Source organism: Talpa occidentalis, unplaced genomic scaffold (genome assembly GCF_014898055.3).
Source record: "Talpa occidentalis isolate TD23 unplaced genomic scaffold, MPIMG_talOcc4v2.1 talOcc4.4, whole genome shotgun sequence".
NCBI lineage: Eukaryota > Metazoa > Chordata > Mammalia > Eulipotyphla > Talpidae > Talpa > Talpa occidentalis.
The window spans coordinates 81,284,856-81,356,944 of record NW_023604295.1 but is presented as its reverse complement, the minus strand read 5'-3'; positions in this window follow the sequence as shown (position 1 = coordinate 81,356,944).

The following is a 72,089-nucleotide window of genomic DNA, read 5'->3' as shown; positions in this document are numbered from 1 at the left end:
CAGCTGGTGGGCTGGCATGAATCCCACAGGGTGAAGCAGACCTCTCCTGTCTCGCCCACTGCTCCCCTAAAAAGTGTATTTCGTCAGTCTGCCTGTTCTTTCCCTGCTCTACTCTGGTGAATCTTCTCACCCTCCTGCATGCATCTGGCCTATATCCTGGTTCTTGTGCGCATGAATAAATAAATCTTTAAAAAAATATATATATATAATTAAAATAGTGAGGAATAATTTTAGCACAAATGTGAAAGTCCTATGTACTATAAACATCAAATAAAATAATTTAAGATAACATAAACAAATGGAAAGATATCATGTTTATGATTTGTAAGACTTGATTTTATTAAAGTGACAATTCTTCTAAAGTGATTTATAGATTTAATGTTGCCCCAAATGAAATCTTAGCATTTTTTTATTGAACTTGACTAGCTTATTCAACAATTTGTACACAATTTAAAATACTGACATAAAAATTCAACATGCATTTCATTTTTTCCTGCTAACTGAAATCTCGTGCTTTTTATTTATTATTTTAATTATATTTTATTATTTTAATTGTGTTAACATTAGAATTCTCCCTATCAGTTTTGTCACAAAGGGTGGCCTCCACCAAATCAGCAACAGTCTAACACCATAGCCCTTTCTGCTTCCTTCCCTTTTTGTTCCTACTCCTTCCTTTCTCCCTTCATTGGATGCTTCAGTTCTGTAATCAGTTTTCAAGATTTATTCTTATTTTTATTAATTAATTATTTTTTTTCTTACACTGTCATAGTCCCCATAGTTGTCCTGCATCATGGTGAACCATCACCACGTTCCCTTGTGTTCATCCCTCCCCTGTTTCCCCCCCTCTTACCCCCACTTTCACTGTATGCCTCAGTTCTTTTGTGAGCTTACTAGTTTTGAGTTTTCCTTGACTTTTTGTTTGGTTTGTCTATATTCCACATTTAAGTTAGACCATCCTGTATTTATCTTTTTCCTTCTGACTAATTTCAGCTAGCATAATTCCTTCCCACCAAAAATGGGCAAAAGAACTAAAAAAGACAATTTTCCAAAGAAGAAATGGAAATGGCCAACAGACATAGGAAAAAAAAATGTTTAACATTGCTAGTTATCAGGGAAATGCAAATGAAAACCACAATGAGATACCACCTCATCTAGTAAGAATGGCCCACATAAAACAAAACAAAACAAAACAGGAAACAACAAATGATGGATGAATGTGGAGATAATGGGACCCTCTTATTGATCCAGTCATCTATTTTGGGGCATTTGGGTTGTTTTCAGGTTTTGCCTATTGTAAATAGTGCTGCAATAAACATAGGGGTATAGGTGTTCTTTTGAATCAATGTTTTTGTGTCCTTTGGGTAGATCCCTAAGAGTGGAATACATAGTGGAATATTATGTGGTAATCAAAAAAGATAAGCTCATGCCATTTGCAGCAAGGTAGATGGAGCTAGCAGGAATTATGCTCAGTGAAATAAGCCAGAAGGAAAAAGAAAAAAAAAATATATTGGATGGTTTCACTTACAGCAGGAATATAGGGGAAACAAATAAGATATCAGTGTAAAAAATAATAACAGTACAAAAGACAACAAAGCAAAAACAGATGATTATAAATCAGACATACTGTGCGGTAGGACAAGGGAAAGGGATCAGAGGGAGGGAGGGAGGAGAGCAGGGGTTGAGGTGATGGTACATGGGTTCATTGGGGAAGGAAATTCTATGGGGACTACACCTGAGGGGAAGGGGGAAAGCAAATAATGTATTTTTTTTTTTTTTAAATTAAAAATTAAAAAAAGAGGAACCCTCTTACACTGCTAGTAGGAGTGTAAACTGGCCCAGCCACTATGGAACTCTGTAGAATTTCATCAGAACACTAAAAATGGATCTACCAGATGATCCAGCTATTCCCCTCCTAGAAATCCACCCAAAGGACACAAAAACATTAATTTGAAAGGAAACTTGCATTCTAGTGATTATTGCAGCACTACTGACAAAAGCCAAAATATGGAAACAATCCAAATGACCCAAAACAAATAAATGGATCAAAATTGCATGATATATCTATACAATGAAATATTACTCAGCAATCAAAGAAAGACAAACTCTTGTCATTTGTGTCATAAGTTAGTTTTTTAATGTTGTCTTCCCTGGTTCTTAGTTTGGTTACACTGGACTCCATATATTAGAGACACCAGACACCATCTATTATTTATTTTTTCTCTTTCTAAGTCTATCTCTTCCAACACCAGACATGTTTCAGCAAATGAGAGTTTATATTTCTAACTGTTGAGTAATATTCCATTGTGCATATGTACCACAATTTCTTTATACACTCTGGACACTTAGGTTGTTTCCATATTTGGGTTATTGTAAGTACTGCTATGAATATAGCAATGCAGGTTTCCTTTCGAATCAGCGTTTTTGTAACTTTGGGGTAGATGTCTAGGAGTGGAATTGCTAGGTCATATGATATATCCAATTTTAGTCTTTTTAGAAAGCTTCATACAGATCTTCATAGGCTTTATTTTTTTTTTATTTTCTTTTAAGATTTATTTATTTGTTTGTTTGTTTATTTATACAAGCACTGGGTACAGTCAGAAGCATGGGAGGGTGAGAGAATTCACCAGAGCCAGAGCGGGGAGCAGAGCAGGCAGAAGGACTGAAGCACACTGCTGAGGGGAGCAGCAGGACCAGGAGAGATCTGCACGCCATGCGGGACCCTCCTCCGGTGGCCGGGGAGCAGCCGGGGATCGAACTGGTGCTGCAGAGGCTGCGGGCAGCTTCGCAACCCAGCGCTCAACCGCTGCGCCATCATTTTTATTATTTTGTGGGACCCTTGCCAGTGGCCAGGGAACCAATCGGCACTGCAGAGGCTGCGGGCAGCTTCGCAGCCCAGCGCTCAACTGCTGTGCCACCCGGGGAGGCCCTCTGCACACGTTTGCCAGAACTTGTTTCTATTCATTTTGATGTGAGCCATTCTCACAGGTGCAAGATGATATCTTATTGTGGTTTTGACTTGTATTTCCCTTTTGATGAGTAAAAATATATCTATATCTATATCTATCTATATCTATATATATATATAATTTAAAAATATTTGAGTACTTATAGTACACTGTTGTTATACTATAAAATTACACTAATCAGGACAGTATTTTTTATCATAAGCACAGGCGCAAAGGTAGCTAGATTTCAACATAATTTTAGAAAACCTAGTCAGATTAACTATGTAAGAAGAAAATAGAAAAGGAATTTAAATTAGAGAATAAATAATTCTGTCACTATTTGAAGAGAGAGATGAATATATAGAAAATCTTAGTGAATAAACCCAGAAAATACCAAAAATAAAAAATGAATACAGTATATTGCTGTGATTAAAAATGCATGCACAAAAGTCTATTGAATTTCTATAAACTAACAATGAATTATAAGAGAGGGAAATTAAATAAACAATGAAATCACAATTATATCAGGAAGGAAATACATATCTTGAATTAAATTGAGCAAAAAGGTAAACGAGGTATATACTTCAAATCTATCAGACATAAATTAAATAGACCATGATGCAAAGTAATGAAAAAATACTCTCTGCTCATTTTTTAAAGATTTCACACTGTTAATTGGTCTTCTTACTTAAAACAATTTAATGATCCAATGAATGACTATCAAAATCTCATGTCATTTTAAAAGGATATATGTGTGTATGTATGTATGTGTGTGCATATGTGTGTATATATATTATACATCAGTGTGTATATATACACACAATATATACACACAAATCATATATATATGATTTGTATGGAATCACAAAATACCATGAATAACAAAATAATCCTCAGCAAAACAGAGGTAGGGAAGGAGAGAGAGAGAAATAGTGGTATCATGCTCCTTGATTTCAAGTCATACTATACAACTATAGAAATAAAGACAGATTGATATTGAAACAATACACCAATGGCATATAATTGAGAATCCACAAACAAGCCCACAGTTAAATGAAGTAAAGTTTTGACAAAGGAGCCAAGAACATACAACAGAGAAAGAAAAGTCTTTTCAACAAATAGTGTCAGGTAAACTGGACACCCATGTGCAAAACAATGAAACTACATCATTATTTAATACTATGCATGAAAAAATATAAGTGAAGAAAATAAATTGAAATGGAAGAAAGACTTAGATATATGAACTGAAAATATAAAATTCATAGAGGCAATTTTTTAATCTGGTTTATTTAGCTTTTAGTTGTGCCTGGGGGAGAGAATGATAGAATCTCATAATTCTGCCATGTTGTGGGGGGTTAACACATCATTTTTGAATCAACAAATAATTAAAGTATAGTATAAGGTAATATTAAGAATATGTTTATATCTTGAGTCTCTCTGGTGATGCAAGGGGTTAAGACACAACCTATAAACTTATCTGCAGCCACTGCACCATGAGTTTGTTGCACATGGCATGACAGAGCTCTCTCTCCTGACTCACTGCTGTTCCGCTCAGTAGTGTATTTCTATCAGTCTGTCTTTTCTGTTCCCCACTCTGTCTCTGGTGAAATTTCTCACCTCCCACACCTCTGGCCTGTACCCCATTTATTGTATGCATAAATAAATACATTTTTTTTAAAAATAATATATTATTATCTTTAAAATTATATGGGAGAGCCTCCCTGGTGGTGCAGGTGGTTGAGTGCCGCAATGTGAAACTGTCCACAGCCTCTGCAGTGCGGGTTTGATCCTGGCTGGACTGCGAGAATCCCACGTGGCGAAGCAGACCTCTCCTGTCTTGCCTGCTGTTCCCCTCAGCAGTATATTTTGTCAGTCTGGCTGTTCTGTTCCCTGCTCTGTCTCTGGTGAATCCTCTCACCCTCCCGCACATCTGGCCTGTACCCTGGTTCTTGCATAAAAATAAATAAATCTTAAAAAATAAAAAATAAATAAAAAATAAAAAATAATAAAATTATATAGGATAATTTGAAAGACATACTTTTTCTTCAAGTTTTTTTAATTAATTAATTTTTGTTACATCATTGTTCATTTTTGTAGAATATTTGATTTCTCCCCTCAGATGTAATCCCCTTAATTCTCCCATCAACACCGTAGCTGTGAACTTTCACATAAACTTTAGTGCTCCTCCCTCCCTTGTTTTGACTTGCTCCCTGTCCCTTCCTTGCTGTATTTCTCACATCTATAATTTACCTGCTAGATTTGTCTTTTATTTGAAAGACACAATTTTCATAACATAATTTAAAAGAATTGAATCAGTTGCTTAATTAATATGTTAAAACTCCATTTCCATATAAATTCATTAATGAATTTTATGAAACAATTAAATAGGAAAGAAGACTAATTATATTTAGAATAAGAATAGAAGGGAACATTTTTGATAGTATAATTTTATAATTATATATTACACCATTATTTTGTAATTATAATAGTCTACAATAGACTAAGAATAGAAAGGAATGCCCAGAACAAGGAAAGTTATGTACAAACACCTGAAGTGTTTTTTTTTTTTCTATCAAGATCAAACAGATAAATAATTTTCTATATCACCAGTTGTTGATTTACCTAATATTGGAAATCTTAGCCAGTATAGTGAGGCATAAACATAAATAAAAGACACATCAACTGTAAAGGAAGGAGTAAAACTTGAAAATAAATATTTTACATATGTAGGAAAATTGTCTATAGAAAATATCATATAACTGGAAATAACTATTAGAATTAATAATTGTGTCTTGTAATGTTGCATGATATAAAAATCTACATAGAAAACCTAGTTTTCCTATATAACAAATGAAACATTGGAATTTAAAATTAAGCTGCAGCATTTATAATGTACTATAAAATAAAGTTATTGAAAAAAAATAAAAACCTACATGTGAAAATCGACAGACGTACAAATCACCCTTGAGAAGATCATGTGTGACCTAAAGTAAAAGAGATAAATTATATACATGAATTGAAATATTCTATATTGTAAATATGTTAGTCATTCCCAAATTGATCTGGTTTTATTTTTATTTTTTAAAGATTTACTTTATTTTATTTATTTATGCATATAAGAGCCTGAGTGTAGGCCAGATGTACAGGGTAAGGTCAATGAGAAGATTTACCAGAGACAGAGTGGGGAGCCGAACAGGCAGATTGACTGAAATACACTGCTGAGGGGAGCAGTAGGCAAGACAGGAGAGGTCTGCTGTGCCATGTGGGTTAGCTCCCTGGCCAGGGATCGAACTTGCGCTGCAGTGACTGCCAATAATGTCATAGTGCTGAGACTTAACACCTTGGGCCACCAGGGAGGCACTGATCTGAAGTTTTAATACAGTCACAACAAAAAGTCCAGGAATCATTTTTGTAAGTTAATGTAATTATTTTTGTATGTGATCCAGTTACATTGAAAGGCAAGGGAACTCAAATAATCAAAGCAATCCTGGAAATAAGGAACATTTTGGAGGGACTCATAATTTTATTTTATATTTATATTTTTAAAAAAATATTTATTTAATTATTTATACAAGCACTGGGTACAGTCAGAAGTGCCAGAGGGTGAGAGAATTCACCAGAGCCAGAGCGGGAACAGAATAGGCAGACTGATGAAATACACTGCTGAGGGGAGCAGCGGGTGCATCAGGAGAGGTCTGTAGGACCCTCGCTGGCGGCCGGGGATCGACAGCTTCGCAGCCCTGTGCTCAACCACTGTGCCACCAGGGGAGGCCAATAATTTTAAAATTTAACAGAAGGCAGTAATAAAGACAATGTTGCATTGGTGAGAGTATAGACACAGAGATAAATGGACCAGAGTAAGTATCTTGCTGCACATTTAGAATTATAGAGACTTTTTTTTTTTTTTTTTGTGGGACCCTTGCTGGCGGCGGGGGAATGAACCGGCACTGCAGAGGCTGCGGGCAGCCTCGCACCCCAGGGCTCAACCGCTGCGCCACCAGCGGAGGTCCTAGATAGTGACTTTTAAGCAATGACACAAAGTCAATTAAATAGAGAAATTATGATGTTGTCTGGTTGGCCACCTATGTGGAAAAAAAAAAATGAAACTATACAACTCATGATTTGTTCAAAAATTAACCTAAAATGGACTATAGACATATATTTAAAATTATATAACTTCTAAAAGAAAACATTGGAGAAAATATGGATTAACGAGATTGGTTAAGTGTTTTTAGACATGACAATAATGCAAAAATCCATTAAACAAAGATAAAGGTAACATGAACATTGTCAAAATTAAAACCATTTAGTTTGAGGAAAATCATAGCATAGAAAAAAATGACAAAATAAACTATATAGGACCTCTCTGGTGGCATAAGGGGTTAAACACCACACTATGAAACATTCTGCAGCCTCTGCAGCAGGAGTTCGATACCCGCAGCCAGGGAGAAACCACAGGGCAAAGCAGACCGCTCCTGTCTCGCCTGCTGCTCCCCTCAGCCGTGTATTTCAGTCAGTCTGCCTGTTCTGTTCCCCACTCTGTCTGTGGTGAATCCTCTCACACTCCCCACATTTCTGACCTGTACCCCTGCTCTTTTAAACATAAACAAATAAATCTTTTAAAAAATAAAAAAATAAATTATATACTGGAAGAATATAGTTGCATATCATATATCAGCTAAAATTATTACACATTCGTAATATAAAGAAAAAAAATCTTATGGAATAAAAACATATAGGTAAAATTCATGCATAGGTATATCACCAATGGAGTTATAAAAATGGAAATTAAACGTGTGAAATTATGTTCAATATCATTAATTATTAGATACACATATTAAAATGATGGAATATGACTACACATCCATTAGAGTGAAACAAAATACCTAATAAAATTAAGAGATTGTGAGAATCTTAATCAATGGAACTCTGTCAAATATGTGGTAAAAATACAAAATGGAACAGACATTCTGTAGAATAATTTACCAATTTTTATTAAGATTTTTAGTAGACAGCATCTAGCAATGCTACTTGCAGATATTTTCCCAAGTAACCTCATAAGACCTATCCACACAAATCCTACATATGAAATCATAATCAACATCAACCATATTGTAAAATATGGGAAAAAAAGATGGCATTTAACAGATAACTATTAAGTTATCTGCTTTATTAAGATCCATGGAACTGTACAACACAAAACATACATTTTGCTATAGTCAGACTTCAAAAATCAACTCTGATATTGGATGGTCACAAAAGTAACATAAAATATGACAAAATATATAACTATTTCAGAAAGTATAACATAGGCATATTCTTAGCTAAGAAAGGAGCTTAGCTAAGTAACTAATGTTGGAAAAGATGCATGGTTAAAGGTAATAATTATACATCGATGTTGTATTCTAGTTTGTAAAATTTGCATAGGCTTGAAGATTAGTAATTCTAAAATGTTAAGTGTGAACAAGTAAGTAAATAAACTGTGGATACTGGGCCTCCCTGGTGGCACAGGGGATTAAGAATTTATGAAGAAATCCACAGCCCCTGCAGCATGAGTTCGCTCGCTGGCCAGCCAGGGAGAAACCCATATGGCGAGACAGACCTCTCCTGTCTCTCCCGCTGTTCCCCTCAGCAGTGTATTTCAGTCAGTCTGCCTGTTCTCTTCCCCAGTCTGTCTCTGGTGAATCCTCTTACCCACCACATCTCTGGCCTGTACCCCAGCTCTTATATGCATAAATAAATAAATCTTTAAAAAATAACTAAACTGTAGATAATGAGAGCCAAAATTTTCAGGTGTTTCAGTATCAGTGAAAGCTGTTATAAAGGTGGAATATTAGGACAAATACAGAAGTGATAATTTGGTATGGCAATACTAGCATTAATTCATATTTATTTTAACTGATAAATAGGCAAATACCAAAACCTGTATTAGTATATATACATATGGTTCCTGACTCTATGCCCTGAGAAGGTCTACAAGGAACAACACCTCAATAGTAATGTGAACTCCTATTGCCTAGATATTGGTTACTATATACCAGTCTTCAATCAAAGGACACTCTACAGAAATATCTGGCTCTATCTATCCATAGAACAGGACATATAGAAAGTAATCTTGGAACATAATGTATTACCAGGAGGTAAAACAGTTCTCAAAGTAAAGAGATGGGCCATGTTAAAAGGACGGAGGAGCAAAGTAATTAAGAATTCTCAATGACCGCAATTAGAACAATTTGAGATATAAAAGTACATGGTAATATCGACAAAGTGAGTAGTATTGGATACTTATATAAATAGTTCAATGAGTAAATTAAATAATGGTAAAAATATTTATTGAACATTAAAACTAATAAAATGCCAGAAGAATTATGCAAATAAAAAAGAGACAATAACAAAAACAAAGAGAAACCCCACCAACTGGGAGAACATTTTTGCACCCAACACTAATGATAAAGGACTGATCACAAAAATCTACAAAGAGCTGATGAGACTCAGCAACAACAAAGAAAATAATCCAGTCAAAAAATGGGCAGAAGAGCTAAAAAGAAACTTCTCTGAAGAGGAAATGCAAATGGCCAACAGACATATGAAAAAATGTTCAACATCACTTGTAATCAGGGAAATGCAAATCAAAACTACCATGAGATACCATCTCACACCAGTGAGAATGGCACATATTAAAAAAACTAGCAACAACAAATGTTGGCGAGGGTGTGGAGAAAAAGGAACTCTTCTGCACTGTTGGTGGGAGTGCAAACTGGTCCAACCACTATGGAGAGCTGTGTGGAGATTTCTGGACCTACTAAACATAGAGCTTCCGTATGATCCAGCAATTCCACTCCTAGGTATTTACCCAAAGGACACAGAAACATCAATTCCAAAGAGCACCTGCACCCCTATGTTTATAGCAGCACTGTTTACAATAGCTAAGCTTTGGAAACAACCCAAATGCCCAAAAGTAGATGACTGGATCAAGAAGATGTGGTACATATATACCATGGAATATTACTCAGCATTCAAAAAAGATAAACACATGCAATTTGCAGCAACGTGGATGGCGCTAGAAGGGATCATGCTCAGCGAAATAAGCCAAAAAGAAAAAGAAAAATACCGGATGGTCTCACTCATAGCAGGAATCTAGAAAACTTAAATAAGGGACCAGGAAAATGAATATAAGAAAGTGAAAATCAAAATCAACAAAAAACTATGAACCAGAGACACTTTTTGGGGGGTGGGGGGCGGGAGGGGAAGGATTGGGGTCAGAATGGGGCGTTTGCAATTGTATGGGGGAATATAAAAATAAAATTTAAGATAAAAAAAAAAAAGTGAACATAAAAAAAAAAAGTGAACATAAAAAAAAAAGAATTATGCAAATAGAAAAATAGTTATTTTGGGAATACTAAAATCCTTTTTTTAAGGTTTATTTATTTATTTATGCATACAAGAACTGGGGTACAGGCCAGAGGTGCAGGGGTGTGAGGATTCATCAGAGACAGAGTGGGGAACATAACAGGCAGACTGACTGACATACACTGCTGATGGGAGCAGCGAGCAAGTCAGGTGAGGTCTGCTGCACCATGTGGGTAGCTCTGTGGCCAGCCTGGGATAGAACCCCTGCTGCAGAGGCTGTGGATAGCTTCAAAGTGATGTGTTGAAACTTGCACCAGCAGGGAGGCCCAACACTAAAATCATTAATCATGCTAATATTATTGGATGAAACGTCCCCAAAATAAAGAATTTTTTCATAACCTCCAGGAATCCCTCCCAAATACTCAATTACTGTGTTGGTTTTAACTTATCTTTATATACCTTTTTTAATTTATATATATATATATTTATTTATTTATTTATACAAGCACTGGGTACAGTCAGAAGCATGGGGGCGGGGGGTGAGAGAATTCACCAGAGTCAGAGCGGAGAGCAGAGCAGGCAGACTGACAAAGAACACTGCTGAGGGGAGCAGCAGGTGGCAGGAGAGGTCTGCACGCCATGTGGGACCCTCACCCTGAGGTCAGGAATCAAAATGGCGCTGCAGAGGCTGTGGGTAGCTTCTCAACCCAGCGCTCCACAGCTGCGCCACTGGGGAGGCCCTATCTTTATATATCTTTACAAATTATATCCTATTCTATCTTTCCGGGTAATTGGGATTATTTATCTTCCTTTTGGATTTGAGTATTCAGTGGCTTGCTTTTTTTACAGTTTTAAAAGGCAGAAACTGTAAATATATGATAAGATGGCAATAGCTTACCTCAACCAAATGACCAAGGTTAAAATTGTCAGCAGTTATTATTCTGATGTAATGTATTTGTTTATAAGGTGTGATTAGCAGAGCTTACACATTCTGTGATATTTGCCATCTCCTTCATCTATGTTGAATCAGGAAGATAATTGAAAAACTAAATCCATAAGTTCTTGTACAAAATATCCTATTCTGTTCAACTTCTTAAATGTCTTAAAATCATAGCCTAAGCTTTGTCACAGATTGAAGGAGCCTAAAGGGATATTAAAAAATAGATGTAAAATGATATTCTGGACTGGATCCTAGAACATATAAATTACATCAGTGGAAAAACTGGTGGAGTCTACAGTTCCTGTATAATAATTTACCAACTATTTAAATATTTAGATTTAGATAATTATCAATGATAATATCTGAGTAATAAATATTTCATGGTTATGAGGGGAAGCTGTGTGGAGTATATATGGAAACTATTATATTTTTGCAACTCTTCCATAACTCTAAAATTAGCATGAATCAAAAATTTGGAAAAACTTGTTTCAATCCTTGAATCTTTAGTAAAATGTCTTAAGCTATTCTTACAATTCTCTATATGTGGTACTCTGATAAATTTATATTTCAGAAAACAATTATGCTGCCTTCAGTGGGAGGCCAGATAGGTAGATCATGTTCTAAATGATCTGAAAATAAATGTCCTTATTTCTTCCCTAGAGTAGGAAACAGTTTTGAGCAATAAGAGCAATTATATCTTGGGAAACATGATATTCTGAGGTAATCACATACTTTCCTTTATGACTAAGAATGGAAGATCTTATTATTTGGGAAATATAATGATGGATGGAAATACAGGATTAAACCCTAATACAATGGCAATGGCAAAAGAAAACATTTTGTTAAAAAAGTGAAAGTCTATTGAGTCCTCATTCAGGCAAACCCAGGGAACATCAATATGACAAATGCAGGTGATTCTTGACAATCCAAAACATATGCCAATCCTTATTCATATAAATGACAGTAAAAACTGCCCTTTCCATTTCTAAGTGGCACCAAAAGGACTACTGAGTTTTAAATATATGCAGCAAGTTAAAATATGTAAAATGTGACTTTTCACTTTTCCTGCTAAAATAATTACTCTAACTCAGAAACATAGTGTGGTCAAAAGGGATCTTGATTTCAACCATGTGAAGACCCCATGCATGTTTGTAAGTGCAGTGCCACATAAATCCAACAATCCTCTTACCATCCATTTCTTCTGATGCCCTTTCTTTGCTTTTCTTGGTTATATATCTATTCAGATGAAATTCAGAATGATCGCTTCCCCTACTGGAACTTTCCATGGCACTTCTAATTTTGCCATAGAGTGTACTAATATCACAATAACAATCAACGTCACCCTTGCTTCCCTCTTTCGTATACTGAGAGAAGATAATGAGTATTTTGTTGCTATAGGTAGGAGTACATAAAGAAAAAAAAAAAGAAAAACTGGCCCCACAGTACATACACTAAATGCTATTTTATAATACCTTTTCAGAATAAATAATATATATGGAGTCAGTTTTAAAAATAGGACAAATAAATTGAGTATCTAATTTAAGAATCTCATTTTAACAAAACATACTTTGGCATTACCTTCACATATGGTGATTTTTTTTTTTTTTTAAGATTTTCTTATGTTTAAGCAGGTGGTGGGGGGATGAAAGGATTTGCCAGAAACAGAGCCGGGAACAGAACAGGCGAATCTGCTGAAATACACTGCTGAGGGGAGCGGCTGGTGAGACAGGAGAGGTCTGCTGCGCCATATGTGATTTATCTCCATGACCAGGCATGGAAACCAGGCCACAGTGGTGATAGCGCTGAGGCTTATAACCCCTACTCCATCAGGGAGGCCCCGTGTGAGTTTTGTTTTCGTTTTTAAGATTTACAGTCAGAAGTGCGGGAGGGTGAGAGAATTCACCAGAGCCAGAGCGGGGAGCAGAACAGGCAGACTGACAAAGTACACTGCTGAGGGAAGCAGCAGGGGCGGCAGGAGAGGTCTGTGCGCCATGTGGGACCCTCACCGGTGGTCAGGGATCTAACCAGCGCTGCAGAGGCTGCAAGCAGCTTCGCAACCCAGCACTCAACCGCTGCACCAGGGAGGCCCAGTGTGGATTTTTGATAGATAGAAAAGCACTAGATACATTACCGGTGTGTCAGACTTCTAATTTTTCTGAAAACAGATAAAGGTAATTCAATGTCTAATAAATAAAATCTCATAATATTAATATTATTTTATTACTATATATCTGTAATTATATCTATATCTACCCCTTCTTATACTTTGGACTTAATTGTGTTTTCCCCCCAGTTCTTGTTGAATCTTTAAATTTCATGTGATAGTATTTGTAGGTATATAAGTAAAGCAATTTAAGGGGTAATTAAAGTTAAGTGAAATTATAATAATGTTTCTAATCTGATAGGATTAGTGACCATTTAGAAGATACATTAACTCTCTCTCTCTCTCTCTCTCTCCCCCACCCCCGCCCTCCCTCTCTGACACAATGAGAAAGCCGCTATCTACAAGTATACAAGTCAGGGAGTAAATTTTCAGTGGAAATTAAATCTACCAACATTCTGACTCCTTAGCCTACAAAACTGTAATAAATTTGTGCTGTTTAAGTCACCTAATCTATGGCATTTCATTATGACAGCCTGAGCCAATTTAGTACAATTTTATGAAACTGAAAATTCCAGTGTATCCATCTCTATCTATAATAAGCTAAGCCTGAGCTCAAAGAGATGTATCCAACTCTGACCCAGTGCCACATAAATCTACCTCTTCTTGTCTGTAATTTCCCCAGACCATCAGTGGTTTCTGCCATCTAACACGTAATTGTTTTATTTTGTGTTCATGTGGAATGCTTCAGGATTATTAATGGATATCTCTATGAGAAATGCATGTATCAGTTATAGCAGAGTGTTTATACATAATTTGTTTTGCTTTGTTACTTCATGTTTGGAATAAAATTACATTATTTTTCACAAACTGCATCTGATACTATAATCCTCCAATTTCCTAAATGTTTTCTCTTTAAGTTGTTGCTTTAAAATTCGCTATTTGTAGCTAAGCTTTGGAAACAACCCAAATGCCCAAAAAATAGATGACTGGATCAAGAAGATGTGGTACATATACACCATGGAATATTACTCAGCATTCAAAAAAGATAAACACATGCAATTTGCAGCAACATGGATGGAGCTGGAAGGGATCATGCTCAGCGAAATAAGCCAGAAAGGCAAAGAAAAACACCAGATAGTCTCACTCATAGCAGGAATCTAGAAAACTTAAATAAGGGACCAGGAAAAAGAATAACTATAAGAAAGAAAATATCAAAATCAACAAACAACTATGAACCAGAGACACTCTGTGAGGGGTGGGGGGCGGGGAAAGGAGGGCTTGGGGTCAAAATAAAGGGGTTCTAATTGTATGGGAAACATAAAAATAAAATTTGAATAAAAACATAAAATTTGCTATTTGTACTGTAAATTTCTATGGGGTTTTTGTAAACACATAGGTCATATAGTTATCATTGCAATGTCATTCAGAAGAGTTTCACTGCCCTACAATTATATATGTGCTACATTACTTTCACCATCATGCAGAAGAGTTTCTCATCTCTAAAAAATCTCCTGCAGAACCTACTAAGATCTATCCTTTCTCCAAAAATAGTCCCTATTTATTCTGTGTGTAATTTTGTCTTTCCAATAAAATTTCTAATAAACAAAATTCCATACTGGGATTATTTTAATTTATTTCCTTTTCATAATTTCTCTTCAATCTCTGATAAAGTTATGTATACTGATAACTCAAGCTAGTTCTTGTTCTACTTTATATCTTCTTCAGGGTACCACACCTTATAAGCCAAATTGGATCATTTTTAATCTGAGGCATTTGACTGGGCCATTTGGCCCCGACCAGATCTCTTTCCATTTTCAATATGAATAATTAACTCAATGTTGAGTGACAGCTGAAGAGCTTGAAATTGATTGGTCACCTTAGCTTGAACCCGATTAACCTATTTAGATTGAAACTGATTGGTTCATTCAGCTCAAACTTAATTGGTCCTTTTATGATTCTGGCTCCAGACATATAAGGCAAGTACAGGCCGCCTGCCCAGACTAACCAGTACTGAATCAGGGTGAGCTTGTGGACAGGGGCTACAGATTTAATATGACAGTGACTGACCAAATCCTGGGAAAATCTGTCCACTTGAATGGGCTATATTATGATTCAATTTGAGTCAGTTCTTGACTGCATAGATGACACCTACTGCCCCACATAGGCAGCACTGTTGGGGATTTATTAGGCTTGTTTTGAATTAATGCCTATCTATGGATTAATCATTATAAGCAAAATACTTTGTTGACTCAATAGCAAACTTCAATAGTTATATAATATCAAATACATTAATCATTTTCTTCTTATTTGTCTTTCAACAACTATTCCTCCCCAACCATGGACACTCCCTTTTTCTGTATTACTGTACTAGCATCCTAATAATTTTAATAAATTGCATAGAATAAAATAAAAGTTTCTGATCTCATTAAAATATTAAACAAATATGCTAAAATGGGTATTGCTGATCTTGGTAATGCCTTTCAACTTATCTTTTTAAAAGAACAATTGAGATTCACTTGCTCAGAATTCTGGAAGATGGAAGTCTATGATCAGAGACTGAGGTATCAGTTTTAGGGCCTAATTGAAAGCTCTGTTTCTATCTTGAAGATAATCACCTTGCTATTGTATCCTCACATAGAAAAGAGAAAGAACATAGATGATGCTTCTTGTAAGAACACTAATCTCATCTAAATGCCAAACCCTCTTGATTCATCTATTTCATTTATTTCCCAGACTCATATTTCTAAATATCACCATATTGAGGATCAAGGTTTTGAGATATAAATTACCACAAGAGAGAATTTAATGTGTGTCATTCTAACACTAGGCACACCCCACCATTCATGCCCATCTCAACTGCAAAGTGCATTAAACTCCATGTCAACATTCCATGTATTAATTCATTTCAGCATCAACACGAAAGTCTAAAACCTAAGTCTTTTATAAATATTTAAATCAGGCCTTGGTGAAACTTGATTTATTATTTATTATAAGACAAAAAATCTTTCTCTACTTGTGAATCTCAGAAAACAGGCAAGTCATGTGCCTTCAAAAGTCAATTATTGGATAAGTAGGTAAAGGGTAGGCATTCCCAATCAAAAAGGGAGAAACAGGAGGGAGAAAGATGTCATGTGTAGCAAACAAGAAAAACTCCTCTAATTCTTTTGACTTAAAATTAACAAACTTATTTGCAGCAACATGGATGGAGCTGCGAGGGATTATGCTCAGTGAAATAAGCCAGAAGGAAAAAGAAAAATATTGGATGGTTTCACTCATAGGAAGAATGCAGGGAAACCAAATAAAGTCTCAGGAAAAATAATTATAATAAATCAAAAAACAAAATTAACAAGCAACTATTAATCAGAGACTTTATGAAGGGGAGGGAGAGGGAGAGAGATCAAAACAGGGGATGGAACATAAGGGACTTTGGTGATGGTGCACGAGTGAATTGGTGATGGGAATTCTGTGGGGACTACACCAGGAAAGAAACAACATGCACTGTAAAAATAGAAAGAATTTTATATATATATATATATATATAAAATTTATATATACATATGATTTATATATATGATATATATAATGATTTATAGATATTTATATACAAATCATTCTTACTATGTTATATATAATGCATATATAATATGTAACAATAAATATATAATATATAATAAATGATATGTATGTATAATAAAAAAGAACAAACTTTAATTGTTACCTTAAAAAGTCATATCCAGATTTAGAAATGTTATCTAAAATTGAAATTAAAAGTTTGAGATTTTGACCATGTAAAATAACTAAACCAAGAAATAGACATAATGATATCATCTGACATTAAAATATCTACATCAAGGGCCTCCCTTTTGGTACAGGGGTTAAAGACATAGCTATCAAGGTATTACCATCTGCTATGGAGCAAGTTCAATCCCTAGCCAGCCAGGGAGCTACCCACATGGCACAGCAGACCTTTCCTGTCTTACCCGCTGACCCCCCTGGGCAGTGTATTTTAGTAAATCCGCCTGGTCTGCTCCCCACTCTCTCTGGTGAATACTCTCACCCCCAAATCTCTGGTCTACTCCCCAGTTTTGTATAAATAAATAAATAAATCTTTAAAAAATAAAGAAATAGCATCTACATCTACATTATTTAACTCATTCCATCAATGTTCCTTTCAGTACAAATTGACTTTGTTTCTCTAATAGAATACCATAAATTGTATTACTAAATGCTTATCCTGCCATATCTGCAGTATTCTTTTCATAATAAACTTTTATCAGTTTTTGCAATATTAGTTGGCTGACAATCTTCCACATCTTTAAGTTCTACTTAACAATTTCATTTTCAATTTATCTCTTTCATTTCTCATTTAATTGTAAGTAGTCAGGAAGACCTAAGCACTCCTTTAACATTTTGTTTAGAAAGCTGATCACACAGGGGCATCCACAGGGGGAGGTGGAGGGAAAGGAGCAGGGGTGAGAATAAGGTTGGAGAGAGCAAAATGGGCTATGACGGAGGACTGTAAGTGCTATGGTGGTGGGTGCGCTAGAATGACTATGCCTGCAGGGGAATATTTTATGCTTCTGAACACTAACATGTATGTAAACCAATGATATTTCAATAAAATAAAATAAAATAAATCTCTGGTACAAATCGCATTTAGTTGTAATGTATAATCTTTTTTTTTTAATCTTTTTTTTTTTTATAGAGGCATGTTTATTTCTTTATTTATTTGTTTTGTTTGTTTGTTCTGTTTACACATGCACTGGGTACAGTCAGAAGCGCGGGAGGGTGAGAGAATTCACCAGAGCCAGAGCGGGGAGCAGAGCAGGCAGAAGGACCGAAGTACACTGCTGAGGGGAGCAGTGGGCGGCAGGAGAGGTCTGCGCGCCATGTGGGACCCTCCTCAGGTGGCCGGGGAGCAGCCGGGGATCGAACCGGCGCCGAAGAGGCCGCGGGCAGCTTCGCAACCAAGCGCTCAACCGCTGCGCCACCGGGGAGGCCCTGTATAATCTTTTTTAATGTATTGTTGGATTCAGTTTGCTAAGATTTTATTGAGGATTTTGCATCTACGTAAATTCAGGGGATTTGTCTAAAATTTTCTTTTTTTGTGTTTTGTATTTGGTATTAGAGTAATGTTAGCTTCATAACATGTCTTTGGGAGGATTACTTCTCTCTAAATTTTTTGAAAGATTTTGAGCAATATAGATATTAGTTCATGTATGAAAATTTGGTATAGCTCACTTATGAAACCTGGCATTTTGTTTTTGGGTGAGTTTTAATTATCATTTCAATTTCCTTACATGTGATTGTTTTATTCAGATTTTCTATTTCTTCTCTATTATGCCTTGCATGCTTTTATAATTATAAGAATTTGCCAATCTTATGTAGGTTGTTGAACCTGTTTGTATATAAGCATTCATGCTCATCTCTTACTATTCTCTAAATTTCTGCCATGTCTACTGTAACTTTTCCGCTTTCATTTTTGATACTGTTTATTTTAATGTTTTTCCTCTCTTTGTCTCTGTGAACCTAGATAGAGGTACATTTATTTTATTACTTCTTCAAAGAACAGGCTTTTTGGCTTCAGTGATTTTTTTGAACTGTCTTTGTGATTTCTGTTTATTGCTGCTCTAATTTTTATTATTTCCTCCGTTCTACTGGCTTTTAGGTTTTTTTTTTTATTGTTGTTCTTTCTCTAGTTCCTCAATATAAGAGCTATAAGAGCTTGAGTGTTTTGTTTTTTTTTTTGACTTTTTCTTGTTCTATGATATAGTCCAATATTGCTATATACTTCCCCATTAATAATACTGCTTGAATGCCATTGAGAAAAAATGTATGTTCATCTTTTTTTTTTTTTTTTAACATTTAGTGTCCTGTAAATAGCTATTAAGCCCATTTGATCTATTGCTTTGTTTAGGGATATTGTATCCTTATCTATTTTCTCATCAATCCGTCTATTGGTGAGAGTAGGGTGTTGATGTCTCCTACTACATATTTATTTTCTCCAATATCTTATTTTGTATTTGATAGTAATTGTCTGATGTATTTTTGTGTTCCTTAGTTTAGTGAATAATTATTTGTGTTATATTTTCCTGGTGTAATGTTCACTTAGTCATTATATAGGGGCCCTTCCTTGCTCCTGTTACCCCTTTAAGTGGAAGTACATTTTATCTAATATAAGTACTGCTGTCACAGCCTTCCTTTGGTTGCCACCACCATTTAGAGTTGTTTTTGAACATTTTATTTCAATCTACTTATTTTTCCTCTTGGATTTAGGTGCATTTCTGGAGCCAACAAGAGGTTGGCTCTTAATCCAATAAGAAACTGTATTTTTTTATTGGTAAGTTAAATCTCTGAAAATCAATCAATGTGATTCACAACATTAATGAAAAGAAAATAAAAAATATGATTGATCATATATGTAGATGCTGAAAAGCCATTTGATAAAATTCAACAATCATTTATTATGGAAATCCTTCAAAAACCGGGGCTAACTGGAACATGTCATAATATAATAAAAGCCATATAAGAAAAACCTACATCTGGCATAATTTTCAATGGTGAACAAATAAAGTTCTTCTCATTAAGGTCTGGTAAAAGATAGAGATATCCTTTCACACCACTACTCTTCAACAAAATAATGGAAGCCCTAAAAAGATCAATTAGGCAATAGAAATATATATGAAAATAATCCAATTTGGGAAATAATATGTAAAGCTACTATTATTTATAGATGGCATGGCAATGCTTATAAAGAACCCTAAAAGAATACAGATTAAAACTAATTAAATAATAAATTCTTTCAGTAAAATGCCAGGTTATAAAATCAATACAAAAATATCAGTCGTTTTCCTATATACAAACAATGAGATAGAAGATGAATAAATTAATAGAATCGACACATTTACAATCACACACACACACACACACACAAACATGAGATACCTGGGCATAAAAATAACAGGGGAGGTAAAGAACTTATACAAGGAAATCTATAAGACAGTGTTAAATGACATAGAAGAAAATACAAAGAAATGAAAAGATTCCCTTTGCGCGTGAATGAAAGCATTAAAATTTTTAAAATGGCCATCTACCCAAAATAATTTATAAATTCACATCTATCCCAATAAAAATTTCACTGGTATTCTTCAAAAGAATGGAACAAATATTACTGAAATTCATATGGAATCATAAAATAATACAAATAGACAAAACTATCCTGATAAAAACAAAAGAGGAAAAATGGCTACATCGCAATTCCAGACTTTATACTCTAAAGCCATACTAGTTAAAACAGCTTCATGATGGAACCAAAATAGATGCATTGGCCAATAAAAAGCAATCATTCTGCATATATATGTAACCTATGTCAAAGGACTGAATAAAATACACTGTAACAAGGAAAGCCTCTGATAAATGATACTGGGAAAATTGTAATGCCATATGTAAAGAATGAAACTAAACCACTACCTCACACCATACACAAACATCAACTCAAAATGGAAAAAAAAAAAAAATGGCTGTAAGAACTGAAACACTAAATAGAAAAAAAAAAATGTTCTAAGACACAAATATTTGAGATATCTTTACAGATTGATCCCCAGCATCAAGGAAAACAAAAGTGAATGTAAACAATTGGGTCTACATCAAACTAAAAAAAAACTGTATAGTGAATTACACTGTAATTAAAATGGAGAAACACACTATGAAATGGGAAAATATTTTATGCAGATCATACATATGAAAGAAACTGATATCAAATATTAACAAGATCTTATAAAACACAAGAAAAACAAAGCAAATAATGTAATAAAAAATAGGCAGATTAGGTAGAAAAACACTTATCCAAATAACAGATACAGATAGCCAACACCACAAGAAAAAAATGTTCATCATCACATATAATCAAGGGAATCCAAATCAAAAGCATAATGAATAAGACTCCATATCAGTGAGAACAACCCATATCAGAATGCTCATTAATAAGTGCCTGGGAGGTGGTGGGATAAATGAATATTCTAACACTGTTGGTAAGAATGTAGATTTGCCTATATCCTTTAGAAAACAGTGTGTGGGGTTCAGAAAAGACTATAAATGGATCTACAAGTGCTCAGCAATTCCACTTCTAGGTATCTTTCAAAAAATTACAAAAAATAATTTGAAATGAAACCTGTATCCTCATTTATATAGTATAACTATTTAAAGTAGACAAGAAATGGGGCCTCCCCTGGTGGCGCAGCGGTTGAGCGCTGGGCTGCAAAACTGCCCACAGCCTCTGCAGCACTGGTTCGATCTCTGGCCACGGGCGAGGGTCCCACATGGCGCGCAGACCTCTCCTGCCCACCCGCTGCTCCCCGCAGCAGTGTATTTCGTCAGTCTGCCTGTTCTATTGCCTGCTCTGGCTCTGGTGAATTCTTTCACCCTCCTGCACTTCTGACTGTATCCAGTGCTTGCATAAATAAATAAATAGTGCTTAAAAAAAATAGACAAGAAATGGAAAAAAACAAAACAAAACAAAAAAAACAAAAAACAACAAAAACAAAACAAAAACAAAACTTAAATGCCAAAAAGCAGAAGAGTGGACAAAGATGATGTGTATATCTACGCACGGAATACTACTCAGTAATAAAAAAGTTAAACTAATGGCAATTGTAGCAACATGGATAGAACTTGAAGGGGTTATATTAGGTGAAATAAGCTAGAAAGAGAAAGATAATTACTGCTGGTTATTGTCACTTATATTTAGGATATATATTTTTTTTAAAAGTGTCAAAGACATTTTTTTTCTAAAGAACTGGGGTACAGGGCAGAGGTGTGGGGGTGTGAGAGGATTCACCAGAGACAGAATGGGGAACAGAACAGGCAGACTGACTGAAATACACTGCTGAGAGGGACAGTGGGGGAGACAGGAGAGGTCTGCTGAGCCATGTGAATAGCTCCCTTGGCAGACCAGGGGTTCAAACTCATGCTGCAGAGGCTGGGAATAGTTTCACAGTGCTGTGCTTCACAGAGGTTGGGGACAGCTTCAAAGACTGGGGGCATCCCTGGTGAAGTAAGAGGTTTAGTTGAGCACTGTGAAGTTATCTCCAGCCACTGCAGCACGGGTTTCATCCCCAGCCAAGGAGAAAGCCAACATGGCACAGCAGTCCTCTTCCATCTCACCCGTTGCTCCCTTCAGCAGTGTATTTCAGTTGATCCTCCTGTTCTGCTCCCCACTCTGTCTCTGGTGAATCATCTCAGCCCCCTGCACCTCTGGCCTATACCCTAGCTCTTGTATGCATAGATAAATAAAATAAATCTTAAAAAATAACTGGGTAATTTGGGGAGAACACAGAGGACTATGGTGGAGGACTAATGGTGCTTTGGTTGAAAGACTACACTTGGGGGGTTCTCTATTGTCAAAACACTAGCAAGTATTTAAATTAATGATAATTCTATAATAATAATAATAAATAAACAATTTTACTAAATACAGAGAAAAACAGAAACCTCATACACTATTGATGGTATATAAACTTGTCAACTCCTATGGAAATGTTCTCAAAATATTAAAATGAGTTCTACTGTATTATCTGGCAATTCATCTCCAAGGAATCTACCCAAGGAATGGAACAACACTAATTTTTAAAAACTGAATTTTTATGTTCACTACAGCACAAGGTACAATAGCCAAATTAGGAAACCATTTAAATGCCCAAGAACTAACGAGTGAAATAAGAAGATATGGTATATATACACAGTGCAATAACTCAATTATTAAAATACAACAATAAAGTGTTGTCATTTTCAATGACATGATGGAACTGAAGGGATTATGTTAAGAAAAATAAGTCAGAAGGAGAAATAAAAATATTGGATGATTTCACTCATGTGGTGTATAGAGAAGGAAAATAAAGCATCTTGTAAAGCTGAAACAAAACAAATCCTAGAAGTCTTGCTAAAGAATTGAGAGGTAGGGGTCAGAGAAAAAGAAAGTATGGCAGGGACTCAACATGGAGGATTAGTGGTGGGTGGTAACATATATCTGAAGAGGTATGAATCTATACCTGTGAAGCATATGCAGTGTTGTAGACCAGTATTGCCTCAATGGGAAAAAAAACAAAAAAAAAACTAAAGAAACCTCCTTAAATATCAAATTCCATCACTCACAAATGATACCTTCCATAAAATAACTAGAACACAGTTCAGCCAAGCCCTTTGCCACACTATAACAAGGATAGTCTTTCCTCAGATAAATCACCAGAATTGTCAATACTGTCCTTGATTCCAACCTGAGCATTTCCACACACTTTTTTTTTTTTTTTGTAGGCAGCTTAAGTGCCTATTCTTTTACCAGCCTTTCACTATGCACCATAAGAATGAAATGAAATGCTCCAACAAATTTTAAATATTAAGATAAATTTCCATTTATGCTTTCAACCCTAAGGTTTGTGTGTCTGATGTGTGTGTTGGTGTTTGTGCAGAAAGCTTTAACTTTATAGTTGCAATGTGATGACCAATCCACTGAAATTTAGATTATCAAAATATTAGAAATGTGTCTCCTGACTGATTTTTTGATAAATTACTTTTTAATATACTCTGATTTTAGATGAATTATATTTTTAGTGGTATATATTTTATAAATGCTGTCATAGTCCTTAAACGTCAGGGTATATAGAATTTATTTCTGAATGAATAATTGTAAATCTTAAAACTTGATAGAACGTAGTAATTATATGAAACAATAACAAAGAATACTGAGTGTATTAAAAAATATATGTGGAAAATGCTTTTTTTTTTTTTTTTTTGGTGGGACCCTGCCAGTGGCCAGGGATCAAACTGGTGCTGCAGAGGCTGCAGTGCAGGCAGCCTCGCAACCCAGCGCTCAACTGCTGTGCCACCAGGGGAGGCCCTGGACAATGCATTTTTAAAACAAACTTGTTAACATTTCACTACTTTCTAAATATTTTGAAAGCTAAAATCTATGCTCCCCTTCAATTATGTAAACTGAAATAAATTCAGCATAAAAGTATGTAGTAATGTAGAATAAATATAAGAAGGCAATCTTTAAAAATTAGAAAAAGGGCAGAAATAATAATTATCATAATTTCAAAATGAATATTTACTGTAGAGTGATATTTCATATTGCAACTATTTTGTAACAATGTGATTTTAATCACTTAAGATAATTTGTTTATTAAACCTTGTCATTATTAGTTATAAGATGTGAATTGTGTTAACTTGTATTTTTTTAAACATTTGTTTATTCATTTACACAAGAACCAGGGTACAGGTCAGATGTGCGGGAGTGTAGGAAGATTCGCCAGACACAGAGCAGGGAACAGAACAGGCAGACTGACGAAATACACTGCTGAGGAGAGCAGTGGGTGAGACAGGAGAAGTCTGTTTGCCATGCAGGTTGCTCCGAGGCCGGTGGGGATCAAACTGGCACTTCAGAGGCTGTGGACAGCTTCACAGTGTTGCACTCAACCACCTGCACCACCAAGGGAGGCCGTTGTATATTTTTTAAGATTTATTTATTTATGCATAAAAGTGCTGGGGTACAGACCAGAGATGTGGGGGTGGGTTGGTGAGAGGATCCACCAGAAACAGGCTGGACAACAGAACAGGCAGACTGACTGAAATATACCGCTGAGGGGAGCAGCGGACGAGACAAGAGAGGTCTACCTCCCATGTGGGTTTCTCTCTGCCCGCCGGGGATTGAACTTGTGCTGCAGAGACTGCAGATTATTTCATAGTGCGGTACTGAACCCCTTGTGCCACCAGCGAGGCAAAATTTGTAATTTTTTTTAATCCTTAGCTTTTTAAAATAAAGTTACCTCAGAAATTAAATTTTACTACAAAATAAAAGATAAAGTATTCTGGTTTTCATTCATCTTACCTTTTTATGTTTAGTATAATCACCTTGTAATGAATTATTTTGTATAACATTTGAATAACAGATGTTTGGTACATATAGTTTTTAAAAATAAATCAAATTTTCAATATTCTTAGTATAATTGTTAATTAAAAGAATCCTTAGATTCCTCACTTTATTTTCTAAAACAGACTAATTAAGAATCATGAATGATACCTTACACTTTCATTCTATCTTCATGACCATATGTAATATACCCTGAATTAGCAGGTGACTTTCAAAATATATTTTTGTGCACCATCTCTCACTGATCTAATAAAATAAATTATAGTTAGGGTTGTGTGTATGATATAACTTCAGGTTTACTATGGCACAGACATGGGAGGAAGATTTTCAATGATGTGTAACTGTTTTCACATATCCCTAAATTATCTATTAATTTTAACAATTAAATTGACCATATAATATCTGAAGGCCTAAATACAGGGATACATGGAAGAGGTTATAATATTTTCTTCCCTTTGGGATCAAATATATATCTTGTTTTCCTGCAGGTGACAATGAAGAATTTCATTGGAACTCCTAACCAAACTGAGATCATTAATTGTGTATCTCTATTAAGGACATTTTCATTACAGTAAAGTGTTTCACTGATGGATAAGATAGATTTTAAAGAAGACTACAATTGCAAAACAATTTTCTTTTCAGGATATGAACTAGTGAGGGATTGAGGACAGGGTTAGAGAAAGACCACATCAACAGACTTATAGAAACACATAGGAAGCACATTGCAGCTCTTAGGGATAATATGGTACACTGTCTGATGAGGAACATTCTTTTCTGATATTGTAATTAGCTGCTGTATAGGAAGAAGACAGTCCTTTACCAATATTTCCTGTGCACCCAGGAACCTGACTCCAAAACAGAAGTTTATAGGAGATAATTTATCACTGATATCTATGTGAAAAAATTTCTCTCACTTTGAGATTGTAAGATGAAATTTGGGGAGAGATTTATTGCAATTAAAGAGAAGACACAATAGCTCTAATCATGAGAGTGTTTTTGATAATATGTTAATGTTATAGAATCAGATATTAAAGCTAAATCATAAAAATAATTTTATACAGTGTAATGTGGGTTTATAACAGAAACTTTAAACTATCCTAAATAATATTTCAGAATCACATAAACAATTTTTTTATTTTTTTAATTTTTAATATAACTTTAGAGTTAGAGAATTATTTATCTGAAAGAAAAAATTATTATTTTGTTCATATATCCATCTACAGCAATAGTTGGCATTTTTTTTAAATAAGTGTTTTAGTTGCAGTTCATCATCTGGCCTCCATAAAGTTAGTGTCATTCTAGTACTAAAACTGTCATAGATAGTATGTGAACAAATGATATGGCTATATTCAAAAATTACTTTATCTACAGAAATAGGTCATGTGCAAGCAGCAGGCCATAATTATCTATTCTTAATCAAAAGTGTATTTACAAATTACTTTTCAATTGAAACACAACTTTAAATTTAAAAAAAATATTTTTGAATTATAAAAATCATAGCACCACATAAACACATATACAATATCATATATTGAATGCTCATTGGTTTGACTTTTGGTATGGTAAAAATAAATCTTATTATAGTTCAATATGGATACAAATAAGTTATAATAGATTATGATAACTATATTGAGTCAAGTAGTCTCTATCTTATCTCTGCCCATGTTGAGAGTTCTGGATAAAAATTAAGCATCATTATACAATTTCTCAGTTACAAAATACAAGAGATAATCTGTTCATCATGAGGACAGATACCACGCTCCAAGCTTCTCTCAGGAGATTTTCCCAACTAATCATTGATAAACAAAGGACTTAAGAACGAATCTAATAGGTTCACCAAAAAAAAAAAAAAATACATAATTTTGGACCAAATCCATGGCTGATGGTTGAAAATTTTCCTATGGGCCAATCATGATAATATACATGTCTGGAGTGACCCATGTTCTTGGACATGGATGATAAATATTAATTTCAAAGAAACTCCCTTTATTTTTATTTAATTTTTAAAAGATTTATTTATTTATTTATTTATTTATACAAGCACTGTGTACACTCAGAAGCACGGGAGGGTGAGAGAATTCACCCGAGCCAGAGCGGGGAGCAGAGCAGGCAGAAGGACCGAAGTACACTGCTGAGGGGAGCAGCGGGAGGCAGGAGAGATCTGCGCGCCATGTGGGACCCTCCTCCGGTGGCCAGGGAACAGCTGGGGATCGAGCCCACGCTGCAGAGGCTGTGGGCAGCTTCGCAACCCAGCGCTCAACCTCTGTGCCACCGGGGAGGCCCTATTTTTATTTTTTAAAGATTTATTTATTTATGCATACAAAAACTGGGGTACATGCTGGAGGTGGGAGGGGGTTGAGAGGATTCACCAGAGACAGAGTGGGGAACTGAACAGGCAGACTGACTGAAATACACTGCTGAGGGGAGCAGCAGGTGAGACAGAAGAGGTCTGTTGCACCATGTGGGTAGCTCCCTTGTGGACTGGGATAGAATTCATGCTGCAGAGGCTATGGATAGCATCATAATGCTTGTGCCACTAGGGAGGCCACAAAGTAACTCCCTTTAGAAAAAATTGCAGTTTGATAACATTTTGGATGACAGTATAGATCTTAGATTATATTTAGTTGTATATATATAAAATAAACTGGTGAAATAACATTTTCATATATACTATATAGTGTTATGGATTATTATTATATAGATTATGAACATAATCTTACAGTATGGTGACAAATAAAAACAGCTGTCAGAGGATAGATTCAATTATTGTAATCATGGCCATAAGAAAATAAAAAGAAAAATATACTAATTATGTATACTAGTGGAGTATTGAATTTTTTTTTTTTAGTGGGCTGGAATATTGTATTTTTTGTTTGTTTGTTTTTGTCCCTCTCCTTTATTAGCATAACCTTTTTTTTAGGTACAACTATCTAATATAATATTCTATAAAAGTATAATGTCAGACTTATGCTGAATTATTTTTCAATTTATTGTATATAATTCTTAGAGAAATGTGGTCAGAAATTTTAAAAAATGCTGTTAATTCATACCATTTAGGGTCTGTATGGCAATTAAGTGACTTTTCGCGTTGTCAGAAAAGACAAATTTCCTTTTTTCCAATTCTGTTAAAATATCTTTTATTTTAGATAAAAAATGAATGTAGCTGGCAAACAGGAATGTGTGTACCAAGAGTTCATGAAGAATATTGGTGGATAATGGTGGAAGGGGGCAGGCAATTTATAAGATACTACCATCAGTATTTCATCTGACTTCTTAATAGAGAGAGTCAGGAATCAATGAGAGAATGGAATGACTTACGCAAAATACTCAAAGCCTAAAAGATTTTTTAAAGATTTATTTATGTATACAAGAATCGGAGTACAGGCCAGAGGTGTGGGGGTGAGAGGATTCACCAGAGACAGAGTGTGGAGCAGAACAGGCAGATCAACTGAAATACACTGCTGAGGGGAATAGCAGGTGAGTCAGGAGAGGTCTGCTGCACCATGTGGGTAGCTCCCTGGCAGGGGATTGAACTCGTGCTGCAGTGGCTGCGGATAGCTTCATAGGTTGCATCTTAACCCTTTGCACCACCAAGGAGGCCCCAAGCCTAAAATATTTTATTCTTCAAGACTGTCCTCAAGTTATGAGGGAAAACTTACGCCATTTACAGAAAACATAGACTGAAGAAATTCACAAACACTAGATATTTACAGAAAAACATAACAAACCAAACACATAAACAAAAAACATTGAAAGAATTTCTATCTTATTCAAAGAGTAGGACATGCGCACAAAAAATAAACAAGGAAATACTCAGAACCAGAAAACTAAATACAAAAGGTCAGTAGCAAATCTTCATATTTCAAAAACTCAACTCAATGTCAATAGATTGACCTGACAAATCAAACGGCACCAAGTGACTGGCTGGATCAGAAAGCAAATCCCACTTCAGCTGTCTACATGAGAGTAAACCGATCTTCAAAGGTAAGAATAGACTCAAAGGAAGTTGTTAAACAATTCTCCAAGAAAATAAGACCAAAAATAAAATGAAAAAACATGTACATATTAGATCAGTCATATTAGATCAGGTAAAATAAACTTCTGACTAATATAGGTAACAAAAGTCATATGTATTCACTATATAATGATTAAGGCATCACTATGTCAAGAAGAAATAGCACTATTAATATTTAGTTCCAAAATAATGGGCAAAAGTATACAAGGGAACTATTTTAAAACCTTAAAAGAGATACTGGTAGCAACACAATGTTAGTAGAGGTCTTCAACACCCTATTTCATCAATGGACAGGTAAATGAGATAGAAAATCAAGAGGAAACAATACCCTTAAACCCAAAAGTTATTAACAGTGAGTTTAATGTACATTTAAAGAAAATACCATTCCAAAAGGCTTATACAGATTCTTCCCACGTTCTTATAGAAATTCTTGAGGAGAAACAAGATATTTGGTCACAAATTAAGTGTCAATAATTCTTCAAGATTGAAAATATTTGATGTATGTTCTCTGTCAAAAATATTTTCAAACTATAAATAAATTACAGAAAACATCTCAAATATGTGGAGACTGGGAAACATTAATGAAAGACTATTGAATTAAAGAACTAATCAAAAGTAGAAATTAAAATATAAAAGGTGAGCGATGAAAGCAAAGACAAGAGCTACCACAACATATGAGAAACTGGAAAATCATTAGATAGTGGCAAGTATATAACTATAAAGGCCCACATTAAGAAACAAGAAAGAGTTCAACTAAATTATCTGAACTTATACCTTGAGAAATTAGAAAACGGAGAACAAAGAAAACAAAAAGAAGTTAGAAAGAAGTAAATAATAAAAAATAGAGTTGATATAATTAAATAGAAAGTAAATTGTCCAAAAGATAAGCAAGAAATATCTGATACTATTACTATTTGCATATGGCAAAATAAGATACTAAGAAAATCCTAAACATCCTACTGAAAAAAATTACAAAGAATAAATCAATATAGTTAAGTGACATATTAAAATTCAACATAAAATGGTCAGCTGCATCTCTGTATCCAAATAATGACCTAGAAGAAAAATAAATGAACAATTTCATTTACATTAAGATTAAAACATATTAAATATATGGGAATAAACCTAACAAGGGGCTAAAGATCCAATCAATAAAAAATATAAGTTATGGTTAAAAGTCATCAGCTAACTTAAAGATTTTTAGTGACTAATAATAGATTCAAATACTTTTAGAGAAAATACATTTTAATATAATCCCCAAATAATTATTTAATGTCCACACAATAATAACAGCTACAATTGATCAACAGATGTTATGAAAAGATATTGGTGATCTTATGTACATAATTAATACCTAGAAAATATCAGCAAATTGTTTATAGCAGTTTATTTAAAATGATATTATAACACCAAACTAAATTTATCCAACAAAACAAGTTTGAATTTTCATTTAAAATTAATCAATGTAATTTAAAACATTGGATATTACTAAGATAAAGGAGAATAACTTTTTGGATATCTATGGGGATATAATTTATTTATAGTTGGACAAGAAATACTTTATTTTTTGATGATGCCTAGATGTCTAAGTTTTGATTCCTGTCTAGTGAGAACAGATATACGTACACCACAAATAAACTTTGGACACTGAATTGTTACAAAGGCCAGAAGTCAACTAAGCGAAGATGTTAGCTGTGAAGATGTTCTATGACTGACCACAGAGACATTCAACTTATCATAATCCATACTCCTTCAGTTCCATGTTATGGCTGCAGGAAGGAAAGATAATAATAGAATATAAAGACCTAAGTTTGTGAATAAGCACAGCTTGACCCAATACATCTAGAGGATACTTATTATTTAAGAGACAAAGATTTAATATCTTCAATTTTCACCTCATTCACAGAAAAATAGATATACCCACAAAGTTAACAAATTTCTTAAAGTGCACAAGTTGTTATCTCCCACTCCTAATATGAGAAAATTATCAGATGTCCAAATTGTGAAATGAATTATTAATGAACCCCAGACCCAGGCAGTCAGTTTTGCACAAAGGCATACAAATTGAAACCAAAGTTTTGAGAAGGGGTCTAATACATATAGAAATCTGAAAGCTGTCTCACAGGCCCTAAGTTTGCTCTAAATAATCTCTTTAATATATTTTTCTTTGGATTGTTTATCAAGTAATGATTTTTTTAGTCAACACTAAGATAAAAATAGCAAGTTTAATAAAGTGCTATTTTAAGGTTAAACGCTCTTGAGTATCCCCAATGTTTATTTCTTAACTGAAATTTTGAAACTGATCTTATGGGCTCAACAGCTGTCTTGACTACTTTATGAACTTTGGAGGATTTTTGGTGACCTTTGTACAAGCACTGATAGTTCAAGCCAGTAACTCAACATGTTTTGTGTGTGTAAAGATCAAATGCAAATATGCTTGTGTCTTTCATCTCTGTGATACTTGCTAGGATTTTCTCTTCTGTTACAGCACCATCACTCCTTGCTTTTTTAATAAAAACCTCAAGTAAATATTTACTACAAAGTTATTTTCTTTTAGATATGGCTGAGGAAACCAATATATTTCAGTAGATGAGAAGCTAGCTGATAGAGCCAAAACTTTTTTCAATACATTTTAAAACAGTGAATTAGAAGTAGAATCGGGGCCTCCCCTGGTGGCGCAGCGGTTGAGCACTGGGTTGCAAAACTGCCCGCAGCCTCTGCAGCACCAGTTCGATCCCCGGCCTCCGGTGAGGGTCCCACATGGCGCGACAGGCCTCTCCTGCTGTGCTCACTGCTCCCCTCAGCAGTGTATTTCGTCAGTCTGCCTGTTCTGTTCCCCGCTCTGTCTCTGGTGAATTCTTTCATCCTCCCGCACTTCTGACTGTACCCAGTGCTTGTATAAATAAATAAATAAATCTTAAAAAAAAAAAAAAAATAGAATGGTGAAAAAATAAATTCTTCCCTTCTGCAGTTTTCTTTCCTATGTCTCTCTCTTATATTCATATTCCTACTATACTCACAGAACTCTGATATCAAGTGAGTGAGGGACTTTTCCACAAGTAATTCTGACACCAGCTACATGTCTTGCAATTTAACTCATCTACCATTATCTCCTCAGAGATAGTATCAAACCTCACAGATTAAGGACTCATGTCACAAGACTGGACCCAATCTCATTTCAGATGTAATTGCAAGCCATGTTATTGCATGTCCTATAGGGACAGAGTTTCTCATGATCCTTCCTCTCATTCAATTAATTTGTTTAAGCAAATCACATACCTGAGGAAAAAGTGTTATGTTTACAAATTTATTATTAAAATAAATGATAAAGAATACAGGCAAGCATTTGGTGGAAGAAGTGAATAGGGTAAGGAAGAGGTACTGATTTTCCATATCTTTTCCAGGTGTACAAGGTATGGAGGTATTCCAATAGTTTATTATGGAGGACTATGGGAGCTTTGGTGGTGGGTGTCTTGTGGTAATCTACATCCGGAGAAGTGTTATGCTGTACACTGGAATCATATACAGAGTTGTAAACCAAATTTGTGTCCAAAAAAGCCCACACTAATACCTATAAAATACTAATAGACATACATGTATATTATTTTATTCTCCCATTCACTGCCTAGAAGGCACGTTTTAAAACTTCTTTACAACTGATTCTAAATTTTACGTGGAAAATAAATTTTACGTGAAAATTTCTAAATTTCTAAATTTTATGTGGAAATATTGCTTTGGCAATATTGAAAAAGATAAACAAAACTGTTGAATTTGTACTATCTAATGTCAAGATTTACCATAACTCATTAGTAAATAAAAACATTCATTATAGTTAAAATAATAGAAGGATAAATGAACAAGAACATAATAGATTTCAGAAACACAAAAAAATCAAGTAAAATCAAGAAGGTAAGATAACTTCCAAAAATAAGGTGATCTTATGAAATGTCCACATAGAAATAGAAGCATTAACCACTCATTACACCAAAGAAAAATTTCTTTGAGATGTATTAAAGACCCAAACTTAAAATCTAGATATAAAAATCCTAGAAAGAAATATTACAATATATTTTCTTTCAAATTATTTTTAAATGATACAATTTTATTTTATGGTGTTTATTTTTTCCCTATACCAAACCACCCTTGCACATATCCTATCCCTCTCCCTCCCCTAGCCCTTCCACCTTTTCTTCTGTTCTCTCTGGTAACCATTATCTTTTTTTTTTTTTTAAAGATTTATTTATTTATTTATACAAGCACTGGGTACAGTCAGAAGCACAGGAGGGTAGAGAATTCACCAGAGACAGAGCGGGGAACAGAACAGGCAGACCGACGAAGTACACTGCTGAGGGGAGCAGCGGGTGAGCAGGAGAGGTCTGCGCACCATGTGGGACCCTCGCCAGCAGCTGGGAATCAAACCCAGGGAATCTCAACCACTGTGCCACAAGGGGAGGACCTCATTTTTTTTTTTTTTTTTAGCTGAGCTCATGCTTTATTCCTTCTTTTCTTTGTGTGTAAACGTTTTGTTTCATGATTTTTTCTTTTTTTTTTCATTTATTTTCCACAGATGAGTGAAACCATCTGATATATCTCTTTCATTTTTTGACTGATTTTACTCAACATGATCACCTTGAGGTTCTTCCATTTTGTCCCAAAGGCTATCATTTACCTTTCTTCACAACTGAGTAGTATTTCACTGTGTATATATTCCACAATTTCATAACACATTCATCTGTTGAAGGGAACCTATATTGATTGTATGACTTAACAATTGTGAACAGCAATGTTATATACATAGACTTAGATAAATCTTTCCATATTATAGTTTTCATATACATTGGATAAATGTGTAATAGAGGTATTGTTGGATCATAAGCAATTTCCATTTGTATTTTCATGGGAAATCTACATACTGTTGTCCACAAGAGCTGTATCAACTTGCATTTCCACTAAAGTGAGTGAGATTTCCTTTATCACAACAACCCTGCCAACATTTGTTAATTTCATTATTTTTTATATGGGTAATTCCCACAGTATCTCAATGTGGTTTTAAATTATTCCCCTAATGATAAGGGATGTTGAATATTTTTTTCATATGTCTGTAGGCCAAATGAATTGATCTATTTAGGTCCTTTTCCTATTCTTAATGGGGTCATTTATTCTCTACTCCTGGAATATATAAGAACTTTGTAAATTTTTTATATTAATGTCTTGCCTGTAGTGTGCAAATATATTTTTTTTAACATTCTGTAGACCATTTTTTCATTTCCCTGATGGTTTCTTTTGAGGTACAAAAACTTTCAAGCTTGATGTACTCCCACTTACTTATTTTTGCTTTTGTTTCCCTTCCTGTTGGAGTTGCTTTCCCAAATACATCTTTGTGGCAGATGTACTGTATATCTATATCTTCTTTTAAATATTTTATGTTCTTTTAAATATTTTATTGTTTCAATTCTTATGTCCAAATCTATAACCATTTTGAAGTATTTTTTTGTATGTGAAGTTAAATATAGACCTTGCTTTGTTTTTTTGCTGGTAGCTAACCATGTTACCTAGGGTTATTTATTAAAATGGCTTCCCTACCCACAAGCAGTAAAATACAAAACAAAGAAACAAAAATATCCTTGATCTTTTCCAAAATGAACTTTGAATTTTAATTTACTGTTTCCAAACAATCAAAAAAGTAAAATCTAAAATATTCTATAATAAAGCACAAGAATGGATGGAGATGAAATATAGAAATCAATGTAGTTATAAGAGAAAATGTTAAATTAGTTATTTCATCAGTATCTTCTCTAGTATTTGGAAATATGACCTATCCATTTCATGTAAAATGATACATAAATGACCACAAAGCACATGTAAATGCTCAAGATGACTGGTTATCAGCAAAATGAAAATTAAAACTCCAAAATATAAAATTTCTAATCCAATAGAAATTTCATAATTTCAAGCTAGGAACAACAAAAATGTTCATCATCTGCATGAATTATGGTATATTTAACAGTAACAATGAATTGAATTGTTACAAATATAACAGAAAGATTAAAGTTCAAAAATGAAGTTATACACAAATGAGTATGTCTTATATCCATTTTCAGCTCAACGAGAGTTTTATCTTTCATTCCATCTTAAATTATCTTGAAGCAAGCATAATGTAGGAAAAAATGTATATTCAGTAATGGCTAAAGTCAAAGGAGAACTGGGAAGGATTTTTAATGCTACATAATGATTCTAATGTTGAACATAATGTTAGTACATTTGGTAACTATTGATGATATTCTCTGTCCAATCTTTACTATAGCAGTTGTCACATGGTAAATTTCCCATCTCAACCATTTTTTCCACAGTTACTTATCAGTGCTAATCATTTCAATACAAGCAAAAGGCTTACATTCTCCCCATATTGATTTAAGTACATCATCATGCAGAATTTTAATTTCCCATTTGCTGCTCAAATTATCCCAGATTTAGCCAATGGCATAGCCTTATCGAAGATGGCAGATTGCCCCACCTCTGTTGATATGACTATACTGGACATAATAATTGCATGAGTATCAACAATTGAAAAATCATGACTAATTGGTAGTTTTTCTCTGAAATCCTAGAAGTACTTAAGTCATTTTATAAACAATGTACTGAAGATATGTTTAAGACAAAAGGGAAAAAAAAACACAAACTTTTGAAGTATAGATAAACACCAAATATAACAAATGTGAATATAGCTTCAGTCAGGTTTGGGTGCATTCTATGTTAATAGTTTCAGCATTTCTATAATGACACCAATGATGCAAAATAAATGTTATAGTAGAAGAATGTGTGTCCGGGCCTCCCCAGTGGCACAGCGGTTGAGCGCTGGGTTGCGAAGCTGCCCGCAGTCTCTGCAGCACCGGTTCGATCCCTGGCTGCTCCCCGGCCACCAGAGGAGGGTCCCACATGGCGCGCAGACCTTTCCTGCCGCCCGCTGCTCCCCTCAGCAGTGTACTTAGGTCCTTCTGCCTGCTCTGCTCCCCGCTCTGGCTCTGGTGAATTCTCTCACCCTCCCGTGCTTCTGACTTTACCCAGTGCATGTATAAACAAACAAACAAACAAACAAATAAATAAATAAAACATGCCTCTAAAAAAAAAAGAATGTGTGTTCTCCCATGTTGCCTTATTGTTGGTTATTCTTTAATAATCAATAGATACTCCAGCTCTTTTTGTTTCTCAGAGAAGACTAAAATAAATAAGATAAAAAAGGAAACAAAAGTAGAATTATTACATTTAATACCTGAGATATGGCATAGTTCCTAATATCTTCTAAAAAGGGTCATGATGGGAATGTTGCCTTTTAATTATCAGAAATCAAGTTTTTATACTACTCTGTAATCAAAGTGCAAAAGCGCACCATAAAATTGATTGCAACAAGAAGAAAATTGAAACAAGAAGAGATGGTATATAAATACAATAGACTGTTACACAGTGATCATAAATGATAAACCCATGCCATTTATGGCATCATGAATGAAGCTGGGAGAGATCATGATAAGTGAAGTAAATCAGAAGGAGAAAGATAAATATCAGAATGTGGCACTATATGTGGAATATAAATTAACTAAATTAAAAGTCAGATAAAGACAAGCTTTAAAACTAAACCTTAAGGGCCTCCCCAGTGGCACAGAGAGTTGAGCACAGCGCTGTGAAGCTGTCCACAGCCTCTGCAGTGCCAGTTCGATTCCCGGCCGGCCAGGGAGATTCCCACATGGCACAACAGACCTCTGTTGTCATGCCCACTGTTCCCCTCAGCAGTGCATTTCGGTCTTTCTGCCTGTTCAGCTCCCTGCTCTGTCTCTGGTGAATCCTCTCACCCTCTCACGCCTCTGGCCTGTACCCCAGTTCTTGTATAAAAATAAATAAATCTTTTAAAAAAAGAAGTTCTTGGCCCTCCCCTGGTGGCACAGGTAGTTGAGCGCAGCGCTGTAAAGCTGTCCACAGACTCTGCAGCGCCGGTTTGATTCCACTGGTCAGCAAGGGTCCCACATGGCACGGCAGACCTCTCCTGTTGCGTGCACTGCTCCCATCAGTAATGTATTTTGTCAGTCTGCCTATTCTGTTCCCCACTCTGTCTCTCGTGAATCCTCTCACCCTCCCATGCATTTGGCCTGTGCTCCGGTTCTTGTGTAAGTGAATAAATAAACCTTTTTAAAAAAAGTTCTTTAAATAACTCAAAAATATATAAGGCCAGGTATTATTTTTCTAACTGAAATCTACACTTACTACTTCTCTGTGATTCTATAACTTCCTGGGCAACTATAACCTGGTTTCTCTCAGATAGATAGATAGATAGATAGATAGATAGATAGATAGATAGATAGATAGATAGATAGATATAGACAGATAGATAAATAAATAGACAGAAAGAAAGAGAGAGAGAGAGAGAGAGAGAGAGAGAGAGAGAAAGAGAAAGAGAGAAAGAGAGAGAAAGAGAGAGAAAAAGAGAAAGAGAGAGAGAGAGAGAGAGAGAGAGAGAGAGAGAAAGAGGGAAAGAGGGAAGGAGGGAAGGAGGGAAGGAGGGAAGGAGGGAAGGAAGGAAGGAAGGAAGGAAGGAAGGAAGGAAGGAAGGAAGGAAGGAAGGAAGGAAGGAAGGAAGGAAGGAAGGAAGAAGGAAGGAAGGAAGGAAGGAAGGAAGGAAGGAAGGAAGGAAGGAAAGAAAGAAAGAAAGAGGCCGAGTGACTTAAATACACTGCTGAAGGGAGCAGTGGGCAAGTCAGGAGATGTCCGCTGTGCCACGTGGGTGGCTCCCTGGACAGGGATTGAATACGTGATGCAGTAACTCTGGATATCTTCATAGATTGCTTCTTAACCCCTTGTGTCACCAGGGAGGCCCTCCACTTTGTCGTTGGTGATTCCTCTCACCCCCCACACCTCTGCATAAATAAATAAATATTTAAAATAAAAGATTCTTGATGAAGAAAGAATGGATGCGTTAACTTTACTTTCTGTAAGATTAAGAATCTTCTCTTGTTAAACTTAATTCTTAAAGGCTCAATTAAACACTACAGTCTAGCATTTATGAGGACAGTTCATGATTATTTATTACACAGTATTTATTTTATATTTTTAATTATAGTATTCCAAATAAAATTTGTTATAGTGTTATCTTATTTTGCATGTATAAATATGTTAGTTTTTCAAGCTATAGTAATATTTGAAAAAAAGGATATCTGCATTCAATCTTAGATCTGAAAATTACCCCCCAACGCATGTCTAGTAATTGGATGAATTTTGAATCAATATTTTTCATTCTACAAAACTTGGTCTACAAGTATGTTGTGTATGAAAATGTCTTTCAACTATAAATTATCATTTGAAATGAAGTATATTAATATCATTTACACTCTATTTCTCAAAATTGTTATCCTGAATGGGAGCAGCTTGGTTTCTTTTGTGTGAGCAAAATGTATATCATGAGGGTTATAATGCCACCAAATTGTAAAGGTAGAACTACATTCATGCACAGTTGTTGCAATCAAATATCTAGAAAAGCTAACAGTTAACACCAACCTAAAAATCATATAAATAAATATTGGTAAATTTAATTTCATTTAGAAGAAGTAGAGAGCATGGAAAAAGAACAACAATAAAACAACACATAAAACTACTGCATAAAGTTATAAAACTTGTATTCAAAGCAAGATTTATCACCTGTTTTTTTTTTGTATTTTACTTTATTGCATTTATTAGTAGATTCCACCACATAAATTTAACATTGTCTTCTGGATCTAATTTTTCCCAGGAGTTGTAGCTCTTATTCATGTATGTGTCCCAAGAGAGAAAACAGTAATCATCCTGAAGCTATAGAAAGAACAGCAATTCTGAACTCACTTACAAGTAATAGAAAAAAAAAAATGAAAGCATACTGAGTTTACAAAAAAGTCAAAGCTGGAAAAAAAGCTCAGCACCAAAGTGATATTTATCACCAGGAAATATTCCTGATATAAAAAATGAACAAGGTGTTTAAATTTTGAGGAAAAGCATTTACTACCCAGAATTAAATCAATTTTATCACTTGCAAGCTGTTTTAATCTGTCACAGGGAAGAAAAAAAATGATGATTACATATTATAGGTAGGTAAAGGTATCACTTTTAAAAACAATTATTTGAGTTAGGACAAACCTGAGATAAAACAGTCTCAAGACCTATCAATACATTTTGTTTGAAATAATAGTTTTTGACAATTATATAGCATAATAAAAAGCTGTCTGTGAAGTCAGTGACTTAAAATTATATTTTTCATCATGAAGTACACTAACAAGCAGTTAGTAAATATTTAGTGGCAGATTGACTTAAATGGGTATTGATCCTACAAAGAATACTATTTAAAAACAGAATGCTTTCTCTTAAGACAGGCATTTCAGTAAGTCATATCAAGTGCAGCATTTTTGTCTCATATTATTGCTCTTCATAAAGTAGGAAAATTACATTTAATTTCCAATCGTTATTTATCTGATGGATATATTCCTAAAACACTGGAATAGAGGATTGAACATGTTCAGCTTAACTATATCCAAGAACAACTGGAACTAAAGCTTTATATATATATATATATATATATATATATATATATATATATATATATCTTTTAAACTTACACAGTATTAAGGTAAAATGGTTAAAAAACGGAAGACTGCCCACTCCCAAAAAAAATATACATTTGGGCAATAACATAATGTTCTAGAAAATTTTGTTCTGGGCACTGCAAACATGATCACCACAAACAATATAACAAAATTTTCTCCTAATAAATGTTAGTGACTGGGCCTCCCTGGTGGTGCAGACAGTGGAAACACAGAGCTGTGAAGCTCTCTGCAGTCTCTGCAGGGAGGGTTTGATCCTGGCCTGTCACAGAGATACCCACATGGCACAGCAGACCACTCCTGTCTCACGCGCTGCTCCCCTCAGCAGTCTATTTCAGTCAGTCTGCCTGTTCTGTTTCCCACTCTGTCTCTGGTGAATCCTCTCACCAGCTCTTACGCTGGGGTACAGGCGTATCTGTACAGGTACAGATTTGGGGTGGTTAGAGGATTCACCAGAGACAGAGTGGGGAACAGAACAGGCAGACTGACGAAATATGCTGCTGAGGGGAGCAGTGGGCGAGACAGGAGAGGTCTGCTGCGCCATGTGTGTTGTTCCCTGGCTGGCTGGGGATCGAACTCATGCTGCAAAGACTGTGGACTGCTTCATAGTGCTTCTACCACCAGGGAGGCCCAATAAATAAATATTTTAAAAAAATAAAACAAAAATAAATGTTAGTGGCCGAACACATACATTCAACTTCCTCTTGCCATACTTGACTTTGACATTACTCTTCAACCTGAAGAAAGTTCAATTTCAAAGACACACTTAACTTTTTTTAGTTGCTCTATTATATGTAAAGTTTTTTTTGAATAAAGTTAGCTGTTCATGCCATGATCATGTGTCCTGGCATATTAAAAGCTGAAATAGGGGCCTCCCCAGTGGTGCGGCGCGTTGAGTGCAGCGCTGTGAAGCTGTTCGCAGACTCTGCAGTGCAGGTTAGATCCCCGCTGGCAAGGGAGATTCCCACATGGCTTGGCAGACTTCTCCTGTCTCGCCCGCTACTCCCCTCAGCAGTGTATTTCCGTCATCTGCCCGTTCTGCTCCCTGCTCTGTCTCTGGTGAATCCTCTCACCCTCTCATGCCTCTGGCTTGTACCACAGCTCTTGTATAAAATCAATCAATCAATCAATGTTAAAAAAAAAAAAGCTGAAATAAATATTGCCAACATCTGTTGACTGCTAAACATCAAAGACTGTAATAATATTAGCTGATTCAGCATCAATCCAATTTACAGTTAAATAGACATGTAAAATTTAATATTCTTTTTTTAAAAAATATACTCTTTAACATACACTCATTTTTAATATTTTTATTTTAATTTTTTTGCTTAGAAGAACTGAGGTGTAGGCTACAGGTGTGGGAAGTGAGAAGAATCACCAAAGACAGAGTGTGGAGCAGAACAGGCAAAGTACTGAAATACACTTCTAAGGGGAGCAGTGGGCAAGACAGGAGTGGTCTGCTTTACCATATGTGGGCTAGCTCTCTCACTGGGGATTGAACTCAGGCTGTAAAAGTGATAGCACTGAGATTTAATGCATAGGCCACCAGGGAGGCCCTAAATTGTAATATCCTTGCCCAAACAATCAATGTTATTCACTACATCAATAAAAATAAAGATAAAATGGATGTGATTATAACAGTAGGTTAAAAGAAATGATTTGACAAGACTGGATAATCATTTATGAGAAAAACTCTCAAAAATGGGAATTGAAGGAGCACACCTCAACAAAATAAGGCCATAGATGACAAATTCACACCTATAACCATACTCAATAGTGACAAACTGAAAACTTTTCCTTTAAAATGATGAACAAGTAAAGGATGTCCACTTTTTCCACTACTATTCAACATAGCATTGGAAGTGCTAGCTAGAACATCTCGGCAAGAGAGATATATGGAAATTCAAATTGGAAAATAAGTGAAATAATCATTATTTGCTGACAATATGATAATATACATAGAAACCTAAAGATGTGATTATAAAAATATTAACAATAAAACATTATTTCAAATGGCATCCTACAAAGTCAATATAAAAATTGGTTGCCTTCCTATATGCACATAATGAACTGGAAGATGAAGAGCTCAAGATAATAACTCCATTTACAATCATAAATACTTTCCGACTAACCTAACAACTCCAATGAAAAGCCTATAAGAGGAAAACTATAAACATGGTTAAGGGAAATGAAGACACAAAGGAATGAAAATATATCCACATGTACTGACTCAATTATCATTGCTAAAATTATCATATTACCTAGAGTAATATACAGACTTAATGTAATATTTATCAAATTTTAATAACAGTCTTCCAAGAAATAGAGCAAACATTATTGGACTTTTAATGGAGGCACAAATTACTGCCAATAGCCAAATACATCCTGAGAAAAAAAGAAGGAAAATGGAAGGATTGCATTTCCAGACATCAAATGGTAAAGCTCTAGTAATCAACATTATGGTATTGGAATACATACAGACACACAGACCAATGGAAAATAATTGAAATCCAAGTAATAATCCTACACTTATAAGGCCAGTTAACTTACAACCAGTCTCTTAAACAGATGATGGCAAAATTGGAAGGCCACATGTAAAATATGAAACCAGTTCACTACCTCACACCATATGCAAAAATTAGCTCCAAATGGATTAAAGATTTGGATTTAATACCTATAGCCATAAGATACATTGAAGAAAATGGGTAAAATATTCCACCACATTGGCTCCTGTGATGTCTCTGGGTCTCAACTCCAAAGGCAAAGGAAACAAAAACAAATATAAATAAATAAGATTTTTTGAAACTAAAAAGCTCCACACAGCAAAATAAAGCATGGTTAAAATGAAAAGACACCCTACAAAATGGGAGAGATTATTTGTATTTATACATCCTATAAGATATTAATATCGAAGTTCTACATAGATACAAAAAAGGATTGAGGACCTCCCTGGTGGTGCACGTGATTGAGAGCCGCACTGTGAAGCTGTCTGTAGCCTCTGCAGTGTGGGTTCGAGCCCGGCCAGCCAGCGAGAATCCCACATGGCAAACAGACCTCTCCTGTCTTGCCTGCTGCTCCTCTCAGCAGTGTACTTCATCAGTCTGCCTGTTCTGTTCCCCACACTGCCTCTGGTGAATTATCTCACCCTCCCGCACACCTAGCCTGTACCCTGGTTCTTGTATAAAAATAAATAAAATCTTAAAAAAAAAAAAAAAAGGATTAGGGCCTCCCCAGTGGCGCAGCGGTTGAGCGCTGGGTTGCGAACCTGCCCGCAGCCTCTGCAGCGCCGGTTCGATCCCCGGCTGCTCCCCGGCCACCAGAGGAGGGTCCCACATGGTGCGCAGACCTCTCCTGCCGCCCGCTGCTCCCCTCAGCAGTGTACTTCGGTCCTTCTGCCTGCTCTGCTCCCCGCTCTGGCTCTGGTGAATTCTCTCACCCTCCCGTGCTTCTGACTGTACCCAGTGCATGTATAAACAAAACAAACAAATAAATAAATATAAATAAACATGCCTCTATAAAAAAAAAAAAAAAAAAAAAAAAGGATTGAATCTTGCCATTTGCAACAACATGGATGGAAGTAGAAGGGATTATTAGAAGAAGAAAGACAAAACATGAATGTTCTCACTATTATAAGCAATATATATTGGTTATATATATTTGTTTAATATATAATATTATATATATATACACACACACAAAAAAAAAAAAAAAAAAAACAACAACAACAACAAATCAAATCAAATTAAACAAACCTGAGGAATCTGACAGTAGAATTGAAGCTACCAGAAATGAAGGGAAAGTTTCAGGGCCAAAGAGTGGTGGCCCCAGTGGACTAAGGGAGGATTATGAGTGCTTTTGTTGTGAACATGTTGTAGTAACACAATTGTGAAGGAATGTGAACCAATATCCCTAAATCATATAAAGTGATTTTAACTCAATAAAAAAGTAAATCATGGGCCTCCCTAGTGGAGTGTGGGGTTAAGATGCAGCACTATGAAGCTATCCACAGACACCACAGCACCAGTTTGATCCCTGGCTAGGGAGATGACCCACATGGCATAGCAGACCTCTCCTGACTTGCCTGCTGCTCCCCTCAGCAGGTTATTTCAATACATCTGCCTGTTCTGCTCCCCACTCTGTCTCTGGTGAATACTCTCACCTCCCACATCTCTGGCCTGCACCCCAGCTCTTGTATGCATAAATAAACAAATCTTTTTTTTTTTTAAGATTTATTTATATATTTATTTATTTATACAAGCAGTGGGTATAGTCAGAAGCGCGGGAATGTGAGAGAATTCACCAGAGCCAGAGTGGGGAGCAGAACAGGAAGAGTGACGAAGTACACTGCTGAGGGGAGCAGCAGGCATGGCAGGAGAGGTCTGTGTGCCATGTGGGACCCTTGCCCTAGCCGGGGATCGAACCGGCACTGCAGAGGCTGCAGTCAGCTTTGCAAGCCAGCGCTCAACTGCTGCGCCACCAGGGAAGCCCAATAAATAAATCTTTTTTTTTTTTAAAAAGTAAATCATTAAAAATTATATGTTTTTCAAAACAAGTAAGATTCTTGCTAAATGGAGTTAAGGGTAGAAGCTATAATTCAGAAATCAAATCCAAGGGGCTGCTCTTAATTCTTGTCTTTGTAAAGTCAAGACCAGAGTTAGGCAGAGAAGCAAGAGATTTATTGTCAGATAAGAAGAAGAAATCTCTCTGAGCCAAAAGGTATCCCAATTGGGTTAACCATAAGGGACAAGAAACAGTTGTTCATGGGGTTATGATGAGCATGGGGTGGGGGTTTGGGTATTAGGTATCTTGGTGTTGTTTCTCTTGTTGATTGGTTGAGACTCTCTTAATCTCCCAGGTTACTGGGCCTGTTTTCCCTATAACCTCTCTCCATTACTGTAACATTGTGTGTTTTCTGAACACTCAGTTCCTCACTGAGTTGGGACACCCTGGACCTACCTGACGGCCTGTCCCAACCTAATATCTGCCACCCAACTCTGGGGTCACATCAAGAGGTAGATCCCCTCCACTAATTGGTTCTTTTCATTCTTCAAACCCTTATTAACAATTTTGGTGTGTCACCTCTTTGGCCTGTGTCTATATCGTCTCTTTGTAAAATTTTCTCTTATAGGTTAAAAACAATCAAACTCCAGATGGTGGTCCAAATAGACACAACCATATTTGTCCCAAAAGATTTCGACCGGGAACCCTGGACAGACCCACTTCAGAGGACAAACCCTTGGCGTCCTTGGTGGCATAGGGGTTAAGTCTCAGAGCTATCAACATTACGGCCTGAGTTTGATCCCCTGGTAGGGAGCTCACCCACATATGAAGCAGCAGACTATTCCTGTCTTGCAGTGTTTTTCAGTTAATCCACCGGTTCTTTTCCTCACTTTTGGGTGAAACTTCTCACTCCCTACATCTCTGGTCTACACCCCATTTCTTCTACAAAAAGTAAATAAAGTGTACAATCCCAACATCCTCCACCCACACTCAGTAGGAAGTGGCCAGAATGGCTATCTCCTTCTTCCCCTAATGCCAGTCTAAAGAAGGGATTGAAGGAGGAAGTTAAGAGATGATACAGGCAGTCTGTTGGGATCAGGATGTCCCAAGACTTTGTATTACAGTGAAATTGGAGCAGTTGGTTGAGGTCAGGGTATCCCAACCCATTAAAAATTGAATTTTCAGAACATCCACACAGTGCCAAAGCAAGGGACCAAATCTTGTTATGGAAAACATACCAAGAAACCTGGGAGCCTTGGTAACCTGGGAGATCCAGTGAGTGTCAATCAATCAACAACAAACAACACTGAGACACCTGTAGTCTAAACCCTCTCACTTTGTCCACTATAGATACATAAACTCCTGCTTCTTGCCCCGTCAGTGGCTACCCACTTGAGACCCTTCTCCTGAGAGAGCTTTCCTGTCCTTCTTATCTGACAAAAAAATCTCTTGCTTTTCTACCTAACTGGTCTTGATGTTGAATTCTTTCCTCCCAGAGACAATTACTAAGAGCCCCTTTGTAGTTTGGCTTCACCATGACATCATTCCTAAATTTTATCATGTGTACTAAATCCATATCCCACTATGTAATTTTTAGGTTGAATATCTTAGTAAAATGCCCATTTCATTATTAAGATTGTCACAGTTTTTAAGATACATGCAAATGTCATGTCCACAATGGAACCATTTACTTTTATTGTTATTTTATTTTTTATTATTTTTATTATTTATTTTTATTATTTTATTTTGTTTCTTTCATTGTGAAAATTTCATTTTTTATAATACTGCAAATTCTCCTCATTTCTCTTTCATAATTTTAGTAATAAACCTATCTGAATTTTTGACTCATGGGAAATATCACTTACCCTATTTTTTTTTTAAGATTTATTTATTTATTTATACAAGCACTGGGTACAGCTAGAAGCATGGGAGGGTGAGAGAATTCACCAGAGCCGGAGCAGGGAGCAGAACAGGCCGACTGACGAAGTACACTGCTGAGGGGAGCAGCGGGGGCAGCAGAAGAGGTCTGTGCACCATGTGGGACCCTTGCCAGGGGGCCGGGGATCAAACCGGCACTGCAGAGGCTGTGGGGCAGCTTAACAAGCCAGCGCTCAACTGCTGTGCCACTGGGGAGGCCCGACTTTCCCTATTATTTTTAAAGCCCAATGGATGAACAGAAATAAGGCAGTTTATCTCTCTTAAGAAAACCCTTTAACAATCTCATATGGCACAGAATCCCTGGTTTTTACCAACTGTTCTGTTGCACTTGCTCAAGGGTGAGGGACAATTACTCATAGGTAAGGGATTGCCACTGAGAGAAGTGAAAATGGATCAGGGATAAGGACCAGTGAAGTCTCTTCTAGAAAAACGGTTTTCACGTCAAATCTGATAAAAAGGACATTCCACAAATCATCACTATCATGGTGGTTGAGACTGAATAATCATATCCAAAGGTAAGCAACCTGAATAAAACAGAAACACATGTATAGGATGGTTAGACATTCTTCTTCTATTTGAGTCATACAAAAATTATGAATAAACTAAGACAAAAACCCAAAGAAAGAATCGATGATTCAAATCCGGTTTATAAAAATAGTTAAAACTATAGAATAAATCAGTGCTGCTTTGTTTTGTTTTTTCTTGTTTTCAACAAAATATCCAACCAGTTTTAACTGTCTTCAGAATTTGTATGAACAACATCAATCTTTGTTTTAATATTTCTTATGCAATTTTATAGGTGCATAAGAATTCTGTTGTATTTGTTCATTGATGCATTACCAGTGAGTTCCTTATTCACTTATATAAGTTAATCATGCAAATTTCTCAAGAGAGTACCATAAATTGAATCATTGTTCTTTCCACCCATACAGTAATTAAATTTAACTGTTAAAAGTTAACAAATCAAGGATGATTTTTTTTTGTATGCAACAATATGATGTGGGTAAAATTTCTTTTGAATATGCATTAAAGTGATTCCTGTGCAAAGAATGTAGAGCATTATATTTCATATCATGCTATTTTTGTTAGACAAGGATAAATGACAGATACAGTGGCCTTATTCTCATGGATTTGACAGTTGTGGGAGTCTGATGTTCAATAAGAAAATAATGAGTAATTACATTTATGATAGGAGAACTATGATGGGGAAAATTTATTGGATACTAGATATGACTGTTTACTAGAGTATTTCAAAAGGAAATCTATATTAGCTGTGACTTGAAAAAATGTGACCAAAAAACTTGCATTTTAAAGGAGGAATTATATTTCAGACAGAGGATGGGAAAGTATTGGAGTAGGGACAGGCAGGGTATGTTCAAAACAGTCATCTGTGAAATGATTTTCCTTTATTCTCACTAACCATGTAAAGACAATCTCCACTCTCATAAATAAGCAACTAATGCTGCAGGAGAGTAATAGGCCACTTGTCTGAGATGAGTAAGAAAAGTCAATTTCCCCATTACAAGTCATGGTGTGATGGTGTGCAGAGAGAAAGAGTTCTCAATCTAATAGAGCCATTTACATTTCATTGGGTAGTGACAGTTTAAACAGTTGAAGTTTTCCTCAGGTCCACAAGGTTCAATTTCTCTACATTCATAACTATACTAGAGTCAAGAGAAGTAGGAAAAGAAAACTGGAGCCTAGCATTGGAAACCAAACATTTGTTTAACATGCAATTCTATTTCATCAAATTTCAACTAGTCCAATATCTAAGTTTGTATCTGCAGGGACAGGAGAGGCACTGAGCAGGTTATCTATGATCAGAGCAGACCAGTGAAGGACAGTCCTGGAGCCCTTGGTGGCTTCCCCAGGCTTTTATTGAGCTGTTACATAGGGAGCAGCAACCAGGTTCACGGCAGGCAGGAGTGCCAGGGGGCCAGGAGGCCAGTAGGCCTCCAAGACCCTGGTAAATCTTCACCCTGGGCTTCTCTGGCCTTCTTTCTCCCTTTCTCTCTCCTGCTCCTTCTTCTCCTGCCTCTGATTCTCTTGGCAACACTCTCAATACTCTTCCCATGGCCCACAGAAATAAGCAAGACAGTTTGCTACAATGCAACAACTGCAGGTGCCCCATCAGGCAGGGCAATCCTAATGGTGGGAGGGCAAAAAAGCCTGAAAAACCATTTACCCTACAATCCACCCCCTCAGGGTTTTCTGCCATACAATCTACATTTATACAAACATATACAGTTTTCCCTTAAACATAAACAATGCAGTCCTGGCCCACGAAAGAAAATACAATTGAATAATACAACAATACAACAGAAATAAATCCAGGCAGGACACCAACCTACTCGCAAAAGACAATTATTGGCACCAGCAGGTAATCCACCACTTCTACTGCCAAAGGCACTGCTCATACAAGGCAGGGGAACCATCTGGCTATGGTCCTGGCCACAAGCCTCACACCACATCCACCCCTAGGATGCACTCACTCTTGGATTGGTGATTCTATACCATTGGGGGTAATCACCCAACCCTCAAGGTTTTCTGTCTGCGGTTACTCCAACACTGGGCTTTCACAGCCACCAATGTGACATGCAGACCCCTGCATTCAGGCCAACCCACTGCACAAGCACATGGCTCAGAGATCCATGGATACAAGCTCCACATGCGGCCTATTGGGTTCCCTCTTTGGCTTGGGCTCCACCACAAGCCACGTTCCCCACCTGCCCCCCAAGGACAGGTTCCTCAACTCCTCACCCTTACTCAGCCATGAGCAGGGCATCACTCATAGGTGATTTTAAGAGACTCATTGGTCTTCAAAGTACTTAGGCTGCTTAACAGCCATTCAGGGCTTCCCAATCTCAGCACCAAGCTCTTGCCTTTCTAAGTTGACTTTCCTTTGCCTAGCTGCTGGGCAGTGCACAGGCTGCTTCTGGCCATCAAGGCCCACTGGCCACCCCCAGATTACCATCTCCTGGGGTGTACAAACAATACCATCCTCCCACAGGTTCCCCCAAAACATTACCCTGCCAAAGTTCCTCCACCTTCTGGTGGGATTGTCAGTCCAATTCCATCAGTCTTTTCCTGCATCAGCACTGGGCGAGCTCCAAATTGTGGTCCTTTCTTCCCCGACGGTTCTGTTGCCTCAGGAGTCGTGGGCTGGTCCTTGCAGGCCATCTCCTCCTCCACTTGAGGTCTCTTCCCGCAACTCCTGGACCGTGTCCACCTCCTGTGCTCCTACAGCATCTCTAGCTCTTCCAGCAGCTCCTGGACCTTGATCACCTCCTGTTCTGCCATGGCACGTCCAGCGTTGTCACAGGCAAACACAGTCTGCTACTCCTCAGTCCCTCTTGAGATCTTCAGAGGGCTACACACCTGTCTGCATCGGAACATCCTGCTGACTACGCCGATTGTAGAGGCAGGAAAGGCACTAAGCAGGTTATCTATGATCCGAGCAGACCAGTAAAGGACAGTTCTGGAGCCCTTGGTGGCTTTCTCAGGCTTTTATTGAGCTGTTACATAGGGAGCAGCAACCAGGTTCATGGCAGGCAGGGGTGCCGGGGGGCCAGGAGGCCAGTAGGCCTCCAAGCCCCTGGTAAGTCTTCACTCTGGGCTTCTCTGGCCTTCTTTCTCCCCTTCTCTCTCCTGCCTCTCTCCTGCTTCTTCTTCTCCTGCCTCTGCTTCTCTTGGCGACTCTTTCAATACTCCTCCCATGGCCCACAAAAGTAAACAAGACAGTGTGCTAACAATGTAACAACTGCAGGTGCCCCATCAGGCAGGGCAATCCTAATGGTGGGAGGGCAGAAAAGCCTGAAAAACCATTTACCCTACAGTATCTTTTTTTTTTTTAAGATTTATTTATATATTTATTTTTTTATACAAGAACAGGGGTACAGGCCAGATGTGCGGGAGGGTGAGAAGATTCACCAGAGACAGAGTAGAGAACAGAACAGGCAGACGGACGAAATTCACTGCTGAGGGGAGCAGCAGGTGAGACAGGAAGAGGTCTGCCTCACTATGTGGGATTCTCGCTGGCGGGCTGGGATAGAACCAGCACAGCGGAGGCTGTCGACAGCCTCACAACAAGCCACTCAACCGTCTGTGGCACCAGAGGAGGCCCAGTTTGTATCTTTCCTATAGCATTTTCATATTCATTGCTAAGGGATCTCATCAAAGCACATTCAAAACAATTTTTAGCCAGCACATCATAATGTTGCATTCCATTAAATTTTCCTCTTTGGCTTTTACTAATCCAACTTTTATTATGCCTTCAAGTCCAAAAATTATTTAGGTTTTATTTTAATTATTATGCAACATTTTGTTCCACTTTCTCCTATTCCTCTCTCCAACACTCTGTTTTTCCATTATTTTTCTTTAATCCTTTTCAATCATACCATTTATTATATCAATATTAGGTCAATCTTTGGAGACATTTAACGTGACCTACACACTGCACTTTCCAACTCTAAATGAACTATTCTTTTTGACTTGAATATTTTGTTTCTGGCACATTTCCCCTTTGATGAGGATTACTAATATTTGACATCACTATCATATTGTTTATATATCCACAACTAATTAGAGCTATAGACACAACACTGGAAATTTTTTTATTTCCTGTTTTAATATTTATTTTGTCAGCATAGAGTGAAGAAAATATGTATTTTTAAGCTTTTTTTTTTTTTTTTCCTGGTCTTTCCGAGAATCAAATTATTAGAAAACCTGTAATTATTGACACATATAAACAATTAGTGACCCTGAATTCCAGAAAAAATAACATATACAAAATATTACTATACCATATATATATATATATACACTATTTCACAGTATCAATTAGGTTATCTGTTTATAATATAAATTTGCTCTTCCTTCCCTGTTCACCTTACTGACTTATAAATGCTCTTTTGTTGATTTATAAATGTTATCTGCATTGCCTCGAAGTTTTGTCTTTCTTGCCTAAATCACAAGGCCATTTTTACATATCCATTAGGCATAACTGTTATTTAAAATTATATTTCTTCTTAGCACTGTTGCAGTTGTTAGATATTTTCATTTATAAAATAATTCATTCAGTAGCTTATAAACTGTGATTAAAATCTCATTTGTTTTCAGTTTATAATCTAAGTATAGATAATTTATTTTCTCTAATCTACTAGTTAGCTTTTATTGGCACCCTTGTATGAGAGTTATCAAATATAATTCATGTATCACAAGTTATCTCACATTTGTATGATAAAATTCATGTTAGTTAATGTCTAATTTTATTTAGAATATAATTTATATCATTTTTCTTAGCATTAAAGGAAGCTATGTTAGCATATTAAAATTGAACTTTGAACAATGCAGAGGTTTAATGGTACTGATCCCCATGCAGTTGAAAATCTCCATGTAACTTTTGCCTACACCAAAACTTAACAACAAACAGCCAGTTGCTGACCTGAAGCCTTATCAATAAATAGTGGATTAGTAAAATATTTTGCATATAGTATATTTTATAGTAATGTAAGCAAGATTCAGGAGGTATCAGCTTTATAGATAAGGGCAGAACTGATCATAAACTGCGGCAGGCTGCGCCTCCCATGCTGTCTCTTGACATGGTCCGGGCATTGGGGGAGACTCCCGAGAAGAGGGGAGTTCCTGTGCTCCCCCAAAGAGGGAAAGTTGTAATTCCCAGAAGAGGGGAGTTCTTCCACCTCCCAAAGAAGATCTGAACTAGGGAGTCTCCATGGCAATGCCTGCTAATGCTCTCCTCTTTGTTCTTGGTTAATGCAGAAGTTAGTTAGTTATTAATTGGCATGTGAAAACCCAATTCAGACCTAGACATCAATTGATTTGCACCTAGACATTAATTGATTTGTTATTCTTACACTTGAATCAGTATCAAAGAAAGTACAAAATGCTAAAGGTATAGCTAGGAAAGAAATGCCCTGGCCCTGAGAACTATGGAGAACAAGCTGCCCTGAACCAGCTGTGCTTGAAAGCCAGAGCCTAACAAGGGGGTGCATGCTTGAGGCAGCAGTACATTTCCTGGTGTATGCAAGAGGTGAATATTTCGCAGGCCGTGTGGGGGTTAGGAATTTCTAGTTAAGAGTTAGATCTCAGTAGAACTTAAATAGATTTGATTAGTTGTTTTAGACCACTTTGAAGTAATCAATAAATTAACCAAGTTAATTGAGTGCTAGGAGATAGATGGATTTTAGTAATTGGATATAGAATAGGAATTTTACACCCTCTCTATAACTGGGAAAGTTTAATTGTTGCCAAATGTTGTGCTGTCTTATATGATTGATCATGCTAGTAAATGAGCTGTACCTAGGAAACTAATTGTTCTTAAGGTTACCAGAGAAATGCCCTTTAGGTGTGAGACCTAGGGAGTCTTTACATGTTCATGAGAAAATATGTATTGATTGTTTCTGTTCTGCCTCAATGCTTATGCTGATGTAATCCCACCACTTGCCTTAAGGTATAAAGACCTGCTGAGACCCTCAGTAGGAGATACTTGCACAGAAGAAGGTGTCTGTGTCTACCTCTCTCCTACCTCGCTCCACTTCCCCTCAGCCCTCCAGAAACTTCACTGACACCGTCCTCTCTTTTCTGAGATCCCTGACATGACTTCTAGCCGGAGCTGGTCTCCAGCAATAAACCCCTTTGGTTTATGATCACAAATCTGTAAAGTCAGTCTATCTCTGTTTGAAATTGTGATGCTCACTTGTCTTCTTTTAGGGATTTTTTTTTTTTTTCATATAGGACATTTCCATTTGCCTTTAAAGCCTGCTCAAGCAAATACTCTTTCTTCTCTCATTTGGGAACTCATCTGCTGCCTCTTGGACAGTAGAAACTGTTTCTCCTGTTTTCTTGATATTTTATTTGTAATATTTTATTTTATATAATTCTTACATCATTTTTCATTTTTGCACAATGTATGCATTTTCATTTTGGTTATATTACCCATACAATCCCCACCCCCTTTTCCTGACCCTAATCCCTTTTCTCTTCTCCCCTTCCTCCACTGTAGTGTGTCTCTGGTCTATAGTTGTTTGTTGATTTTGATTTTTACTTTGTATTAATTAGTCTTTTTTCTGGTCCCTAATTTAGGTTTTCTAAATTCCTGCTATGAATAAGACCATCCAGTAGTTTTCTTTTTCTTTCTGACTTATTTCACTGAGCATGATCCCTTCTAGCTCCATCTATACTGCTGCAAACTGCACATGTTTACCTTTTTTTTTTTTTTTGATTGCTGAGTGATATTCCATCTTGTATATGTACCACATCTTCTTGATCCAGTCATCTATTTTGGGCATTTGGGTTGCTTCCATAGCTTAGCTATTGTAAATAATGCTGCTATAAACATAGGGGTGCAGGTGCCCTTGGAATTACTGTTTCTGTGACATTTGGGTAAATACCTAGGAGTGAATTGCTGGATATGGAAGCTCTATCTTTAGTAGGTTGAGGAATCTCCACACAGCTCTCCATAGTGCTTGGACCAGTTTGCACTCCCACCAATAGTGCAAGAGAATTCCTTTTTCTCCACAACCTCACCAACATTTCTTGTTGCTAGTTTTTTTTTGTTTGTTTGTTTGTTTTTGTTTTTGTTTTTTAATATGTGCCATTCTCACTGGTGTAACATGGTGTCTCATTGTAGTTGTAAACACTCCATGACATACACCTCAAAGACATCTTTACAGACACATCACCCAAAGCAGTGATAGTGAAGGCAAAGATAAACAGCTGGGACTACATCAAATTATAGAGCTTCTGCACAGCAAAAGAGACAATAACCAAAACAAAGAGAAAGCCTACTGACTGGGAGAAAATTTTTGCACACAATGCTAATGATAAAGGACTGATCACAAAAATCTACAAAGAGCTGATGAGACTCAACAAAAACAAAGAAAATAATCCAGTCAAAAAATGGGCAGAGAAGCTAGAAATAAACTTCTCCAAAGAGGAAATGCAAATGGCCAACAGGCATATGAAAAAATGTTCAACATCACTTGTTTTTTTGATATTTTAGATGTCAAATCACTTTCTAAAATAATAAAACCATGATTGCTGCCATTAAATTTTACAATTTTAGATCCTCCACCTACACTTTCCTTTAAATTATCACATAATGTCTTTTGTTTTTCTCAATTGAAATTTCTCAAATGAAATGTGTCTATAGGTATGACTTTCTTATAGAAATCCTGCACCCACATAAAAGATGCATTTTAAATGCAAGGTAAAAAAGTTATTTCACATAATATGCAAGATTTTTCATACTTTGTGGCATAACTGAAGAAATAACTTCACAAATTTTCTTTTCATTTTGTGCAATGATCCTGATGCTTGATGCATTTCTCTTAAAATGTTGGGTAATCGCCATGGCGCACCTCAATCAACACTGAAAACCATGAAATTCAAGCTTTTATTTTAATGTCATTTTTCTATGTTTCTTGGGAACATTTACATCGTCACGAGTGGCATTTCATATGGGTTGCTTTGTGCTCTTCAAGATTTATAATGTTTACCTACACAAGAAAAGTATGAAAAAAGTGCAAGAGATCACTATTTATGGCAATAAGCAATTTACTGGAGGGAACTGTTCATGTAGAGATGAGCAGCTTCACACAGCATTTTAAGCAGAAACAACACTTGAGTTCACTCAATAGCAACAGGAGGTGGTTATGGAATTATTACACTGTTACACAGTAAAATGCATTTAATGTTATTCACTTATGATTTATTGATAATGCGTGTTTCCATTTGTTTCTAATACTCTCAAAATTGCATAATTATTGCCTGTAAGTATTAATGTACATAGATTGTGATACATTTTAATTGTTTATGAAGGAAATATTTGTATTTTAAGTAGTGAAGTATAAAATAGACAATCATCTCCATATGTTTTGTGGATTCATGACATAACCAATTTTTTCATACTTTTTCCATGTTTCTAGGCTGAGATTCATCTGCAGGTTTTTCTTAATTGCTCCAAATATCAGAATAATTTTCCAATATATTAATTGAAAAACAATACTAAAGGGTACTCAAATAGTTCAACCATGGTCTGTTCAGTGATCAACTATATGTATATAAAAGAAATTTAATACATGTAATAATGGGCATCCCTGATGGCCTAGGGATTAAGTCTCAGCTCCACCACAGCGAGGACCTGAGGTCGAACCTCCACAAGGGAGCTAACCCACAAGGCAGAGTAGACCTTTCCTGTCTTGCTGGCTGCTCTTCTTAAAATTAGATTTCAGTAAATCTGCCTGTTCTGCTCCCTACCCTGTCTCTGGCGAATCCTCTCACCACCCATCCCAGGCCTACACCCTGTTTCTTCTACACAAAATAAATAAATAAAATCTTTAAATGTATATGCAATAAAATAAAGTTTCTTATTTTTCCAATGATAATCAGTTCTCATAGAAGATTAAAATATTGTAGTAAATAACATTGATTTAAAAACTCTGACTTGTACACATATTCATTTTTCTTATTAATAAATCAATCAATTAATTAATTATTGAGGTAATATTTGGGTACCTTCATTGAGACACTCGTCATTTTATTCTCTGCTGTCCCCTTCCAATTTTGGTAGCCTTCATATACAGCCACATATCTGTGTATTGCTTTTGGTTTGGTTTTGTCTAACATTTTGTTTTGTTTCCCTATCTTATTAACACACACATAATCAGGGTTTTCACATAAGTTGGCTATTGTAAATATTTATGTTATGAACACAGTAGTGTATATTTCCTTCAAATTTGTGTTTTTATTTTCTTCAAGTAAATACTTACAAATGGAATTGCAGTATTGTGACTTCACTTTCAAATGTAACATCACTTATGATTAGAAAATTTTGTGATACTGCAATATTTTATGTGATAATTTTATATATAATTTATGTGTATATTGATATTAGTACATATAAACATGTGTATATATGTATGCAAATATATACACATGCATATTATAATCTACCATAATGTTTTACATACATGCATTCACAAATGTCCCCAAAAACATTTTTTCTAGGTTTAAAATTAACTCTTTAGGATGAATAAACATATGCTTTGATTAAGTAGCATTATAATATTTTAATTCCACTGCTGTTACTTGATAAAATAAAGATATTCTAGGAAATATATTATAAATAACTTACAAAAAACAAATGCTAAAGTATTTTTGTGGTCATTTTGTCTTTGAAATGATTACAATTTAACAAAGATTTATTTTAATTAATTCTAAATTATAATGAAAATCAAATAGATATTCATGACATTCATAGTAATAACAAGTGAGTTTCTGTAGATGAATGTTATTAAAATGATTACTAAAGTGACTGATGGTAATAAGTTATTAATTTTTAGATGGTGCTGGTATATTTTTAATTTTTAATTTTACTGCACACTGGGCAAAGCTGATAATAAAAGTTGAAAATGGTCTGAAAAACCAAATAAATGTTCTGGTCAATAGCTCAAATTTTTTGAAATTCTCTAAAAGCCTTAAAAACTAATTAAAGAGTTGATAAAGAAATTCTCCCGTAAAAGGGCTTCACTTTTTCTATGAAGCTTTTTTGGAACTTCTATATTCTTCACTGGAAAATATAAACACTTTTAAGGAACTGATGAATAGTTAATGATGATTAGATTAATCAAGTGGGATCCAGGCAAACATAACAGAAAAAAGTAAACATAAAAAGAGCACACCCCCTGTCCTGCATGTAGAGGCATTTCTTTATGATGACTTCTATCCTTCATCCTTTATTTCTACTTATTTTCTTGTATTTTCTACTATTTATGATTATATATGTACTTGTGCAGATTATTGCAAAATAATGGACATACATACAAGCCCAAAAACGAATACATGATATGCCTATGGCTTTCTTAATTTTAATACATTACATATATCACATTAATAAAATATAAAATCCAATATTAATTTAAAAATTAAATATTCTTGGGGCCTCTCTGGTGGCCCAGGCAGATGAGTGTAACACTATGAAGGTGTTCGTGGCCTCTGCAGTGCGGGTTCGACCCCGGCCAGCTGCACATGGTGCAGCAGACCTCTCCTGTCTCGCCTGCTGCTCCCCTCAGCAGTGTATTTCAGTCAGTCTGCCTGTTCTGTTCCCCACTCTGTCTCTGGTGAATTCTCTCACTCCCCCACACCTCTGGCCTGTACCCCAGTTCTTGTATGAATAAGTAAAATAAATCTAAAACGATTTAGTGTAAGTGTGCAATTGAAAACATTCTACCTCTCAAAAAGGGCTATAAAGTAAATGAGCAGTTGAATGGATTGTAAGTCCTTCATTGGAAAATACATGACTAAGACATTTAAATTTATTTTTTAGATTTTAAATATGTTTCTTATTTGGCATACGTAATTGAATCCAATTATGTGCAATATGGGAAAACATAACAAAGGGTCAGTCAAAGCCAAACCAATAATAAACTCTTAACATCTGATTACAAAACTGAGGCAACCAGAAGAGGAGGGTGGTAGGGTGGGGGTGGGGAAGTGGGGGAGTGAAGGGGCCTAGTGGAACATGATGGAGAATTCCTGGGCATTGTTGGTGGGCTGGGTCTGAGCACATATATATTTGTGGAGGTTTGGACCTATAACTCCAAGAACAAATACAAAGTTGTAAACCTACTTTATCTCAATAAACATGATTTAGACAGGAAAAAAGAATTATGACAAGCAAGTGTTTAAATCTTCAGAAATTTCATACTAAGAGGAATTAATGAGGATTAAAGAATGACTGATAATTTTTACCTCATAAGGAGTGTCAACACTATATTCAACATTTATATTGTATTTATTCCCTTCTATTCACATTCTCCATGGGTTCCTCCAGAATTTGTCACTATGTCTCACATCTTAGTACCCTCTACCCTTTTATGTATTCTAACATTTTCCTTCTACTTTGTCTATACTCTTACTGAACACAGAGAAATTAGTGTGAATTTGAAAATACATATTCATACACGTTTATTAGAAAATAACAAATGTCCTTATAATGAATTATATGATCTCTCCCTGGCATATAATAAGATACAACACAACACTTAGAAATGCATAAATATAACATCATGGATGAATTTCAAAGCCATCATTCTGAGTGAAAGAAGTGAAGTTAGTGTCAAAGATTATGCATTGCATGAGTACATATATAGGACATTCTCTAAAATCCAAAACTATAATGCCCACAAATATTGTGTCTCCCAGGGTTAGAGATAGAAATAATGGTCTATAAAAGGCAGTATTTGTTTGTGTGTGTGTGTGTGGGGGGGGGTGATGGTTTTATCTCCTGTCTTCACTGTATTTACACAAATATGCACATGTTCTAAAGCTATAGGACGGACATAATTCAAATATTTACTTGTTTTAATTAAATAAAATTAATTAATAATGATTTGTATGTTTTTAAGTGGCTAACTATAGTTTTTATGTTCTTGGTTAATTATTCATTCAACTTCTCTAACCAGTGTTTCCTCATATGAAATGATAAAAATGCTTGTCAGGCTTTTCGGCACCCCCACCATTAGGATTGATGTTGGATCCTTGCGGTCCTGAGTGCATGCCTGATAGTGGGCACCTGAAGTGGGATGTGGGCATATGTAGGCGTGTTCACCTGCACTGAGTCTGGGCCTATAAGAGTGGCGTCATGGGGACACTAGGGGAACAAGCAAGAGAGCAGAAGGAGAATAAGAATAATGAAAGAGAAGAGAGAAAGAGAGAACGAGACCATAAGAGAACACCAGAGAACCCAGGAAGAGTGAAGATTTACCAGGGGCTGGGAGGCCTGCCAGCCTCCTGGCCGCCTGGTACCCCTGCCTATCCAGTAACTGGTAAACTCAGTAAAACCCTGAAAAAGCCACTAAGGGCTCCAGGACTCCTCCTTCACCCATCTGCTCAGATCATAGAGATTCTGCTCTGGCCCTTAGTACCACTATACTGCCAGCTTTGATATATAATGTTGTTCTCCCTATCTTATTCTTCTGTGTTGTTGTTTAATTGAATTTATTCAGTAACTGAATAAAAATAAATGTTTTATTTATATTTTTCAGAGAAGATTTAATTGATCTCAGTTTTTTTAAGGCAATCCATGGAGTTAACATGTTTTTGCTAGGGAACCATTTATATTAGAATCCCTGTAGTTTTACATAGCAGATGAGGTGAATTTCAAATAGTATGTATAAATTAGTAGTTAATAAATTGTTAAATATCTTTATAGAACTACAACATCAGAGTAAAATATTTGGATTGCATTTATCATATAAAGGTGATATGCTTAAATGAGTAATTACAAAAGTAGTTATGAATGAAGTTATCAAATCTTAAATCTTAAGATTTAATAGATGATACTGAAAGAATTTTCCAGATTCATTAATTATAGTAAAATTCACAGACTTTTTTAAAGATTTATTTATTTTTATACAAGAACTGGGGTAGAGGCCAGATGTGCGGGAGGGTGAAAGAATTCACCAGAGACAGAGCGGGGAACAGAACAGGCAGACTGACAAAATACACTGCTGAGGGGGGCAGCGGGTGAGATAGGAGAGGTCTGCTGCACCATTTTGGTTAGCTCCCTGGCTGGTCAGGGATGAAACTTGGCTTCAGATGCTGCAGATAGTTTCACAGTGATTTGCTTAACACCTTGTGCCACCAGGATGGCCCTACATGTGAATTTAGAAATCAGATTTGTTTATTCATTCTTCTTGCAATCAAAGTGACCATGTGCCTCTAACTGATTTAACACTATTGGTATAGCATATCTCTGCAGTGCAGGGTGATTATTATATATCTTTCATGAGTATGAAAGTCTCATAACTCACAGACATCACAAAGCGTCTATGGATTTTGAGTTATGAGGTCATCTATGGGAATAAAGAAGATAATCACATTTAACCTGTAAAATAATCAATTTGCTTTATGAGAAAACTATTTTTTATTTATTACTAGTTCAAGAATGGCAAAGAACTAATAAAACACCAATGGGAATTTTTTGTTCATAATTTCAGGCTCTTTTGGACTGTATCCTTGCTTATTTTAGTGATGGTCATACAGACGATAGCAGAGAAAAATAAAGATATATTTCATTTAAATTTTTTGGTTGTTTTTTAATATTTATTATGAATATTAATATATAATTTTTTTAAGAAAATGACTGTTCTCTGCTATACTTATTAATTTATTTTAAATAAATAAAAAGCAAACTGACATGCCTGGTCCTAAAGAATGTGACTAAGGATGCAGTATTTTAGCTTTCTGAAGAATTTGTACACACACACACATACACACGTATAGGTATACACATATATGCGTGTGTTTGTGCATATATACAGGGACGTGTGTATGTGTGCATGTATATATATATACATATATATATATATATATATAGAGAGAGAGAGAGAGAGAATTAGTGTAACAAATAAATTAAAGTCCTAAGAATTTGTTTTAAATATTTATTTATGCATACAAGAACTAGGGTGCAGGCCAGAGGTGCAGGGATTGAAAGGATTCACCAGAGACAGTAGGGAGCAGAAGAACAGGCAGACTGACTGAAATCCACTGCTGAGGGGAGCAGCAGGTAAGAGAGGAGAGAGGTCTGCTGCACCATGTGGGTAACTCCCTAGCTGGCCAGGTATCAAATTTGTGCTGCAAAAGCTATGGATAGCTTCACAGTGCTGTGCTTGACACCTTGCACCACCAGGGAGGCCTTCAAATCCTCATTAATTCTTAACTCAAACATCTAAAATATCTGTATTAGCCATTCCTCCTGTTCTGTTCCCCACTCTGTCTCTGGTGAATCCTCTCACCTACCACATCTCTGGCCTGTACCCCAGATCTTGTATGCATAAACAAATAAATAAATCTTTAAAAAATAAAGTATTTATATTCTTATTGTGAAATATATTTGATAATGTCATGTTTATATGTTAACCAAACAAAATTCAAAGCCATGAATTCAGTCAAAAATCTTCAAAGAAACTGGACAAATATTGCTGAGATACATGAAATTACAAAAGACTTCCAATAAACCAATTCTAAAACAAAATAAAGAAAAATGAAGACATCTAAATAACAGACTTCAAAAGATAATGCTAAGTTCTAATATTCAAAACATTATGGTATTGGAAATAAGTGGATGCACTGATCAATGGAATAGAACTAAAAGGCTAGAAATAAGACAGCACTTTTATAGACACTTTACAATACAGAATGCATATGCACTGGAGTAAGGATTCTTGGTGTTGAGAAAACTCTTTAATCATATAACAAAGAATGAAACAGCACCACTATATAACACTATACACAAACATTAACTGAAAATGTATAATAGACTTGGATATCATAACTCAAACCATAAAATACATGGAAGAAAACATAGGCACACTACTGATTTTAGTGATTTCTTTGTGGAATTATATACACATACATGCATGTGTATTTAGGTGCATATATGTGTATTAAGGAAGAGAAGCAAAAGCAAAAACAAACAAAAATTCATCAAACTCACAAGCTCTGCACAACAAAATATACTATCATAAAACAAAATGATACCCTACCAAATAGGAGAAAATATTTATAAATCATTGTAAAAAGGGGCTAATCCAAAAATGTAAATAAATAGCCTGATCAAAAATCAGTCATACAGACATACAGATGGTTAAGAGAAACATGAAAAAATGCCCATCATCACTTACTAGAAAAAGGTAAATCTAAACCACAACGCAATACCACCACATATTTATATGAATGACCCATATTAAAAAAAAAAAAAAAAGAAGAATGAAAAACAAGAAACAAGCAAATGCAGCCCTTAGAAAAAAACAGAAGGAAGCTTTCCTAAAACATTAAAAAGGTATATTTTATATGATCCAACAATTCTACTACTAGGTCTCTACCTGATGAATGGAGAAAAAACTAATTTATTTGTAATAGCCAACTTACAATAACAATCTAAGTGCTCTATAACACATGAGCAGATTAAGAAAATATGATGTGTGGGGCCTCCCTGATGGCACAGGTGGTTGAGGGTCGCACAGGGAAGCTGTCCACAGCCTCTGCAGCGCAGGTTCCATCCCAGCCGGCTGGCGAAAATCCCACATGGCTAGGCAGACCTCTCCTGTCTCACCCGCTGCTCCCCTCAGCAGTGTATATCGTCAGTCTGCCTGTTCTTCTCCCTGCTCTGTCTCTGGTGAATCCTCTCACCCTCCTGCGCATCTAGCCTGTACTTCAGTTCTTGTATAAAAAATAAATATATCTTTAAAAAAGAAAAAAAAAGAACTAAAAAAAGAAAATATGATGTATATGCACAATTAGACTGGACCCAGCCTGAGCATCATAGGGCCAGGCTCTGCTTTATGGACTTTTGCATAGTCTAAGCAGTCTGGCCCAAAATAGCTCTACCCACCAGAGAATGTATACTGGAAGGTCCACCTGTGACAACAAAGATCTGATCCATTGGAGTCACAGGAGTTCTCACCTTACCCAGCTGCCATAGGGGCCCAGGCATCATGCAGACCCATCCATACCAAGGTAGAGAACCAAGAGGTCCCACCCACCAACATCAGTGGTCTAGTCAATGGGTGCCACAGGAGCCCCAGATCCCAATTCACTCAGCTGCCACAGTAGCCCAGGCAGAAAGCTGATACATCCATACCCTAAAAGATATCCAGAAAACTCGCTCACTGACAGAATAGTACAGTTGGCAGGAGCTAAGAGCAGAACTGCAGTAACAACTGCCCCCACCTCCACCTACCAGCCAGAGTGGCCCAGACTCCAGGCATATCCACAGACTCCCTGGTAAAAGCATCCAGAATCATGCCTACTGTCAGGAGTGGTCAGGTGGCTGCACACATAGAACAAAAGTGAAAACAAACAATGGGGAGAAAGAAAAATACAAACTGTCCTGGGAACAATTCACCACAGAAAGAAAATCAGCCTCCATAATCAAACAACACTAACACAGTAATTTCTCTGTCTGACATATAAAGAATTCAGAATGACCATAATTAAAATACTAAAAGATAAAGAATGATAAGAGGAACACCATCAACAAATAGAATAATGAGTTTGACTATTTAAATAAGAAAATAAAAGAACTAAAAGATATTAAAAGATGAATGGGGTAATTAAAAAATTCTGGCAAACCCCAGGAAAATAGAATAGATGAAATGGAAGAAGAATCAATACCCTCGAATATACAGATACAAAAAAGAGAGAGAGAAAAAAAAAAGAGCAGGAAAAAAGATAAAGAATGAAGAAACACTTTGAAAATTATCTGACACTATATGGAAAGTAAATAGAAGCATCACAGGAATCACACAGGAGAAGAGAAAGACATGGGGACTGAGAAACTATTCAAGGGAAAAAAAAATTGAAGACAACTTTCCAAACCTGGAGAAGGAAATGAAGATAGACATACAGGAAGATAGAAGAACACAGAACTACCATAATGAAGGGAAAACTACAGCCAGATATATAATAAAAAAGTTTTGAAGAGAGAGAGAGTAATAATAATAATGCGTATTATTAGTAGTGTTATTAGTAGTATTTAGTAGTTATTAGTAGTATTATTAGTAGTAGTATTTAGTAGTTATTTAGTATTTAGTATTTATTTAGTAGTAGTATTTAGTAGTTATTTAGTATTATTTAGTAGTATTTAGTAGTTATTAGTAGTAGTTATTAGTAGTATTATTATGGCGAAGAGAAAGAAATAATGATGATGATGATGATGATGATGATGATGATGACGATGATGATGATGATGATGATGTAGCTGATGAGGGGAAATAATTTGATAATGTATAAAGGAAAACCTGTTGGGCTTATGTCAGACTTCTCTGAAGAAACACTATAGATAAGAAGAGAATGGAACAACATATTCAAAAAATCCAAGACAAACAACTCTTGCCAAGAATAGTTTATCCTGGGGTCTCCCTGGTGGTTCAAGGGGTTAAGATGCAACCTAGGAAGATATCTTCAGCCACCACAGCTTGAATTCGATTCCCCGCTATCCAGGGAGCTACCCACATGGCGCAGCAAACCTCTTCTGACTCACCCGCTGTTCCCCTCAGCAGTATACTTCAGTCAATCTGCCTCTTCTGTTCCCCACTCTGTCTCTGGTGAATCCTCTGACGCCTCACAGTTCTGGTCTGTACCCCAGTTCTTGTATGCATAAATAAATAAATATTTTTTTATAAAAAATGTATACTTTATCCTACAAAACACTGGTTCCTCTATAAGGGAAAAATAAGGATCTTCTCAGACAAAGAAAATGTTTAGAAATTTGTTACTACTAACCACCCACTCCAAGAAATATTACATATTAGCTTTAAAATTCAAGCCAGGGGCCTCCCCAGTGGCGCAGCTGTTGAGCGCTGGGTTGTGAAGCTGCCCGCAGCCTCTGTGGCGCCGGTTCAATCCCCGGCTGCTCCCCGGCCACCAGAGGAGGGTCCCACATGGCACGCAGACCTCTCCTGCCGCCCGCTGCTCCCCTCAGCAGTGTACTTCGATCCTTCTGCCTGCTCTGCTCCCCGCTCTGGCTCTGGTGAATTCTCTCACCCTCCCGCACTTCTGACTCTACCCAGTGCATGTATAAACAAACGAACAAACAAACAAACAAACAAATAAATAAAACATGCCTCTATTAAAAAATAATAATAAAAAAAATAAAATAAAATTCAAACCAACAGAGGGATGAACAGGAAGATTGAACAAGGTACTGAATAGAATGACAAAATGATCACCTAGCTAGAGCAATTATGCAAGAGAAATATATGAATAAAAGGGAAAGAAGAAATAAAACTATCATTATTTACAGATGATATAATTATATATTTATGTATAGATAGGTAGGTAGATAGACAGACAGACAGATAGATAGATAGACAGATAGCTATATAGAGTCCTTAAAAATCCACAGAAAAACTAATTAAAACATAAACCAGTTTAGTAGCAGGTTACAAATCAATACACAAAAAACAGTCACCTTCCTCTATGCAAACAATCAGTCTGAAGAGGAAGAAATTAGAAAATCATCACTTACAATTTTACCTTAAAAAAGTATATATCTTGTAATAAAACTAACAAAAGAGATGAAAGACTCATACAAGGATAATTAGAAAACACTGTTAAAAGAAACAGAAGACAAAAAGAAATGGAAAGTTATTCCCAGTTCAGGAATCAGAAGAATTAACATTCTCAGAGTGACCATCTTACCAAAAGCAATTTACAGATTCTTTGCAATAGCATTAAAAATCTCGGGCCTCCCTGGTGGTGCAAGGGGTTAAGGTGAAACCTATGAAGCTATCTGCAGCCACTTTAGCACAAGTTCTATCTCCAGGCAGGGAGCTACCTACATGGTGCAGCAGACATCTCCTGTCTTGCCCACTGCTCCCCTCAGCAGTTATTTCAGTCTGTCTGCCTATTTTGTTCCCCATTCTGTCTCTGGTGAATCCTCTCACCCCCTGAACTGTTGGTCTACACCCAGGTCTTGTATGCATAAATAAATAAATTTTTAAAAAAGTAAAAACAGTCCATGACATAACCTCAGAAACATCTGTGAGAATTCTTCAGATGCAAAGAAAACAAAGGAGAAGATTAACAGCCAGGACTGCATCAAACTAAAAAACTTCTGTACAACAAAAGAGCCAGTAATCAAAACACAGAGACATCCTAACTTAATGGGAAAATCTCTTTGCACACCACACAACTTATAGTAGAATGATATCAAAGATCTACAAAGAACTTACTTAACTCAACAAAAGCAACAAAAACAACTGAGTCAAAAAGTGTCCAGAAGAACTAAAAAGACATTTCTTCAAAGAAGAAACCCAAAGGGCCAAAGGGCATATAAAAAATGCTCAATGGAATTATTTATCAGGGAAATTCAAATTTAAACCACAATGTGATACCCTCTCACACCAATAAGACTGGCCCACATTTAAAAACAAACAAACAAACAAACAAACAAACAAACAAACAAACACCTGAAAACAACAAATGCTCCTGAAGATAAGGAGAAAAAGGAAACTTCTTATCCTGCTGGTGAGAATAAAAACTGTCTCAGCCACTATGGAAATCCATGTGGAGATTCCACAAAACACTGCAAATAGATTTACCATATGAACCAGCAGGAATATACCCAAAGAACACAAAAACACTAATTTAAAAGGAAACTCCACTCCTATGTTAATTTCAGCACTGTTTGCAATAGCCAAGATATTGAAACAACCAAATGTCCCAAAACAGACGAGTGGATAAGTGTTGTTGTATTTGCACAATGGAATATTGATCAACAATCAAAAAAAAAAAAAAGACTCATTCCATCTTATGCCATGTGTAGCTACATGGATGAAGATGAAAGTGTAGATCCTAAGTGAAATAAGTCAGAAGAAAAATGATAAATATCAGATTATTTCACTTATATGGGGAATACAAAGAAAACAAATAAAAAATCATGAAAAGACAAAACAAGCAAGCTGATCATAGATCTGAGGCATATAACAAGGGAAGGAGTGAAATGGGGATCCAAACAGGGGAGAGAAAAACACAAGGGGATATGTTGATGATCATGGGTTATATGGCGGCAGGAGAACCATGGGGACCACACCTGAAGGGAGAAACCAATTACTGTACAAAAATGAACAACGATGTAAAACAAACAAACAAACAAACAAACAAAATATATATATATATATATATATATTATACAAAATAAGACTGCTGACTGCCCAGAACAGTGTTGTAAGACACATTATCTCAATGACAATTTTAAAACACATAAAATTAAGGAATAAACATTCTAGATTGCATAATGGAATTAAACCAGTATTAACCAAAGATGTTGTCTTATTTAAATCACAAAAGTTTTAAAATAGCAGCTGGGATATTAGGTAGAATCCTGAACTGCATTGAGATTCATTTTTATCTCATTTAAACAGTAATATAGCAGCAACACCTACTTCATGACATTGCCTTATGTATGAAATAAATTAATCATGTAAAATGCTTAAAATGGATTTTTCAGAAAGTAAATGACAAAAATTATGAAGGAAAACCATAATTTATACAGAATATTTTATTTCTTCACAAAGACACAGTAAACTAAATATCCACAGGAAACTAATGAATAAAATTAATTATAATTCACATTCATAAAACTAATAAAGTAAAATAAAAGCACTGAGGAAAAGAACCTAGAATAAAACACATAAGAATTCACAAAAATAGATGACTGGATCAAGAAGATGTGGTACATATATACCATGGAATATTACTCAGCATTCAAAAAAGATAAACACATGCAATTTGCAGCAACATGGATGGCACTGGAAGGGATCATGCTCAGCGAAATAAGCCAAAAAGAAAAAGAAAAATACCGGATGGTCTCACTCATAGCAGGAATCTAGAAAACTTAAATAAGGGACCAGGAAAATGAATATAAGAAAGTGAAAATCAAAATCAACAAAAAAACTATGAACCAGAGACACTTTTGGGGGTGGGGGGCGGGAGGGGAAGGATTGGGGTCAGAATGGGGCATTTGCAATTGTATGGGGGAATATAAAAATAAAATTTAATAAAAAAAAAAAAAAAAAAAAAAAAAAAAGAATTCACAAAAAGCTATACACAAAAAAGCATGAAAGAGCAAACATTTATTTTTTTTCAGTGAAAAATGTTTATTTAAAAATAGTAATGATGGTTCACATTTTATTTATTTTTTTAAGATTCATTTATTTATTTATTTATTTATTTGTTTATGCAAGAACTGGGGTACAGGCCAGATGCACAGAAGGGTGAGAGGATTCACCAGAGACAGAGTGGGGAACAGTACAGGTAGACTGACGAAATACACTGCGGAGGGGAGCAGTGGCAGGCAGTGACAGGAGAGGTCTGCCATGCCATGTGGGACCCTAGCTGGCCTGCCGAGATGGAACCAGTGCTGCAGAGGCTGCGGGCAGCCTCACAGTGTGGTGCTAAACCATCTGCACCACCAGGGGAGGCCCTGGAGTGCGTTTTAGACAGGAAAAATGAAAATCATCTTAGAGTTGTCAATGTTCTGTAAGATATTTTGATTCAAATGTTCAGTTATTATGACAATATCAAGAAATATTCGCAATTTGCCAGGTAAGGTTATTTTGTCAAACATACTGAATAATTGAAGCTCAGAATAGGACTGAGATCATGTAAGGGAGTCAATTATATAGTGATAATTGATACTAGACTTTTGGTGGTCATCATAATCTAGCAAATATAGATATAAAATTATTGTGCTCTATACCTGAAACCTATATACAGTTAAAAATAAATGTTACTTCAATAAAAAATATATCTTGGTTTTTGCATCAAAACATATTCTTATTCTTATTATTACTATTATTTTTTACTGAAGTATAAAACCTAACATCACCTGGACTAATATTATATTCTCCGATACACATCTACTTGTATTCACTCTTCTTCTTTTTTTAATTCAATGTGTGCAATTATACTTTGCTTTGGCCTGCAGTTATTTCTCACTTTATTCCTTCCAAATCTTCCAAATTCTTCAAGATCTACATTCTAACATTCCCTTTGGTACCTCAACAGTAAGTTGAGCTTTACCCCCTTCCCTCACTTTCTTTTTTTTTTCACATTTTATTTAATTTTTTTTTATATTCCCCATACAATTATAACCCCTCTTTTCCCCGCCCCCCATCCCTCATAGAGTGTCTCTGGTTCATAGTTGTTTGTTAATTTTGATATTTTCTTTCTTATAGTTATTCTTTTTCCTGGTCCCTTATTTAAGTTTTCTAGATTCCTGCTATGAGTGAGACCATCTGGTATTTTTCTTTTTCTTTCTGGCTTATTTTGCTGAGCATGATCCCTTCCAGCTCCATCCATGTTGCTGCAAATTGCATGTGTTTATCTTTTTTGAATGCTGAGTAATATTCCATGGTGTATATGTACCACATCTTCTTGATCCAGTCATCTATTTTTGGGCTTTTGGGTTGTTTCCAAAGCTCAGCTATTTTAAATAGTGCTGCTATAAACATAGGGGTGCAGGTGCTCTTTGGAATTGATGTTTCTGTGTCCTTTGGGTAAATACCTAGAAGTGGAATTGCTGGATCATATGGAAGCTCTATGTTTAGTAGGTCAAGAAATCTCCACACAGCTCTCCATAGTGGTTGGACAGCAAAGACATCTTTACAGACACATCACCCAAAGCAGTGATAGTGAAGGCAAAGACAAACAGCTGGGACTACATCAAATGAAAGAGCTTCTGCACAGCAAAGGAGACAATAACAAAAACAAAGAGAAACCCCACCGACTGGGAGAACATTTTTGCACACAACACTAATGATAAAGGACTGATCACAAAAATCTACAAAGAGCTGATGAGACTCAACAAAAACAAAGAAAATAGTCCAGTCAAAAAATGGGCAGAAGAGCTAAAAAGAAACTTCTCTGAAGAGGAAAATGAAATGGCTAACTGGCATATGAAAAAATGTTCAACATCACTTGTAATCAGGGAAATGCAAATCAAAATTGCAATGAGATACCATCTTACACCAGTGATAATGGCACATATTAAAAAATCTAGCAACAACAAATGTTGCCGAGGTTGTGGAGAAAAAGGAACTCTCCTGCACTGTTGGTGGGAGTGCAAAATGGTTCTTCCCTAACTTTCACAACATTTGCTGACTATATCAAATTGCCTGACTCTGATATATACAATTATTTGTAACTGCATGATTCACAGAGAACATAATATTAAGTTGGGAAAAACTGACTACAACCAGTCCAGATCTTTTTTATTTTACAATTAAGTTCTCTGGACTTGCCACATTTAATATTTCAAAGCCTTTTTTGTAAGATAAAATATATCATCCCTCTGCATTCTGTAAGATAGAATATGTCATCATTCTGTAGCTCTCCTTCACCCAATCATCAAGTTCAGGTGCTGAGAATCCACTAGATATTAATTAATTCTGAAATCCAAACTAATGCATTGACTGGAGAAATTCTATCTTAGAAATTAATTATAACCTTTTTGATGGCAAAACTTGTGGTCCATGTGTCTTCTATACTCTTGAGCATACTTATTAGATATAAGAATATATGAAGCCCTAAATTTCTTGACTCCATGTAATCTTCTTCTTGCAAATGTAAAATACAAATGCACTTCGAAATATTTTACATATATAATATGTATGAATATTATCTCATGTAATTTACTGATGTAAGAGTCTAATTATATGGTTGGCAAAATGGTTAAGCAATGAAATCATGTTTTAAGATAGATCAGATATCAAAGACTCTAATCAAAAGCTTGATCTTTGTATTTAGTAACTGAAGCAAACTAAATCAGGTGTCTTTTAGCTTGACTCATTATATAGTTTTATTTAGGCTCTTTGAGATAATGTAAAAATGTCATTAGAGAAATACTTTGATGCAAACTATTTTTCTATGAATCTCAATAAATAAAGCATATATAACAAATGTCCCTGGTATCAGTTTTACCTTAAGTGGCATTTTTGTATAATTTTATGCAATTGTATTTGTTTTAATCACCATATCTGCTCACTGGTCTACTTCTATGGTTTCCATGAATATCCATCCACTGTCTGCTGAATTATTTACACAGATCGACTGTAGTGGGTGGAGTGCAAGATTAAATTATGCTGTTGTTGCTACAACTTTGCACTTTTGGTCTCTTACTGAAATCCTATATCAAATAAAATTAATTATTGCCCTGATGATTTATAATACAGTTTTCAAATACATGTTTACCATGTATCAGGCACTATTTTACAGATTTTGTAACTCTTTTAATTGCATTAAAACCTACCATATATGTGTTGACTATGTTTATTTTTCAGATGAGGTTAATTAGCTTATCCAAGATCACATGGCAAATGACAAACAAAAATGAAGATATGATCCATCAGAACCTATGGGATGTAAGAAAAAGCAGTACTAAGAGGGGAGTAAATAGCAATTCATATTTCAAATGAATTTTTGACATTGTTGTATATAACTGAACCGCTTTGAAATATCTTTTGATAATGCATAAGCACACATTAAAATTTGATTTGGTATTTCTAACTCTGAAAGTTCATTTGGAGAAAATTACCTTTAAAAATGGTATGATTTTACATGTATACATGCAAACTGTATGTAAAATGATCATACAAAGTGTGATTATACACATGGGATAAAAAAGATGAGTTAATACAGGCAGATGTGTATAAGAGAATATACCATTAGCCCATATGATGTTAGGTTTTATAATTCAGTAAAAAAAATTACACTATGTATTTGTATTTACTATTAATGAATGTAATATAATATTATTTTATATAATATATTATTATTACAAGGAAACTAAAATACCTAGGCAAAAAGTAGATACATTATGACATATTTATTTGAAGTAACTGCATTTTAAAATTATTTAAAAATAATCTTCATACTTAATCTGTAATTGCATTGTAAGTGGTTAGTTCATCTTGTTATATAAACAAATCAGTATTTCAATTGTTTTAATATATAAAATATGCAAACAGAAATGGGAATAAATACATAACTATGTAGATAATTTTGCATTAGAGTAGGCATGTTGATCTTTTTTTCTAAAATTCCTTTGAATTGTCTATATTTTCCCCCTAGTTTTTATCTTAAATTAATGAATGCAAGAAAATTGTGCTGAAATATTTGACATCACAAAATTTTAATAAATAGTCCCCTATCTGTGACTCTCCCATTCCAAAG